Source organism: Girardinichthys multiradiatus, chromosome 23 (assembly GCF_021462225.1).
Source record: "Girardinichthys multiradiatus isolate DD_20200921_A chromosome 23, DD_fGirMul_XY1, whole genome shotgun sequence".
NCBI lineage: Eukaryota > Metazoa > Chordata > Actinopteri > Cyprinodontiformes > Goodeidae > Girardinichthys > Girardinichthys multiradiatus.
In genome coordinates, this window is record NC_061815.1 from 14406310 (window position 1) to 14468304 (window position 61995).

The following is a 61995-nucleotide window of genomic DNA, read 5'->3' on the forward strand; positions in this document are numbered from 1 at the left end:
ATTCCTTTTTCAAAGAAACACCTCAAAAGGAAAAGCAAATGCACAGAATATAGCTTATTGTTAATCTGTTGAGAGTCGAAGAGAAACTTGTTTTTGTATTATATTTAATATCTGACAAAGTGCAGCCTACAATGCCTCAAAAGAACATTCATTGTCACTTAACTTTGTCACTTAACTTTGTAAATGTAATAAAAAAGGTGTGTGGTGTGTATTTGTATTCAGCCCCTTCATGTCTGGACTTTGACTGAGCCCTTCTAACGCATAGATATCCTTCGGACTAAACCATTCCATTAAAGCTCTGGCTGTATGTGTAGGGTCAAGAGTTCAGCAGGTTTGTCCAGGTTTTAGCTCCATCCATCTTCCCATCAACTCTGACCAGCTTCCCTGTCCCTGCTAAAGAGCATCCCATAGCATAATGCTGCCACTACCATGTTTAACTATCTGGATAGTGTTGTCATGGTGGTGTGCAGTGTCAGATCTCATGTGACCAGAGCATCTTGTTCCACCAGTTTATTTTCTCCCCATGGTTGGTGACGAACTGCTCTGTGACTAATAGATGTCCTTTCAAGTGATTTTCCTACCTGAGCTGTGGATTTCTGCAGCTCCTCCAGAGTGACCATGGGCTTCTTGGTTGCTTCTCTGGGTGAACAAAATAAAATAATAACAGGAGGGTTTTCATTAATCAGAAAGAAACCTGAATTTTGTTGTCAACTGTAATAAGCAAACAGGTATCTTAATAGCACAGCAACGCCTAACCAATAGGATCCTAATTCAGAAGAAGCACAGCAGCACCAGTGTTACATTCTCCTGAAAATATCAGTGTAATGCCAGTCTGTGTCAAAATAGGAAATAGGAAAACTTGAGAATAGAGGGGCCATGACTTTGAGAGCTCTTGAAATCTGAGTTACAGAAGTCAACCATACATACAGGTGCTGATGCTGAAGAGAATCTAATCATTCCAGTATGTGGTTGTGTAAGATAATGGTTCTCTGAACAATCACTGACCAGCAGCTTCTTGTGTCACCATTGAGTATCTGCTCAGGTTTCTTAGAACGCAGTAAAAAAAAGGGAAAATAACAGTTTCAACAGTAGTCAGTGTCAAATTCTGCTGTCTTATACTGAATTTAATTGTCATTCTTCAAATGAGGAGAATGACAATTAAATCCAATCCAGTGTCCTGCCAGTTGTAGATGCATGTCTACTCCAAAACAGCTGATTCAGACGGTTCTAACTACTTCCTCAGTGTGTCATAAAGTTCTACAGAGACCTGCTAATGAACCATCCTTTGATCCATGTGTGTTGAACCAGAGAAAGAGCTAAACCATGCAGGATCCTGGCCCTACAGGACTGACTTTTGACACCACTGCAGTAAAGCAGCATACGCCATATTACTTTGTACTCAGATCAGGGTGGCATGTAAATAGTAATACAATTTAACTGAAGTTTTTAATGGTTTTACTTCGTAGAATACAAGTTGTTTTCAATTTGTTTTCTCTTTTAGCACAGGAATGTCTACTAGCTAAACAACTAAATAGCAAAGAAACCAACTAGCCAAACAAATACAATTAAAACATTTTTTTTCATGTTAATTATTAGTATTACCTGTAAGTGTCTTCTGTGAAGGTATTTTATTCATTTATTTTAAAATACCAGTAGATGTTTTGGGGTATGAACTGACATAACCTATATTATTATAGCGTTACATTATTATTATTATTATTATTATTATTATTATTATTATTATTATTATTATTATTATTATTATTATTATCATTATCATTACTCGTACTCGTCGTCTTCCGCTTTATCCGGGACCGGGTCGCAGGGGCAACAGACTCAGCAGAGACGCCCAGACGTCCCTCTCCCCAGACACGTCCTCCAGTTCCTCCGGGGGGAGCCCAAGGCGTTCCCAGGCCAGCCAAGAGACATAGTCCCTCCAGCGTGTCCTGGGCCGTCCCCCGGGCCTCCTCCCGGTGGGACGTGCCTGGAACACCTCCCGAGGATTGCGTCCAGGAGGCATCCGGTATAGATGCCCGAGTCACCTCAACTGGCTCCTCTCGATGTGGAGGAGCAGCGGCTCTACTCCGAGCCCCTCCCGGATGGCCGAGCTCCTCACCCTATCTCTAAGGGAGTGCCCGGCCACCCTACGGAGGAAGCTCATTTCAGCCGCTTGTATCCGGGATCTCGTTCTTTCGGTCATGACCCAAAGTTCATGGCCATAGGTGAAGGTAGGAACGTAGACCGACCGGTAAATCGAGAGCTTCGCTTTTCAGCTCAGCTCTCTCTTCATCACAACGGACCGGCACAGCGCCCCCATTACTGCGGCAGCCGCACCGATCCGTCTGTCGATCTCCTGCTCCATTCTTCCCTCACTCGTGAACAAGACCCCGAGATACTTAAACTCCTCCACTTGAGGCAGGAACTCCCCTCCAACCTGAAGAGGACAAGCCACCTTTTTCCGGTCGAGAACCATGGCCTCGGACTTATTATTATTATTATTATTATTATGCTAGCTTCTTTCATAAAAATTAATAGTATGTTTTCATGGTTAGTAAAACACCACAGTCTGACTCAACAGCTACAGTATCCTCTGCAGAAGAGACAGAATGTGGTGCAATTACAAACTATCTGTTTACTTGCACTTTACAATGAGGTGCACATCAGTTTGCACAGCTCCGGAGGAAAGAATAACAAACAAGAAAACTGATCAACTCACTAAAAATTAGCTCATCATTTATTTATATGCACCTTTCTGTCTTAATCAAAGCCTGTGTAGTATATAATGATGATCTGCTGCAAAACTATTAAACACTAGTAGTTCAGAATTATTTGGAAAATGTATTAACCCAGAACGTTTTCCTGATTTTCCTGATTGACCCTAATGTGAACACTAAGCTAAGCAGCAACAGCAACTAACCATAATCACTGCATCCTTAAGTACACATTGAATTACATCCTCAAGTAAAAAAAAGTGTACAATAAGCTTTGTATGTGTAATTTATATGTTGCTTTCAGGACATATCTATTATAAATTCACATTTGGGTCCTTTTCTCTAACATCACAGACACGTTCGTCTTGAAGAACAGGATGAACAGCTGTAAACCACCGTTGTATACCAGCGAGCCAACAAACCAAGTTCATCTGATTGGTGGTGAAATCATTCAGTTACGTTTTGTCAGCATCAAGGAGCACGACCAAGTCATATAAAAATAATTTAAAGAGTGAGGGAGATAGCTTGTGATACATTCATGCAGATCATGTCTGTTATAAGTCATCATGGGACAAGTAGAGAGGCTAAGAACAAAATGTGGGTCATTAACATGTTGCTTTAATTGCTGATGGCAGATTGCCATGTAAGCAATAATGATTTTCTCTCTAGGACTTGGTCATGTGTGGCAATGAGAGGTAGGCAAAAACACACATACTCCTTGTGAATAAAGATAAAATTACTTTATTTGAAGTTAGATCAACACTAAGTAGTTCAAAGTGAAACGCAGAAAATCCATCTTTATGGGATTTAATCTCAGCATAAATCCTGATGTTCTGTGAAGAACTTTTGTTAGAGAAAACGGAATGAATGAACAGCATCATGACAACCAAGGAACAAAGCAGAAGGTTGCGGGGAAGTTTAAGCATTGTAAGGTAAAAACAACAAAAAACACACAAAAAAACAATAACCCAAGTTTTAAACACCTCATGAGACACTGTTCCATCCAAATCTAACATACCAATACATGGGCATTCATCTGATCTGGGGAGAGGAGAACGTTGCAAAGCGAAGCAACCAGGAGACCCATGGTAATGAGGAGTACCTCCAGGCATTCATAGATGGTATGTAAAATGGTGTGTGTGTGCGACCTGAACACGCCATGCAAACTGTGAAACATGGTGGTGGCAGCATCATGCTGTGGGGATGCGGGATGCGTTTCCTTAGTAGAGTTCTAGTTCTAGAAGGACAACAACTGTAAACATACAGCCAGCAAAAGGTAGTGTGAATGAACACAAATGCAAAATATTAATTTCAGATTCTTCATGCTTTTGCTTCCACTTCACAATTTTGTGCTCTATTTGTGTTGATATATAACATACAGTAAAACCCTGACAAACAAGTAGAAGTCTGTGGTTGTAAGTTTTAAAAATATGAAGACTTTTGCAGGGCACTTTAGATGGGTTACTATCAAATATACATCAAACAGTGAGTGTTTTAGAACAGCACAACCAGAAGTACAAAAAGAGGTTGGAAAGATTAGATTTCTTATTTTATCTGCAAAAAAGAAAATTGTTTTCTTTTTGGGAAGGATAAGTGAGATACTTCTAATTTTTACCACTGTTTGTCACATCCTGTATCACAGATACACATCAAAGTTCACATAAAGACACAAACTTACACACCGACACACACACACCCTTTGGAAATCTGAGAGTGTGTTGGTCTCTCTTCCTCTGTACCCAGATTTCCTGGCCCCGGGGGTTAGAGAGTCTCTTCACCCGCCTCACACGTCCAACCCAAACACACAGGAACCCACTTACACAACCCCATTCAAACATACACACATACACGCACACTGGCAGTAGACCACATCACAGGGGGTCCATTCCTCCCCAAGTCCACAGGTCTCTAGATAAACATATTATTCTGAATGAAATCTTTCCCGTATTTGTTGTTCTTTCCTTTGAGACTCCAGGTGGAATTGGTATGAAACCAAAAATCATGTACAATTCTTTGAAAGAAAGAACCGGCTGAGGGGAATGTCCAAACGGGGGAAAGAGAATTCCCTTTCGAAGTGAGACCTTGTAACAACATTTGTGCAGATTTTTGCAATTGGCCCAGATTCTCTCGTCTACATCTAACAAAGGCCAAGCTGTGTTGCAGAGAAGTGGTCTTTTCCCCTTTGGATCTTGGTTCGTAGCACCACTCAGCATTCTGTCCCAAACAGGAAGTGTTCCGGTAGAGGATCTAGCCGCTGGCTCTGAACCTGATCCAGTTGGTTCAAGAGGCGCTGATCCTCATGGGGATGCGGCAGTGTGGGAGAGCACTTTACTATGTATTAGTTTGAATGGAGATAGAAGATGACAGCTGAGCAGCAGCTTTGAGTCACTGGGAAGCCTACATGAAAGAGTTTCAAGGCAGACGGTGATGATGGTGGTGTCTTGCTCACTTATGCAATTACATTCAAATTGCTGCCAGAGCTTAACTGGGTCCATGCTGGAGCCTAGAGGGATGCAGTCGCAGAGGCGATGATGTGTGCTGAGAGATCACAGACTGCCCAACTGTGACTCCAATGGCAGACTTAATCATGGATCCATCCATGGATGGATGGATGGATGGATGGATGGATGGGTGGATGGATTGATTGATTGATTGATTGATTGATTGATTGATGATTGATTGATGGTGCAAAAGTATTTATCCCCCTTTAATTTTTGCCACATCCTGCCACATTAGAACTAAGACTCTAGAGTCAAACTGACACAAAGTAGCTTTTAATTGTGAAGTGGGAAATACTACATGGTTTCAGTTTAACTTGCAAATAAAAATCTGAAAAGTGATGTGTGTACACACTCTGATATCCCTGGAATAAGATAACGTTTACCCAACTGCCTTCAGAGGTCACCTAATTAGCAAAAAGTGTCTACTTTTGTGTAATTTAATCTCAATATAAATCCAGCTATTCTATGAAGGCCCCAGAGGTTTGTTAGAGAACATTAGAGAACTAACAGCATCATAAAGACCAAGGAACATAGCAGACAGGTCAGGGTGAAAGTTTGGGTGACGTTTTTAGCAGGGTTAGGTTATAAAACATCATGTCAAGTTTTGAACATCTCAGATCACTTTTCAATCCATCATTTGAATATGGAAAGACTTTGGTACAACTGTAAACCTACCAAGACATGGTCATCCGCTTAAACTGACAGGACAGAGCATTAATCAGAGAAGCAGCCAAGAGGTCCATGTTAACACTGGAGCATCCCCAGCTCAGATGAGAGAATCTGTAAAAAATTGACAGCAATTAGTTGTGCAATGCACAAATCTGGTTTTAATGGCAGGGTTGCAAGAAAAAAAAGCCTTCTTGAAAGAAAGCCATTGGAAGTCCTGTTAGCAGTTTGCCTCAAGTCATGTTGGGGACAAAGCAAACAAGTGGAAAAAGTTGCTCTGGTCAGATGAGACAAAAGTGATGGAAAACTGATTCTGCACCCTGATTGCACCATCCCTTTGGTGAAGCATGGTTGTGGCAGTATCATGTTGCAGGAATGCTCTTCCTCAGCAGGGACAGGGAACCTGTTTAGAACTGATGCTAAATGCACAGCTATCCTGAAAGAAAGCAGAGCTACCATGGAATGGTTTAGATCAAAGCACACTGACATATTAGAATGGCCAGATCAAAATCAAGACATTATTCCAATCAGGAATCTGTGGCAAGACTGTTAACACTCTCTGTCCAGTTTGACAGAGCTCAAGCAACTTGATAAATAAGAATGGGCATAAATGTCAGTGTCTACATGTGCAAAACTGATAAGACTTTGTGTTGGTGTATCACATTAAATCCCAAGAAATGTGGTGAAATTTGTGATTTTAAAGGGACAAAATGCTGTGATGTTCATAGGGTTTGTAAGCCCCTGTATGTTTCAAATTTGAACCAATAGGATGATGCATTCTACTGCATTACAAAGCTTTACACAATCCAGTCACAAGAATATCAGAATCTGATGCTCTTCAATGATCTCTGCCTCTGCTCCCCGCATACTAATCCCACTGTGGAGCTCCACAACAGGCTAAAACCTGCAGCACGTAGAATTTATGGTAAAACGTGCAGGCAGACCGCCCCCCATACACACACACACCCACACCCACCCACAACTTTTTGCACGGCGGTGGGACGTGCATTGTGGACAGAGTGTTCCCACCACAGAGCTTTTAATGTCTCTTTTGGACCCCGGAGACGTTGCTAATGCATAACCACTGAGTGCGTTTCTGATCTGGCTCTGTCTGCTGGTGCTGCTGAGGCAGGAGAACGTGCATAGAAACGCAGTCCCAAATTAGAGGCAAACAAAACTCAACTTATTTTGCTTCAAAGAAATAGCAAAACGGAAGCAGAGAGAAGCTTTCTAATGCTTACAGAGGTAACACTACAGCTCATTGTAGACTCTGCTCTGTTGAACATGTATATTCAATATAACACAGCATTTGAAGCAATCTGCTTGTGTAATTCATCATCCTTACCAGGCATTAGGAAGATGTGATGTGATTGGAGGGAGGAAAACAACGTTCCTGCAAGGCTCAGTATTCTGCTGAGGACTTTCTAAAGTGTAGAGGGGCACAGGGGTCACGAGGTATGTGTGCTTCTCTGTGTGTGTGTGTGTGTGTGTGTGTGTGTGTGTGTAAGCATATTCGTGTGTTTTTCTGTGTGTGAGAGATGGCAGCATCACCAGTCCTCCAGGGCTCAGCAGGCTAATTAATAATGAATCCCAGAGAGTGTGTGTTTGAAATGCAGATGTGCAACTGCCAGCTCCGCCTGCTCCTTCAGAGGGACCTGTCGGGTTGTGTGTGTGTGTGTGTGTGTGTGTGTGTGTGTGTGTGTGTGTGTGTGTGTGTGTGTGGGTAGGTTTGTGCTCCACAGGGGGAAAGTATGTTGGCTGGTTGTTTAGCAGTGGCAGAGAGCTTGCTCACATCCTGCACGAAACTCACGGGGGCCATTCATTAAACATCGACCACGTTTGACTTTTGAGTGAGATTTCCAGGAGGTAGCCACAAGAGGAAAGCTGATTTCATCTGGGAAGTTTTTGGAACAACTTTGGCCTCTTTTCTTTTTTGGCTCAGAGGTGCCATTGGAGGCCTCAGCGTCAAGCTCCTCTCCGCTCTCAGCTTGGAGGAGGAGAAAACGAAGGAGGAGGTTTAGAGGTGCTGAAGAGCACACGTCAAGCTTCTCTATGTTTTACCTTAAAGTGCTTCTCTCTTCAGGATGCTCTGTATTTGTGTGAGTGTTTTGAAGTTTAACAGATGGTTAACTGTTATGTTTTATTTTAACCAACAGCGGCTCCTTCACTGACCCAGCAACAATGTACCAGCCTCTCCTGCAAACTGCACCTGTAACACAGTGAAACACACAGACATGAGCGAGGAATAATCCTTTTAACAAATGTTGTCTTTGTTTAGTAAACATTCAGGGGTTTCAATTCCTTTCAGATTAAAACATAAAACTAATTTTCCAACATTTGCTTTGCCACAGAGTGTTTGTTCACTGAGTATAAACACAAAACCAGAACCTCTCTGACTGCAGGCCTGTGTGATGTGGGGCTTGAAGTCTTTCTCTAAACAATTACAAACCAGGAACAATTTCACACTGGAATTTGCATTATAATTGTAATGTTAAGTACAAACCTTAGACACTGCATTAAAGCTTCAAGGTATTTTTCAGCTCAACCCAGCATATTTTTAATAACACAAATGTGGCAGTATAATTTGAAAGTAGGAGCTTTATTTGACTGAGTGTCCAAACTGTATCCTTAGAGTTCAATGATTTTCATGCAGCTTGATAAAACGGCTCATTTCCCTCAGGTCAACATAATAAAAAAACAAATTTTATGATTCAGTTTATGTACATCATGAGAACTATTTTTGTAATATTACTTTAGATAATTTGTCCTTGAGTTAATAAGTATTTAAACTTTCAAAATTTTTACTTTTTAATTCAAACTTTGTTTTTTAATCTATTGTGTTATTGATTTTATCTTATTTTTCTTTTCTTTTTTGTTTTATGCTGTTTTGTTTTTCATTTTATTTTAATGAAATGTACATTTTCTTTTGATTTTTTGTTTTGTTTGGCATCTTTTATTTTATTCTATTTCTAATTTCTCTCCATTTTTATTTCATGTTGTTTTGTTTTTGGTTTTCATTTTCTTTAATTTCTTCCTCCTGTAAAACCCAATTTATTTCATTTGCAAACAAGCGAAAAGGCTGCTTTTCCAGTATGTAGTCAAAAGTACTTTTAGAAACTGCTATGTGGCTCACATCCTGTCATACTGAAGAAAACACACCCTCTGTAAGTTAGGTTTCAAGCATCTGGTCTTTAACAGGTAATACAATTATCTAGACGTCACCTTGTGTGTACAAAACTACATGTCACAAATTCTAACATGTCCTTATTAAACATAATGAGTGGAAAATGAAATGTTGTGAAAAAGTATGGACACCCTACGTTTAAAACAAATACCTAAAACTCTAGAATTGAAAGGGGGTGTACATTCTTTTTTACCATAATCATATATGTCTGAATGTAGAGGTACATAAAATAAAAACTACGTATACACACACACACACACACACACACACACACACACACACACACACACACACACACGTCTCTAACCTCTATGAAGCATGCAGAGTTTGGCAGTGCAGAGTAAATAAACTCACCATGCTCTCATACATTAAACAGCTGTGGTACATTCACTCACTGGTGTGTCCAGTGTGTTTCTACCTCTTCTAACCTCTGCTGGAGACTCACACATAGATGCACACGCACGTAAAAGAGCAGATGGGACTTTTGAGTATGACACTTTTTTCTTTAACACTTTAAATGATGTTTTAGAGTCTAGTTAATCGCATAAACAAACAGCTTGTCACAGAAATGATGTGAGGCTGGGGTTAGTCCTGTCTGGACATGCTGGAGCTGTCCTTTATTAGCGACGTCACGGGTTAATGGGAGTATCGATTTTTCTGTCTGGCAGCTTGCAAGACAACTTAGTTTAGACTGAGAGATGACAAAGGCACGGTTTTCTTCAAAGAGCACACATACAAAACATCGACATGTTAAGAAAAACTCAAAGAGCTTTTTTTTAGTTTTCCATTTCACTCACTGTGGGTGAGAAAACCCGAATAGCAATTATAAAAATCCCTTGTGTGCCACATATGTAAATAAATAAATAAATAAGTGGCCTTGCACTGTTGGCAGCATGGGACATATTTTAGGCTCTATGGGGAAAGTTTCCAGAAAGGTCACGACACTGAAAGTGACAGGTCCTGCCCTGAGGCCCAAGGCGCTCTCAATAGCAGACTAAAGCCTGATTTATCTGCAAGCTGCAGCACAGAGCTGGAAGCTGCAGGGTGGAACATCAAAACCAAAAATTAAATGAAGCAGAAAACGCCCAGCCGAATTCAGATGCATGATTGGATTTTTAGAATAAACAACAGATTTTTTTATCTTAATTTGAAAAATGAAAAAAAAAAAAAAAAACAATGACTGAACTCAGTCACAGTGTTATTTTTATGTGGACCAAATCCTGAAAGTTTCAAAGATTACCACAAACTAGCATTCTCACATTTACCCTTATAAATACATTAGGGTTTCTTAAGTATGAGGTTAAACATTAAAATTTCCTGACAGAATATAAAATACCTGTAGTTTAATTTGACAAATCCTAAAAATTAAATAATAATTATGGAGAAACAAATACTCTAGAGCTCTAATTAATCGTTATCATGTTAATTGAAGTATTAATTAAAAGGCTGGTAGTAGCATTGTGTCATACTCTATAAAAAAGGGAAGAGGGAATTAAATATTAGCCATTACAATTCTTTACATTTTAAAGAAGTATATTAGTTATAACTATAATGTTCAAGAATTGGTTTTCAATAATTTTAATACCAAATCGTAACTGAAGACGGTGGTTCAGCCAGCTGTTATTCTTATAAGTTATTAGTTTTGTCCAACAGAGAACAATGACCCTGTTCTGTTTATTTGGATTTTATTATGAATGAAAGCATCAATGTAAGTTAAGAACTGCTATAAGACTTGTGGTTGAGAAAGTTTGTGTTGGAGCAGGAATTTAAGTTTGAGTTCAGTTTAAGCTAGTTTAGTTACAGCGCTAATGCTAAGGTTAGACTATCTAAAAAATGATTTATTTTTTTTTAAGGTTGTAGTAGCCATAGTAGCCATTTCAATTATTTTGACTTTTTAGGTTTTAAATGTAATTTTCAAAAATGGGTTAGATTTTACATGAATAACCTTTTAGTAACAAATCCTACCTAAACACTTTCATTAGATTTGAGGTGTTTCCATTAGCCGTGCAGTGTCTGCAGTGTCCCACAGAGAACAGTAAGGCTGATATGTTCATATTATGAATAAATGTATCAACTCAGTAACAGTTAAGAACTGCTATAAGACTTTTGGTTAACATAATTTCTGTCCTGGTACAAAAATTTAAGTCTGTACCCAGCTTTAGATAACTTAGACAGTGCTAATGCTAAAGTCAAACTAGCTAGCACACGGGGCTCCTTAATTCTGAGCCACTCTTTACCAATTAACACTTCTGACCTGTAGTTGCAGGGACAGGATTTACATACCACCTTAATAAATAGATTTTAAAACCTTATTAGTAATGCAGTAACATTTAATATGGCAATGTTTGGATATTGTAACATTAAGACAAAGCTTTAGGAAACAGTGAAGCAGCTTGATGGTCATAACTCCATGCTGAGGCGGGTCCAGCAGAGGGTTCTGTTGTAGTAAAGGAAAATGTCTGTATAAAACTGGTTTGTGCACATCAGTTAGTAGCAACAGTAAAATTCATGTATCCCTATTAGTCAGGTGCATTTGGTATTGATCACCTATCATTTTGCTGCGTAAGAGCTTTTGACAGATGTTTTGTATTTCTATTCTTAAAATTGACATGGACAAATATTTGCTTTTGTATCTAAAGTTTAAGAAATAAATAAATAGAAATAATTAAATAAAACTTAATTTTAGTAAAGTCACCTTTTTAGCTTTTAAGTTTTCCAAATCTTATTGAGAAAGTATTTTTTTAATGGATGCAATTTAATTTATTTAGGTATCTTTTAGTTATTAGGCTTCTATAATGTACATAAAGAAATATTGATCAAAATCTGCCCAAATAAAATGTATCCAAACTTTTCACACATAATGCTCAATTTCAGTGGGTTCAATTCTAGCATTAAACAAGCATATTTATTATATTACCAGATCTGATCTCGCCCTTTATTTAAATGAACACATATAGTTTACTGCTGAATGGTCCGTTTATTCACTCCCCCTACAAATAAATTGTAAACCACCTGAGTCACAAGATAATCATTTAAAAATTCACCCTCAGCCGCCAAACAAACACAAACAAAAAAACGTGATAAACAAGCACGAACAAGCGTCTCCACAAAGGCGAAATTAAAGAAATGATAGCTCATTAGTTTCAGTTGTTCGCCAGTAATGTGCACCTTGTATGGAGAGGAGGCTGCAAGTGTAGCGGGGCTGGCTCGGGTTATCTGTGAATGGGCCCTTTATTGGAGGCGCGGAGCGGGGATTTGCCTTTTATTCGCCTCGCTATGGAAACGCGCTCGGCGGCAGAAAAATGTCGACGCGAATAAAAGGGAGTCGGCACAAGGAGCGTTTCTAGAGAAGCATCTGTTACACTTAGAAACTTAGACTATGGAGAGCGAAACACCCCCCTCTCTCTCTCTCTCTCTCTCTCCTAGTTCTGCTCCTGCTTTATGCGCCACAAAAAACAAACGCAGATTTATCTTTGGAAAAAAAAAAAGAAGTAAATATGTGATCCTTTTCCTTCCTAATTATTCCGTACACAAATGTCTAAATGAAAAAATTTGGATTCAGCGATTTAGTATTTATGTTTTACTCCATTTTCAAAATACAATTCGTTCAGGCGTGTCATTCAATATGACAAGTATGAAAATGTGGGTCCCTTTACTGAAAAAAAAAAACAACTGCTGCCACCATTTGTGTTGCAAGTTTACAACAAACGCCGCCACTTTTTCTCATCCAATAATCATTCAAACGAAGCAGCCCGGTTCATCAAATCTAGGCCAGTGGAACAACATCTCCTTTCACATCAAATATTCAGCCACTTTTAGTCGAAATTCAAAGAGAAGGTTATAAAGAATTCACGCACAATCCCACGCAGGAATTATTAGACTAAAGAACAAAACACACATATCCATCCGTTTTCTTTCTTTTTTGATTTCCCACCTATATACTTGCAAAAGTTGGCAGGCTGCGTTATGCTCCATCCTCTCCCTCCCGCTTGTCTGTCATTCCGAGGCCCTGTCCTCCGTCCAGCGGTTTAGTCTGCACTCCCATCCCGCTCAGTCAGCTCACCTGCTCCGGCCTCTTCTCCCGTCTGAGCCTCGGTCTCCTCAGCGCAGCTTGTGCCTCTGCCCTCTTCCCGGGCGCTCTTTAATGACTTTCTGGTGGCTGCCGCAGCCTTCTTTTTATTTCTTCTAAATGTATGAAAATGTATGCAAATTTAAATCAAGCTTAACCTGGGAGTTCGAGCAATATGTTTAATGGAATTTCAAACCAATAAGAGGGACTGTGACGCAGCCTTCTAATGGCAAATACAATCACGCAGCTGTATTAGCTGGGAGAAACGCAAAAGTGATGTTTAATGACTGTGAGGGACTTAGTTTAAGGGACTACTGCTTACTGAATTCGTCATATAGTGATCACTGGTGAGTGTAGCTACAACAGCAGAAAAAGCAGTGCCTTGCCTCATTGTTCATAATCTTGGAAGTTTACTTTTCCATGTATTTATGTGATAGATTAACAGAAGGTATTCCAGAACTGTGCAACTTTGAACTGGATGATGCATATTTTTTTTTAAGATTGTTTCACATAAAAGTCTGAAAGGTGTGGCATGAAGTTTTTTTTTTCAGTCTTTTAGAGTCAATCGTTGTGGAACCAACTTTCACTGTAATTATAGCTGCCAGTGTTTTGCTGTTTGCTTCTATCAGCTTTGCACATCCAGAGACTGAGATTTTTGCTCTCTCTTCTTGCAAAACACAAAACAACTCAAGCCCAGTCATATTGGATGGAAAATGTCTGACTACATACATTTTCAAATATTGCCATCTTTTATCTGAATTAAATTCAGATCAGGACTTTGATTGGTCCATTATAACTGGTTAAGATGATCTAAACCATTCCGTAGTAGCTCTAGCTATATGTTTAAGACTGTTGTCCTGCTGTAAGGTGAATATTAGCAACAGTATCAAGTCTTCGCAACCTCCATTGGGATTTCTCAATGGTTACCCTATGTTAACCATATATCTTCTCATTAATTCTGGCCAACTTAACTGTCCCTAAAGAAGAAAAGCATCCCCAAAACAGGATGCTGTCACCATCATGTTTCACAGTGAGGATGGTGTGATTAGGGTGATGGCCAGTCTTAGTTTCCTTTCACAAATAGTGTTTCACACACCTGCCAAAAAAGTAAATTTTTTTAATTCTTCTGACAGATCCTCCCACCTGAGCTTTGAATCTCTACAACTCCTTCAGAGTTACCATGGTACTCTCAGCTGCCTCTTTGATTAATGCTCTTCTTTCCCACCCTGTCAGTTTACATGGATGGCATGTCTAGACGGACATCCAGTTGTGCATACCCTTACCATTTTGGATAATGGCTTAAACAGTGCTCTGTACTTTAAAGCTTGGGATTGTGTTTTAAAACCTAATCCTGCTTTACCCTCCTGACCGACTTTCTCCCCTAACCTTGCCTGCTGTGTTCCTTGGTCTTTGTGATGCTGTTTCTTCACTAATGCTTTTTTAACAAACCTCTCAGGCCTTCACAGCTCAGTTTAGATTAAATTACAAGAAGGCCCTGTTTACAAATTAGGTGACTTTATGGCAGTTGGTTGCACTGGATTTTATTCAGTGGTATTAGAGTAAAAGAGCGTGAACAAAAAGACACAGATTTTTATTTGCAAAAACAAGCAAGATGCTTTCTTATTCTTAAAAAAACGTTGTGAAAGTTATGTTTTATGCAATTTGCTGTTCTTCCATGCTTATGCCAAGGATTGGAACTGAGCTGTGCGTACAAAACGATTAAAAACACGTCTTTCCACATGTACCTGATAATTTCCTTCCCTTGTAAAGTTAATAATTAGCAGTGAGAACTGCTCTTGATTTGATCGTATCCCTCTAATTTAAGTGCTGGCACGTCTAAGAAATGCCGTTGCGCTTTAATCCCTTTCTTCGCAGGCGTTCAGGGGTGACGGGAGCAGCAATAAAGTCGCGCGTAAATCAGTTGGAAACTTTAATTAATAAACAGGAACCGCGCTCCACGCTCCCATCGCTCTACAGCCAGATCCAGTCGACCAATGCTGGACGACATACTTCCGGTTCGACTGCCTCTGTAACTCTTTCCCATTCAGAGTTCTGCTTTCAGAGGCGGTGGCTTGGCTATCTATGGCTGTCATTGGTGGAGACGTGTCGTCTGCTGGTGTATGAGTGGTGGTGGAAGCTGTCAGTCAGTGCCAGGCTGCAGAGGGGCTCCAGAGAGAGGGAGATGTCAGAGGCTGAGCTGCCTCCTCCCTTCAGTAGCATTAGTGGGGTTCAGCAGCCAGCATGGCCACAGCTGCCTCCAGCCCCTACACCCTGCTCAACCCCAGCTCCATGATCCACGCGGACAGCCAGGCCATGCAGCCTGCTAGTCCCTACAGAGGACACCAGAAACTGCTTCAAAGCGACTACCTGCAGAGCGTCCAGAGCAACGGGCACCCCCTCGGGCACCAGTGGGCAAGCAGCCTGTCGGAGGGCAGCCCCTGGTCAACTTCTATGGAGCAGCAGGACGTGAAGCCTGGCAGAGAGGACCTGCAGCTTGGCATCATCCATCACCGCTCCCCGCACGTCTCGCATCACTCCCCACACCACAACAACCACGGAAACCACCCGGGAGCCTGGGGGACCCCGGTGTCCCACAACTCCTCCATCACCAGCGCACAGCAGATCAACATCTATTCCCAAACGGGTTTCACCGTCAACGGCATGCTGGACCACGGTGGCCTCACGCCTCCGGCCAACCCACCGGGCCAAGGCATGCACCCGGGCCTCAGGGACACTCTTAGCCCCGAGCACAGCGACCTCGGCGGGCACCACTGCCACGACCACTCGGACGAGGAGACGCCGACCTCGGACGAGCTGGAGCACTTTGCCAAGCAGTTCAAGCAGAGGAGAATCAAGCTGGGCTTCACGCAGGCGGACGTGGGTCTGGCTCTGGGCACGCTGTACGGTAACGTGTTTTCCCAAACCACCATCTGCAGGTTCGAAGCCCTGCAGCTGAGCTTTAAAAACATGTGCAAACTAAAGCCGCTGCTGAACAAGTGGCTGGAGGAGGCGGACTCATCCACGGGCAGCTCCAGCAGCATAGACAAGATTGCAGCTCAGGGGAGGAAGAGGAAGAAGAGGACATCCATCGAGGTGAGCGTAAAGGGGGTCCTGGAGACGCACTTCCTCAAGTGTCCCAAGCCGTCCGCGCAGGAGATCACCTCGCTGGCGGACTCACTGCAGCTGGAGAAGGAGGTGGTACGCGTTTGGTTCTGCAACCGGCGGCAGAAGGAAAAGAGAATGACGCCGCCCGGGGAGCTGCCGCCGCCGCACGAGGGACCTTACTCGCACAGCGGGAGCGCGGGGGACACGTCCTCGTGCCACGATCTCTGACCGCGTGAGGAGGAACTCCGGTTACAGACTCTGGAGCGAAGGGACGCAGGCGCGGGGAGAGGGACCACCTTCCTGCCTCCGCTGCCTCCGCTGCCTCCGCCGCCTGTCCCAGTACAGACTCCCGCAGCTGCCTCCAGCACTAAATCCCAATAAGAATAACGGAGAAATCCACTCAGCCTTCGTCCTTTTTCTAACTGTCATGAGGGCATTATTACATCACATTTCAGATCCCTTTTGGAGCTCGCTTTGTTTTCTCCATCACGGATATAAATACAAATATGTGCCTGATTATATACCTGCCAGCGCCTTTGGTTTGTGTCACCATTTCCCATCAGCTCTATAATAATTGCTAACATGGGAACTGATGTCTTGTTTTGTCTTGTTGGGCTTTTTCCCCCACAGACTGTTTCATTTGGATATTCAGTGGCGTCAAACTAAAAACAAAATCCCTTTTTTGTTAACTGATTTGTTGCTATTTTTACAACAAAACTGTAATTATGTTTTTTTTTTTTTTTTCCATATGCAAACATTATATCAGATGTAGTGATTCTGCAACATAAAACCACTTGGAGTTTTTTTTTCATTTCCTCCTCTCCCTCATTCTCATCTATTTTTCAATTCATTATTTTGTTTTTGTTGTGTTTTTTTTATTTTTATATATTCCGACCATAAAAACTGTGTGTGAAACAAACAGAGCCGGGAATAATTCAAAAGATGGGGGGTTTAATGACGCTGTACACCTGCCTATAATTTTACTGTACGATCAGTATCCCAAAATTTTTTATAATCTCCAATACTCCTGTTATACTCGGTTCAGTATTTTTCTCCGATATTGTACAGTTTTATATATATCTACCATTTTCGAGTCATTAATTTAAGCAAATTATGTTAGTTTATTCATGCACTTAATTAGCAATGTTTTGAGAGAAAAAAAAGCAAAGAAAGAAGAAAAACAGCCTATTTTCATTAAGATGGAACAGTTTGGCCGCTTTTATTCCAAAATTTCGATGACAGCTCGAGTAATTATTTATTTTCAGTATAAAGCTTGTATTATGTTTTGAAATAAACAATGTATGTTGTAATAAACAATTTCCTGATACAATTGTTTACTGTCTAAAGGAAAATTGGATGTCTAAGGAATTATTATTATTATGATTAATAGGATTATTGTGATTATTATTATTAGGTAGTTTCTCCTGGTTATAGGTTGTGTCTTAGCTTAAGACCCCTAATTCATCAGGACGAGTATAACAATAATTGATCATATAATTGTCAAAATGTAATTATTATTTTTCAGGTCCTATATCTATAGGACACAATCAGAGGAAATGAGTTGCTTTACTCACAAATTGCTTTGAACATTTATTATAAACCTTTTTAAAATTATTGTATTTATTTATTTAGTATTTGTAGGATAAAGTCAGTTCAAAGTAGTTTCTTTATTTTAAGTTGCTCAGCATTTTAAAATGTCCTAAGCATTCAATGTTATGATGATTAGTATTATTATTAGCAGTAGTAGTAGTAGAAGTATTTTACAGGAGTATTTTTATTTTTACTTTTTTATGATTTTTTTTATATTTACAATATTAATATTATTTACATCATTATAAAAACAATATTATTATTGTTATCATTACAGTTTAGTTATGAAATAAAAACAGTACAAAAATGTTTTTTTTAATAAAAAATACTTAATGAACACTCATCATAATGACATGCATTTTATAATAAGTTCCTGGAAAAAAATATAAAAACAAACAAACAAAACAATCACTGAATAAAATACAAAATAAGAAAAAAATCGAATTAATCAATTTAGGTTAAACTTATGTCTAAATTATTTGGTCATAAGTATAATCAGCTGAATCCAGCCACATGTTTCTAAATGCAACCTTCTCTGAGCTGTAACAAAAAAGCTAAAACCTTCATATGATGAGCAGCTGTAAAACCTTCCAGCGGTTCGACGGGACATTGGTCACAGCTAAATCTCAGACGTTCCTCTCTTCCAGCTCCACTGAAATGTTATTGTCCGGGCCCTCTGCCCTCCTCAATCAGACATGCGTGATTTATCGCTCTGGGTGCTGGGCCTGACAGCAAAAAACACAATGACACACACACACACACACACACTCAGAAGCAGATGAATCTCATTTCAAAGACTACAGCTGTGTATATAATTGGCCGTGCAAGGGCGAAACAGACAAAATCTACATAAATAGATAAATAAATAAAGATGCTGGCTAAAAATAAATCAGGGATTGTGTTGGGAAGAAGTCGACTCGTGGACTGGGACTGTTTAAATCATTCAAAAATAGATTCGGAGGAGGGGAGGGAAGTGAAGGAAGGAGAGAAAGAGGGAGAAAGGAGGAGAGGATAGGAAAGAAGGAAAGGCGGAAGGGTGCTAGGCCTTGCCTTGAAATGGAGAGCCTGACTGGAATACTAATGTGTCTGAATTTATGCATCTCCTCAGTCTGCAGCCCTGAGAGAGGGGGGTGGGGGAGACAGAGAGAGGGTGTGAGGGTGGAGGTGAAAGAGGGCAGTTATGTAGAAGAAGAGAAAAGTAAAAGCATGGCTGATTGATTCCATCCATCTGTTTTAGTTTGAAATAATCCCAGATTTCTCAGGGTGAAAGAAGGAGAAGACAAACCAAAACAACATGACCCTGGAAGGGAGAGGAGGCAGAATCGAGGAAATAGGAAAGCAAGCCAAGGTCCAGGGCAGCACTTCTTTATCTCCAACACAGCCTGAATCTGAAAAAGAAAAAAGTAAAACCTCCATTATAACCATCAAAACATGTTTTTAAAAAGTAACCAGCCTCTCCATGTGAATTACTCACCAGTAGAAAAATGATTGACTTGAGAGAACCATGAGGAAAACAAGAACAGGTGAAAGATGAAAGCACACTTCAGAGGCATGAAATGATAACCTTCAGCTAATTATTTTTTTCAAAATGCTTCAAGTTCTATGACTCAGCTCTGCTCTCCAGCAGATAGAGCCTGAATGAGATGTTAAGTGACTGATGATCAGACAGGACGGAGGCAGAGGTAGCAGCACAGTTGTTTACAGGCAGAGGCTGACTCAAACCGGTTCCATGATTACATCTTATTTATGCATATTGTTGCATTGAAATGTAGTCTAAACAGCAGAGCTTCAACCTGGCTGAAAATGTCCTTTATTCCCAAAAACATCTGACCTGAGCTTCAGAGAAACAACATCCCAAGGATGGCACAGAGAGCCAACAGGGCACTGATGTACTGTAACGTTTACTGTATAACTGGCAAAGTAGGAGGTTAAAAAAGGGCAAACAACATCCCATCTCAAATTTATAAGACAGGAGCAAAGCACATAGCTGGTCAGTTTGCTGAACAGCAGCAGCTTCAAAAGAATCTATCTACATAAATAAATAAATCAATATTTATATATATATATACATATATATATATATATATACAGGGGTTGGACAATGAAACAGAAACACCTGTCATTTTAGTGTGGGAGGTTTCATGGCTAAATTGGACCAGCCTGGTAGCCAGTCTTCATTGATTGCACATTGCACCAGTAAGAGCAGAGTGTGAAGGTTCAATTAGCAGGGTAAGAGCACAGTTTTGCTCAAAATATTGAAATGCACACAACATTATGGGTGACATACCAGAGTTCAAAAGAGGACAAATTGTTGGTGCACGTCTTGCTGGCGCAGTGGACTGAGTCTGGAGTAGAAACATCCAGAGCCACCGTGCACAGGCGTGTGCAGGAAATGGGCTACAGGTGCCGCATTCCCCAGACCTGGGCTACAGAGAAGCAGCACTGGACTGTTGCTCAGTGGTCCAAAGTACTTTTTTCGGATGAAAGCAAATTCTGCATGTCATTCGGAAATCAAGGTGCCAGAGTCTGGAGGAAGACTGGGGAGAAGGAAATGCCAAAATGCCAGAAGTCCAGTGTCAAGTACCCACAGTCAGTGATGGTCTGGGGTGCCGTGTCAGCTGCTGGTGTTGGTCCACTGTGTTTTATCAAGGGCAGGGTCAATGCAGCTAGCTATCAGGAGATTTTGGAGCACTTCATGCTTCCATCTGCTGAAAAGCTTTATGGAGATGAAGATTTCATTTTTCAGCACGACCTGGCACCTGCTCACAGTGCCAAAACCACTGGTAAATGGTTTACTGACCATGGTATCACTGTGCTCAATTGGCCTGCCAACTCTCCTGACCTGAACCCCATAGAGAATCTGTGGGATATTGTGAAGAGAACGTTGAGAGACTCAAGACCCAACACTCTGGATGAGCTAAAGGCCGCTATCGAAGCATCCTGGGCCTCCATAAGACCTCAGCAGTGCCACAGGCTGATTGCCTCCATGCCACGCCGCATTGAAGCAGTCATTTCTGCAAAAGGATTCCCGACCAAGTATTGAGTGCATAACTGTACATGATTATTTGAAGGTTGATGTTTTTTGTCTTAAAAACACTTTTCTTTTATTGGTCGGATGAAATATGCTAATTTTGTGAGATAGGAATTTTGGGTTTTCATGAGCTGTATGCCAAAATCATCCGTATTAAGACAATAAAAGACCTGAAATATTTCAGTTAGTGTGCCATGAATCTAAAATATATGAATGTTAAATTTTCATCATGACATTATGGAAAATAATGAACTTTATCACAATATGCTAATATTTTGAGAAGGACCTGTATATAATGAGGACTGATGAGGGAAGAACAACAAAGAAACATGAAGTAGGCCTACCATAAAATAAATTTAAACAACTGTACATTATAATAAAAAATAAATAAACAAATATAACTGGTTGAACAAAATGCATAAAAACAGTAAATGCGAATTCAAATGAGTTTGTCCATTTGAGTGTACAAAGGGACTAGGTATTAAGCTTCTAAGTAAGGCTTCTATGTTAAAACACCCAGGGGGGCTCCCATGAGCTCTTAATTGCTAGTTTATTAGTTAATTAGTTTATTTTCTACCACAGTTGTCAGAATAGTGAATTTAACCAAATCTATTTTTTTTTAAGTTAAGTATATGTAAAGTTTTGAATGATTGACAAATATACTAGCTGTCTTGACACAAAGAAAAATCTTTATGGTTTGATTGTGTTAACAGTCATCATGGTTAAAACAAGTTAAGCGAATTTCGCAATCTTCAACCTAATTATAATTAGGGAACAATTTGTATGATAATTAATTTTCTTCGAGATTTAGGGAAAATAGCAAGTTTACAATTCATTTTTACAAAGATTTAAAACATGCTGAGCTATTTTATTTATGAGTTTATAAAATCATTCATGCATTACAGAATAAATCTTACATCATGTACTGAAAAAACAAAATGTCTAGAGAAGCTCAGCTGTTACATATCAAACACCATCAGCTCTCCAAACACAACCCCAGAAATCAGAACATTATCATTCATGCGAAAAGAAAAAACTTTCAGGACTTGATGGTGAAGAAATTCTTGTTTTTCTTCATTTAAACGGAGGAAAAATGTGACACTTAAATTTAATTGGGAGTGATGGATTTATTACAAATTACATGTCTAAATAGTACAAACACATAGTTTTGGTAAAGCCTTTCACACTTGTTGCAAAGCCTGATGAGTGCAATATTTCAGCTCATTTTCTTACCGTCTGTGCTCTTTTCTTTACTTTTTGTGCAGAGAACAGAATTAGCTTCATGGAGAATAACACCGAACTTGGTAACTGACCTGAGGGCAAATGAGCTGTTTTTGGTATTTATAATGCATCAGCAGAGACTTGGCTCTGAATCAAGTGTAGCTGAAGAGAGAGGAGGAAAGGAAGCAGCGTGATTGAGAAGGGGAGGAGGAGGTGGGGAGAAGAGAGAGCTGTGCAACAGGATTAATGGTGAAGCCTACAATCAATCTCATGTCCTCGGTTGGCATCTTTTGACGGGTCCGAGCAGTTTTAAGGTCAGATAAATTCAGAGAAATAGAGAAAAATCTAACTAAAACAAATGTTGAAATAAAATGAGCAGAAATTGGTTTCTAAGTGTAAGCTTTCCCACCTGTGTGGAGCGTCAATGACTATGCAGAACTGATATATATATATAGCACTTTAAAGTATTCATACCCTTGAACCTTTTCACATTTTACTCTACTCACCAATATTAATGTATTTAAATGTAATTATCTATGGTAAGCCAACTAAAATTAATGCATTATTGTGAAGTGGAAAAGAAGGGATGGATGGTTTTTATATTTTTCTTTTACAAACCTCTAAAACCTTTTATTTTTACCTATTCTTTGCAAATAGCTCAAGCTCAGTCAAATTTGATTGACAGTGTCTGCGAACATTAATTCTCAATTTTTGCCACAGATTCTCAATCTGATTCAGGTCTCAACCTGGACTAAGACATTTTAACATATGAATATGCTTTAATCTCTGTGTTTAGGATTGTTGTCCTGCAGGAAGGAGAACCTATTTGTGAAGATTTTGTTTTCCTCCAGGATAAATTTGTTTAGCTCCATTCATATTCTTATCAACTCAGACTAGTTCCCCTGCAGCTGTTGAAGAAAAGCATCCCCAGAGCATTATGCTGCCACCACCTTGCTTTACAATATGGATGGTGTGTTCAAGGTAATGTGCATATAAGCATTCCATCACACATTGTGTTTGCATTATTAACGATTTTCTTTTATTTCTTTTATTTTTATTTTCCCAAGATCAAAAATAATGTGTCACAGAGAATAAGGAGAGTGCCTTTCAAATAATATTTATGTGCCTATGATCACATCACACTCTCACAGGCAGCAAACCAGGAGCTGAGACTCCTTGTCTCAGTTACAGTCGGTACAAGGCAGAGAACCACAGATAATTTCCACAAAATTCAGAATTGCTCCCTCTGCACTGCCTCTGTCTGTTCAGGTGAACAACTATGTCTTGGTAGGTTTGCAGCTGTGCCATAATCTTTTCATTTTCAAATGATGGTTGAGCAGTGCTCAATGAGGTGTTCAAATGTTCATTATGTAACTGCTTTAACCTTCCAACAACTTTATCTATGAACAAATGTTTTAAGGAGTCCTGCTTGTGGAATTTAACTTCCACTTCACCATTGTGCAGTACTATACTTTCTATTGGTCTGTCCAAGTACAACAGATTAAAATGTTTGGTTGTAATGTGACAATATGTGGAAAGGTTTAAGGGTTCAGAATGCTTTTGCAAGACACTGTATTTCTCACAGTTTGCGCTGACACATAAAATTTGTAAATGTGTCAGAAGCAGAACCGCCTCTGTAGTCTTCACGTTTCTGTCTGTTGAGGCCGTGGCATGCACGTTCCTGCAATCAGTGTAACTGTTGAAACTACACTGCTGCTGCTGTGTGCAAGCGTCATGATTGCTCCATTAAGGAACCCAAACTGACAACTACAGTTTGTTCTTCTGAGGCTGCTCTGATGTTAGGTGGACACACACGGCTGCACGCCCGCAGATTAAGAGGTCATATATCTAACCAGCATGTTTGGAGGAGATCTGTCACCAGACTGCCAGCACACACACACGAAGAGAGGGAGATGGGGCTGTTTGTGGCTCAGAGTGAGTAAATCACTGTGTCTGATATCTTCATTTGAAACAGAGGGCTGATCACTGCTCGTCCTGCTTGTTCCACATCAACTCATTATCACACACGCTCACTCCATTAATTCCCTTGCTTTTATTAGCAACACACACTCACACACACTCACACAGAGTGGTCTGATGACAAGTGCTGCCTCTACCTCATCTGACAGCTAATGGCTTCATTAGGAGCCACGTGTTAATTGGCTGACTTTGGGGAGAGGCTTGTTAATGAGGATAAATAGATTCACACCTGAGCAGGGCGCTACCCAGCCTCAGTAGCAGTGGGGGCTCTGAGAGATGAGCAAACCTGGCCCTGCAAATATGATTGCAACACTTTGTTACAGAGCAGGGCCTCGTCCTTCCTCCCAGCCTGAGCACACGGTGGTGGAGTGTGTTTTATACTTGCCAGGAAGACTTATTAGGCGAGTGCTTGATTAGCACCAGGAGGCCAAAACAAAGAGCAGTATGTCAAAGCAATTAGCCCCACTGTTTACCTCTCAGCTCAGGGCTGACTGCGAAATGCATCTAATCCAGGGGACGAAGAGAAGACAGTGGCAGGAAAAAAAAAGGCACAACAGCTGCTCTCCAGACCGGAGTGTGTGTCTCTGTGTTTGCACACTGATGGGAACAGTCCGTCAATCCATCTGCTCTCCTGCCCAACCACATACGCGTCCTCTTCTGTCTGGATGTGACAGCTCTGACACAAACACACACATTGGTCCTTTAGGGAGCCATTGTTTAGAAGGGCTCAAATTCTCATGGGACTGCAAGGAGTGGGGTGGGGGACACCGGTCAGACAAAATGGAAGCAGGCAAGACTGATCATTTACATAAGGGTAAGAAAAAGGCCCAGGGCATGCTGTGTTCAACAGGAACTCACCATGAACTGGACAGTAACACCACCTAGTGGTGGCAGCAACTCCTACATTTTATATCTGCATAGAAGGAGGAGGAAGAAACAAAGGGAGGAAAGGAGGCTGATTAGCATGTGCTTACAATTTGTTAAGAATCCTAAAAAATCCCAAAATACAATAAAAAAGGAAACTCTTAATAAAACTGTGATTAAACCTGAACATATATAAGTATTTATGTGACAAATCTAAATGCAAAAACCACAGCTGTGACCCTTTGACCTCTGGTGCCATCTCATTTTAAAGAACTGTCCATTGCTCCAGCTAAGGTAGAGTGAAAGTGAGCACCGAGCTGCTGAAGCACGCAGCAGCCAAAACCATTCCCTCGGGAGGAAGCAAAACACAAGCTAAATGGAGACTGAAAACCATTGTTTCATTGGAAACCATAAAAATGGCTTAGAAATTATTTGCCCTTCCTTTACAAGGATAAATGTCAGTGCCTTGCACACATTTTCCACATCTTTCAGGTTCCCTCCCTGTAAAACATTTTATTTGCCCAGGACCTGGACATATTGATTCTGCTGTAAATGTCAATGTAGAATATTTGCAACATTCACAAAATGTAAAGTTTATATTTAAAAACTCAAAATCTGTGTGTCTTTGCTGACATAAGAAGTGCTCTATCATGTCTGGTTTCTTATAAATCTATGTACAATACTCACAAAAAAGTTAGGGATTTTTGGCTTTCAAGGAAAATTCACAGCAGGGATTTGATCCATGAATTGACAAATAAATTTCCAGGTTCAGTCAGACATGGTTGGACTGCACGGTGGGAGTTGGTAGCACTGTTACTGCATGGAGTTTGCATGTTCTCCCCATGCATGTGTGGGTTCTCACCAGGTACTCCGGCTTCCTCCCACAGTCCAAAGACATGCCTGTTAGGTTAATTGGTCTCTCACTCAATTGCCCTTAGGTGTGTGAATGAGTGTGTGCTTGGTTGTTTGTGTGTTGCCCTGCAATGGACTGGCGACCTGTCCAGGGTGTACCCCGCCTCCCGCCCATAGACTGCTGGAGATAGGCACCAGCTTCCCCGCGACCCACTATGGAAGAAGTGGTAGAAAATGACTGACTGACTGAGTCACACATGGTAGTTAAACAGTCCTGCTCATCATGCAGTTCATATGTTGACATCATGAGACCAATATGACACCTAACAATTTATTAACAGTATCTCTCCATTGTGAGGCTTCAAACATGTTCTCAGACAAAAGTGACCACTGAGCTTAGAGTGTCACAGAGTGTCTACAGTAGGTTGCAACAGAGATGCAGAGAGACTGGAAGAGTCACAGAAAGGCATAGAAGTGGACTTCCTTTGGCCACATCCCACACTAATGACCGCTTCATTGTGAACAGTGCCCTATGGAACAGGGTGATTAATGCCACTCAACTCCATGTAAATTGAAGGGAGGTGAGAGTCACCTAAGTGTCACGTCAGACCATTCGAAACTGTTTACATCAGCGTGGGCTGCTTGCTAGCAGAACTGCAAGGGTACCGTAATCCAGTCATTGTGCCTCTGCATGAACAACACCGGCTTAATTTCAACTTAATGTAAAACAATTCTCCAGCTCATCGAGGTTGCATCATTAGGGAACAGCTGCTGGAGACTGGGGTCTCTGGAATGGCCTCCTCTTCCTCCAAACCTAAATCCCATAGAAAACCTGTGAGATCAGCTGAGTCGCCATCTACAGGCTTGTAACTCTGTACCCTAGAACCTCATTGACCTGAGGGCTGCCCTTCAGGAAGAGTGCGATGTCATACCTCAGCAGACAATAAGTCAACTTGTGAACAACATGAGATGTCACTGTCAATCTCTGACGCTTGCACACAGCAGCAGCAGCAGTGTAGTGTAGTAAATTACAGACCTATATCCAATCTTCCATTCTTATATAAAATTTTTGAGAAAATAGTTGCTAATAAAATGTGTGAGCATTTACACAGCAATGACCTGTTTGAAGAGTTTCTGTCAGGCTTCAGAGCTCATCATAGCACTGAAACAACTCTGATGAAAGTCACTAATGATATTCTTCTAGCCTCAGATAATGGACTTGTGTCTGTACTTGTCCTGTTAGATCTCAGTGCTGCATTTGATCCAGTCGATCACAATATTTTCTTAGAAAGGCTGTAATATGCTGTAGGGATCAGGGGAACAGCGCTAGGCTGGTTTCAATCTTATTTGTCTGACAGATAATCGTTTGTTCATGTAAATGATAAATCAGGGTTAATTGTGGAATATCACTGTAGTGGCAACTTTTTAGGTTTTCCATAAATTTCACCTGAGAGCCAAGTAACTTTTTGTGAGTTGTGTATATAAACTTGGAACATTTATAACTTGGCTTGGTGTCATTCTGGATGGTTTCTGAGTCCTAACAATCAGACCACAGGTTCTGAGATAAAACCGAGTTGTCACTTTGCCCTTCAAAAACATTTGATCTGCTTGAACCTTTACATAATAGTAAATATAATGTAATGATTAAATCATTAGTCATTTCTTGTAAATACATCTTCCCTGTCCCTGCTGAATAAAACCATCCCCACAGCATTATGCTGCCATGTTGGGATGTTTTCCTTCATGGGTGGTGTGTTCACAGTGATGTAGTGTTAGCTTTCCACCTCATGTGGTGTAGGCCAAAAGGTTTGAATCTGATAAGACCAGGAAAAATTCTTCCACGTTTACTGTTTCATGCCTCAAGACCCACCAAACGAGATTTTTTATTGTTTTTGTTTTTGTCACTCCTCCATAAAAGTCAGATTTGTAGAGTGTACAACAAATTATCCCACCTGAGCCATGGATCTCTGCAGCTTCTACAGAGTCACAAAATGGAAAGATTGTGTAAAAACAAAAACTTTACATTTGGCAGTTCAAAGCTTGGGATATTAGTTTATAACCTAACTCTGATTTAGAATTGCCCACCACTTTGTCTCCCTGAGCAGTCTGTCGTGTCCTTTGGTCTGACTGATGCTGTTTTACAACTAATGTTCTCTAACAAATTGCTGGGGCCTTCACAGAACAGCTGGACCTATACTGAGGTCAACTTACACACAGGTTGACTTTTTTATACTAATTAGCAACCTTTTGAAGAGAACTGGCAGCACTGAATTATATTTAGGGGCATTACGGTTAAATAGGCTTTTCACACTTAATTCCAGACTTCCTCATATTGTTCAAAAACATATGACAAAAACAGACTTGTGTCATTGCTTTGTCGCATTAAGATGTCCAGTTGGACATTAGCGAGAGTAAGCAGAGCTCTATTTGTTTCCTGGAGGTCAGCTTTAAGTCGTGCCCGGCAAATGAATCTCCTGCCCAGTCTCCCTCTCCAGGTACACTGCATTCAAGCTTTTCACACTTGGCCTGCTGACCACCTCTTCGCAGGCTGGTCATGCAGCTTCTGGTCTCTAAAAAGACATCTATTTTCTTGCATTCATCATATAAGCTTATCTTTATCTTTATCCAAAGGCCTACAAGGATAGTGTGTCAAAGCACATAGATCCAAAAATTATATATTTTATGGAGGAAGAGTTGCTACAGAAACGGGTATGAAACTTATCTGGAACTCCCACTTTGTGAGCAATAATTTTGCATCATAACTCAAGACCTTCTGCCATTCAACACCTTGTGATTCTCCCCCAAACAGATGAATGGGCTGTTGCTTCACAATTCTCTTAAGTCTGTAGTAAACTCTATTGTTCATTCACCTCTCTCCACCCACTCAACTTTTAATTCATATTCTTGCATAAAGCACTCTGAACAACCATTTTCTTTAGCAATGACCTTTTGTGACCTACCATCCATGTTGAGTATGTCGATGACTGCTACAAAATATTTTAACATTCAGTACTTTGCTTTGAACAAGTCTTTACCGTATCAGTCCGCAGCACATTCTACACCATAATGAATCACGGCAGATGCATGTCCATATGATCTTTAATGTCAATATATACAGAACTTGAAGGAAAAAAAAATATAATTTTAAAAATCAAATGAAATAAATACAATATCATACAATTTCCACAATGTCTTTTTGAAGAGATATCAATGGAAATATTTTCTTTTAATTCAGCCTCTGGTTCGACGGGGTGCGTCCCATCCCCCCCAGAGAAATCCCTACACCTCCACCACATGCTCTTCATCTCTATCATCATACACATTTATTTATAGATATATATGTATAGACATATTCATATACATATCTTTCAAACAAACCTTTCTGCATTATATAACCTTCAAATTCTTGGTATATTCATACATCCATCAGCAGCTTATGTAACCTTTATTGATACCTCGGTAGTATCACAAACATGAGTCAAATGGAGAGTTTTAAAGGGAAATGAAATACAGGTTCTGTTCTAACGTGCATTTATGTTCCCAAAAGTGCTGGTAAATGATTTTGATCCTGAGGGACTTATTTTTTTATTTGTATTTTTATTTTTTAAATCTGCCACAAGCAGAAACGTTTTAATCCTTTTGTTGTTTTGAGTCTCCAAGAGGAAACAAGTCTTGATATGTACCTCAGTCAATATCATCTTGCCACCACCCTCAATGTAACTCATTACTTCGTGTTGAAGAAAACAAGTTCAAGAGCAGAAAAGAAAACATGGGGGAAGAGGGGTGGGATGGGGGGACTTAGGAGGAGGATGGCCAAGTGATGATGAAGAGCAGTAGGGGGAGGGGTTTGGGGCACAGTTTGACGAAGCAGCTTTGAATCAGCCAATCACAGTGAATGAGAACGTCAGCTGGTGTGCTTCTTCCCAACATGAGGAAGAAAGAATGAAAGGCGAGGAGGGTAAGTGCATATGAAAGCTGTGGATTTAAATACAAGTCTGTCTCCCCAGCAGTAACAGATATGTGAGTGTCCCCTTTACCTCTTTGGCCAACTCAAGATAGGTTTTACCCCCCCACCACCCGGTGTGTGTTGTGTGAGCATGTATCAGAGATCTGAGCGTGAGTGCTGATGCAGGATGGGTCAAATAAATATGTTTTAAAACAGACATTAGGGTCTGGACTGGCCAAGGCTCGGGTCTGAGTGTTTGCATGCTCCCATGTGTTGGCATATTTGAGTTGGTGAGAGAGAAGCCAAAACTGGAGGATGAGCACCGTGTGTCTACATGTCTGTTGAGGTGAGTTTCTTCATGCTGCGTCTCTGGGCTAAACTGGAGGCTGCCACGGGCTCCAGCACTGGCTGACTCGTCTTCTGACTCAGCGCTGAATACGTTGCAGCCATCGCTCCCTGCGAAGAAAGACAAACTATGAAGAACAAAAAAAAAAACTCAGATCCTAGGATTCTACACTAAAACTGTCTTGACATATTTTATAAAATGACTGCTCCAAATCGATCAAAACAAGAATATGATTTGGTTGGGGTCTACATTTCTGCTGCTGGCAGTTTCACAACAGCTGAAAAGCTTGGTGGGATTTTTTTTAACATTTTGAAACTTTTTCCATACACTTTCCTGAAAAGCTTTCCCACCATTACTCTCACAACTAATAGTTTTAAGACATACGTAAAGCTTCTCCTCCTTAGCCTGAAAACCATGGTGGACAGATGCTTCCTTTAGGAACCAAACCTGCTAACAGCTTCTGGCTTAACTCCTTTAGTTTTAAACAGTAGGGGAAAATAGACTCAGGACTCGGCTCTTAGCTCAAGCGGTTATAGCAAATCAATTCAACCTAGTTGCTGGGATGTGGTAATTTAGCCTGAAGCCTCTATTGATAATGAACTGTTAAAATCAGTCACTGAAAAGGCTTAATTTACCAATCAGCCGAGGTGCTACAAAACAATTAGCTGTACTGCATTCTCACTTTGACGAGATGTGGGGCATCATGGCGTGTGAGCTGGAAGTGTGGTAGAGTATCTCTGCAAGTGATCCAGGAATGCTTTAGAACCTGCTCTGCTGTGTATCGCTGGTGAGGGTCTACGTGGAGCATGTGGGACAGCAGGTCCTGCAGTAGAAACATCTTCAGTCAGCATGAGGACCAACACAACCTGTTCCGACACTGCTGCCATGTTTACTTAATGGGACATTTTCCCCTCTGTAACAGAAAACTAACAGATCATCCTTTAAATGTATTGGAAAAGCAGGCTGCCCTTGTTTTAAATCCATCTCTGGATATCTGAGCCCGGGATGACAGCCTTAACAAAAATCAAAAAGGTACATTAAATATATAACATAAATACAGGAAACTGCTAAAATATTAAGCGTAAAAACTGGATTAGTGTTTCACTAAAGAGGAATTTTGATTTGAGAAGACAATAAAAAAAATCCTAATCGAGAGAAGCTCCAGTCTGTGTACCTTTGAGGAGTCTGATACAGTATCCCAGTTTCCACCCGTTAAAGCAAACTTCCCCGATCCTATCCGCAGCAGAATCTCCTCTGGTGTGTCGTTTGGCCCGTTAGCGAACGGCGTGTACCTGACAGCCACAACAGAAAGGTGATTGAAAAGTTATTTTCTTTCAGTTATAATTATATAGATTTATTTTCCACAGACGCCTGTATTTCAAACGTTTATTTACATTATTGTTCAGGATTATGGCTTTCAGTTCATAAAAATCTAAAATTCATTTTCTCAGAAAACTTGATTATTACAAAAGACAAATGAAAAGAATATTAATACAAACAATTTATGGCCTAAACAACAGACATTAAAATCCTCTATATGGAGTGTAAGCTGAGAAAATAAAGCAGCTAGTTGTTCACAGAGTGCTGTATCCAAGCACAATCATGGAAAGTTGACTGGAAGAAAGAAGTGTGGTGGGAAAAAGCTGCACAAACAGAGAAAACAACGCTTTTACGAGGGTTATGCAGCACAGGCCACTCAACAGTGTGGGGGAGATTCGCACTGGAGTCAGTGCTTAAAGAGTCACCACACACAGACGCATCCAAGACATGGACATTTATGAAGTTTCCACAGTTAGTGATCATTTGTAGAGCCAACCACCTGCTGGTGTTGGTTCAAAATGTTTTATCAAGTCCAAAGTCAGCGTCGACCAGGAAATTTTAGAGCACTTAATGTTTCCCTCTACTGACGAGCTTTGTGGAAGTGCTGATTGTATTTTCCAGCAGGATCTGGTACCTGCCAAAGGTACCAACACCTGTCTTAATAACCACGGTATGATCAGCAAACTGGCCAGACCTAAACACCATAGAAAATCAGCGAAGCCACTGGCCGATTCCCTCCATGCCACGCCGCAGTGATGCAGCATTTCATGCAAAAGCAGCAAGTCTTGATTGCACATACTGTGTATTGAGTATATTAGCTGTAAGTCATAAAAATGAATTGAAGCAGTGATAAAACCTTGTTATTTTGACTGTTTTGCCTTATAAGCAGACGATAGACTACAACATCCAATTAATTTGACAAATCAGCAACAAGCTGAACAGACAAACTCGACCTTTCCAGCGACCACACAACAACGACCTAACAAGTAACCGAACTGGCATTTGCAGAAAGTATAGCGAGTGGAGGCTGCAACTCAGCGTGAGTTCTTTTCTTTCCTTCTGCATGTTGAAAAACACCAACCAGGGCAAAAACAGTTGCAATTGAAAGATTTTAGGGAAATATTTAAAGAAAATGTAAACGTGCATTTAAGATTCAACTCTTCTGCTTGGCCTTTGACCCGGTATAAGATTTTCTTTTTATCTGGTCTAAATTACTTTAACAATTTTATTTGTGTTTTATTCTGTTTTATATGTGAATGCTTTCATCATTTTTTTAAAATTGTTTTTATGTTCTATAATTAGTGCTAGAGGTTTTCATGGTGTTTTACCAAAAGAAAGTAAAGGTTTGTTTAACAATAATTTTGCTGCTCGTTGCCATTACACTTACCCTGCCAACATGGTGTATAATAGGACTCCAAGACTCCATATATCACAGGCCGCATCATAGCCTTGTCGCATTAGTACCTTTAAAGAAAAACAAAATAATGCATTAACAATGTGAGATTTGAATAAATTCTGGTAAAGACTGATTTATTTCTTTATTATCCTTAAAATGAAATCCCATGTTTCAACCCAATCTAGTAGTTCTCCTGCACACAAAACTGCATGAATTCCAGCCTCACCTCTGGTGCCACAAAGTTGGCCGTGTAACAAGGGGTTAGCAGCAGCCCATTTCCTCCTCGAAGCTGCTTCGCAAACCCAAAATCACAGATCCTGATTGAATCGGGATTCCCAGAGTCATCCATGTAGAGGATGTTGCTGGGCTTCAGGTCTCGATGTACCACCTGTGGAGAAGCAGGAGATCTTTGACGATGAGTCGGAATATCCCCTCAGTTTATGTGTGTGCGTGAGCTCAAGTGTTGCCTCACCCCTTGGCAGTGGAGGTAGTCAACAGTCTTGGTGATGGTGTAGAGCACAGCGCTGGCCTCTCTTTCAGAGAAGAACTTCTGCCTGAGGATTCGATCCAGCAGCTCCCCTCCCTTCATCAGCTCCGTTACCAGGTATACATACCTGCCCTCATCGTACACCTACAACACCAACACACCCCTCAGTCGAGAGATTTTTTTTAACCCCGTTTGCTAAAACTCTCGGAAAGTACACAGATAAATGTTACCAACATCTTTCAGAGTGATGATGTTCGGGTGTTGTCCATATCGCATCAGGATTTCAGTCTCTTCAGAGGGGTCTCTCTTGCTTTTATCAATAATCTGTGGCAAACAAAAAAAAAAAAAAAAGATCAAACAAAACAGTTCATTTCAAGCCAAAAAGATTTTCTTCAAGCAAATTCAACTGAGAAGTACAAAGGTATTCCTGTAAACTAAACCTGCACTGCCCTCTGCTGGTGGTCCAGTCTGTACAACCAGATTTAACAGAATTTATTAGATTACAAAATGGTTCAAACTGAGGTTTAAAATTTGTTCCGATGTCATAAATCCGATGCCTAGATGCAACAATTGCGCTTTCACATTGAAATCAATTAATTTAACTGATGCAACTGCCTGGAAGATATAAGGTAACATTTTGTATTTAAAGATTTTTTCAGCACTAGTGGTCTTTATTTCCTTAGTAAGTTGACAAGAAAGGGGTGAAAAGAGGAGGAAGACATGCAGCAGATGAGCCTGGACCAGGAGTCGAACCAGCTCACAGGCTGCGTCGAGGACTGAAGCCTCTATACATGGGTCGCCCGTTTTAACCCCTGCGCCACCGCCGTGCCCTTCTAGGTAACATTTAACATTTTTACGCTGCCATGGCAAACCGATAACGTTGGTGCAGAAAACATGATTTGAAGAGAAATTGAAAGCAAAAAAAAAAAAAAAAAATCAATCATAAAAATGCTGTTACCTTCACAGCATAATCTGCTCCAGAAACCCTGTGTACACAGCGTTTACAGATGGAGTAGGAACCGACTCCGATGTCTTCTTGGAGCTCGTACAGATCAGAGAATTTGGTTGAGCCCCCATGCACCTGCAGACAGGAGTCAATAGATGGCAGTGAATTTATCATCACTCAGCTTTCACAACAACACAAGGCACGACTTGTCTGGTTTCCTTCCACAGTCCAAAAATATAACCGTTAGGTTAATTGGTTTCTCTACACTGCCCTTAGGTGACGGTGTGTGTATGTGTGTGTGTGTGTGGTTGATTTTCCTGCGTGTCTCTGTGTTGCCCGTTGATGGACTTGTGACCTGTCCAGGGAGTACCCAGCCTCTTGCCCAATGACCGCTGGAGATGGGCATCAGCCCCCCCTCCCAACAAGCAACTTCCAAAATGTTTAAAACAAGAACATGGAACTCAAGTTTGAATGGCCTAGTCAAAGTCCAGACCTAAAACCAAATGAGAATCTGTGGCAATATTTGAAAAAATTATGTTCCCAAATGCTCCACATCCAATCTGGCAGAGACTGAGCTCAGTTTCTAGATGTACAAAGCTGATAGAGGCATACTCCTAAAGACTCACAGCTGTAATTCAGATTTCTATAGGAAAAAAAACATGGAAATCCATGTAAAATGATGCAGTTTTATAATTGACTTGTATATAGATATGATAAAGAGCTTATGCAAAGCTAAGGTGATGCATATTCACCTGAACTATGGGCAGTATGCTGAGCAACGGGGAGCTCTTGTTCTCATCCATAGGAGCTGGAGCAACAAAACTGAAACCTTTGAAGAGTTGGTGGGCATTTGCACTGGGTGGGATGCCTGGGGAGTCTGAACATACAAACAACTTGTCAGATAAACAGTGCATACAGTTACAGTTTCCATGACTGCAGAAGTGGCTGCTCATTGTAATCAGGATGTATGTAAGTGTGTGTGTGTGTGTGTGTGTACCTTTAGGCGTTTTTGCTGTGAACTCAGGGTCAAAGCAGAAAGTGTCATCTGGTTTACCGGCTGCAGGCTTGAATGGGGGCTGAAGTTCTCTCCTGAACAGTTTCTGGCAAAAAGATGCAAAAAACACAAGCACACACACACACACACACACACACACACACACACACACACACACACACACACACACACACACAAGTCAGAAAACAAACCCTAACACATGCTGGATGGAGAGTGTGAACAAGAGAAGTCAAGCGCTCTCGCAGATTAACCCCCTCCAATCCCCTCTACAGCCAATAGCATCGTGCTGGCTCTTAAACACTCACACAGGGCTATTAGTGCACACACAGTGAGAACTGGACTGCTGCCCAGACTCCCACACACATGAACCTAGTTGCTGTGGCCAGGACTGATGACCACTAGTCATGAAGCCAAACGATTGGAAGGTGTGAAATCTCAACAGAAGCTGTGGAGCTGTATGTGTGGGATCGTGAGAAATGAGGGGAGGAAACATTTAAGGGTGTGTGTGCTCACATTCCAGTCGATGGTGGAAAAGAAAGCGTGCCGTTTGATCTCCTCCACGCCATCGGGCCCGGCCCCTACAGACACAAATTACTTAGGTTCAGTCGACCTGCAGGGGTTGAAGATCAGCCTTGTTTTTTTTAACCCTCGCTCTGGTTATCTCCATGCTGCACCTGGATGCTAGCAAGTTAACAAGCTTTAACTAAGAGCTTTGTGTAATGCAAAAGTCAACAATCAGCCTTCTTACCAAGTCTGTTTGCAGGGTTACGTTTAAACAGCATTCGCAGCAAACTCTGGGCTTCCAAACTTAGGAACTGTGGCATTCCCAACTTAGCTCTGAGTGGGAAGAGGAACACGGAGCAACGAGTGAACGTGGGCAACGAGAGAGGCTCAGAAGGTTCCCTACCTACAGACTCCAACTGGTGGAACAACATGTTCTGAATGTCTGAAGCATAACACATGGAAAGACTCACTTGAGAATCATGTTCATGGTCTCATTCCGGTCTTTCCCTTGGAAAGGTAATGTTCCTGTTAGCATCTCAAACTGCAAATACACAACGAAATGAAACTGAATTAGATGAAACATTAAACAGTTGAAAAACCCTTGAACTATTTCACATTTTGTCACATTAATTTTACACGCTTCGTGTTTTTGTGAGATTTTATGCAACAAGCCAATAGAAAGTAGAGCATAAATGTGAAACAGAAGCAAATGGACACAGTTTTTCCTTGCATAAGTAGGGAACAGCAGTTCTGCCCATTCTTTGAAAAACAGCTCAAAGTCTGTCAACTTAGAAGTATTGGACTTATGTCTAAACTTTGACTGGGCCATTTTAACACATAAATAAGCGTTGACCTAAACCATCCCATTGTAGCTCTGGCTGCATGTTTAGGGTTCTTTTTCTGCAAGAAGCTGAACCTCCAACCCCACTCCAGTCTGAAGTCCTTTGCACCCTCAAACAGGTTTTGTTCAGTCTTTAGCCCCGTCCATCTAAACTCTGACCAGCTGCGGAGTGCCTGCTAAAGAAAAAGGCATCCCCACAACATGATGCTGCCACCACCATGTTTCATAGAGGGCTGATATTGAGTGTTAGTGTTCTCCTACACATTGCATTGAGGTCTGTGGTTATAATGTGACAAAATGTGAAAAAGCTCCAAAAGAGGTACAACATTTTTGTAGGGCATTTTACCCAATTAATGTGAAGTGAATAAAAACCCATATCAAGTTATCAAAATATACACAGATTTGGGTGAGTTTATGTACCATAAGAACTCCCAAAGACCACCAGTCTGCACTCTGCGTGTGTCCTCTTCTGTTGACCACCTCAGGGGCCATATACTCCACCGTACCACAGAAGGAATAAGCCTTCTTATCAGCATCTACCGACTCTTTACTCAAGCCAAAGTCTGCACAAAAGGTCAACAAAAATTACAAATGCAGATTTTGATAAAATACTTAAATTCTAATAAAAATAATGCATTTGATGAATCTTTTAATTTAACAGAACAGTCCAACAATCCTTTTAAACCTTGACAGCTTTTTTTTTTAAAAACACTGTTTGGCATGTTAAGGCATACCTGTTAACTTTATATGTCCAGCTTCATCAAGTAAGATGCTGAAAGAGACGTTAATAGACAGTTAGGCTTTGAACATCTGTTTTTCAGAAAGAGCTTTTAATAAACAACACGCCTTTTCCTTATTGTTTAAAACACTCGACACATTGAAGACCTGTAAGTTGGGCAGTTTTTGTGGAGTTAGCATTACACTTCAGCTCACATAAAAAAAACTAAACAAAAAAAAATGCCTTTTTAGTATGCTCTGCTTTAAGGACCAGGGAGGTGCTAATATACTCCCATCATGAGCACGGATTACAGCTTTTAAAGAGGCATTTAAACCAGGCTGTCAAGGCTGGAATCATTATACAACAAACAACAACTATTTCCCTCCAATCCAGAGTAAGATAATGCAGAAAAAAAAAAACACCCACAATCTCTCCAGTTTCGCCCCAAATTAGCACCTAGTTTGAACGTTCAGAAACTTGGACACAATTCAAAACTGCACAAAAACAATGATCTGGCAAACACTTTAAAACAGAACCTCCAACCTTGTATATACTAAAGATATATAGAATATGCCTAAAAGCAAGGTCCATGGCAGGAAACACAGGGATTCAAAATGAACTCTGTCATTACTGACAAGACTATTGGTTCAATTTCCTGCCAGAGTTAAACAATTATCTTCCTGATTGTTACAAAAACTGTTGATCTTTACCCAAACGTCACTGAAAGTGTATTCATTTATTTGATCATGTATCCATAATTTGGACCCGATGTGAGACTGCGAAAATCCAGAAGTACATTCAAAGCTGCGCATCCCTCAAGTCTAGTTAAAAGTTGTGTTATATCATTCCAGTCTGAGAAAAGAATGGTTCAAATACATCTTTAAAAGCCCTAAACTGATATGACATTCAAGCCCACAATAAGTGTATGTAAACTTCTCACTGACACTGTGAAAAAAACTCAATCAGTGATCAGTTTAATAACAAAGAGAGTAAATGAAATATTATAAAAAATAAGGATTAATTCGACTGAAGCAATTTCTGCATATAAAAAACCCCCAACAATTTTAAACAATTATAGGTAAAATGATCAGTAGCCTGAGATAAAAGCTAGGTTCACACTGCAGGTCTTAATGCTCAAATCCGATTTTTTCAGAAATCTGATTTTTTGTGTGTGGTCGTTCACATTACTTTGAAACACGCATAAGAACAATACGAGCGTTGTCAAGCGCAGCACAACAGAAACCATTTATTGTGCTATGTAGGAAACATGAATAAAAGGAGAGTGAAACTCTTGTTTTAGGTAAATCTGTTGTGCCAATTAAGCAAAACAAACTGTTCGGATGCGGAGACACAGCCAGCAACGGTGAGGCATGGATTTTAATTTTACAGAGACCGAATTAATTCAGAACTTTATCACGTCGAGAGCAACTTTCAATCATATATGTCAGCGCCTCTCCTCTCAACTCCACAGCCAGAAGACTTGATGTAATCCAGTGTTTCGGACTGCGGCAGGGGGCAGCTCATCACATCCTCAGTCACCTCGATAGAATTTTAACGTCCTCTGTTTGAACGGTTGTTTACGAATTTTACAATACAAACTATGTCCCAAATCCAGGTGGTTCCTATGAGCCTTTCAATTAGGCTTGAATAAAGTTTTATTTCTGTTTATGAACGAGCTCTAACGTCTCGCTGTCTCTCCACTGTGCAGTACTATTCTAGCCCCCGTCTGTTTTGCTAACTGCTACCGTTTCATGCTGGGCGGCGCAAAATTGTGACAAATGCGACAGAAAGTGACGTCAAAGTCACATCTAATGCACCTTAGTCATTCCCACTGGAGTCACATTCCTAAAGATCGGATACGAGTCAAATTCAGGACCACATATGAATGTGGCTCAAATGTGACTTGACAAAGTCAGATATGGGCCAGATATGAGCGTTCATACTTGTTATAAAAAGTCTGACCTGGTCACTTGACCAAATAACCCCCCCCCAAAAAAAATAAAAAAAATCTGATTTGGGCCACATTTGCCTGCAGTGTGAACGGGGCCATAGAAGCAAAAATAATTAGCTTGTGTAGTTCAGTTGTTGCGTACGTGTAAAGGTTAAAAAAGGTCAGAAATCATCCATACTTCTCTGGCTTGAGGTCTCTGTAAACTATGCCCAGGCTGTGCAGATGGTCGAGGGCCAGAGCCAGCTCTGCAAGGTAGAATTTCACATCTTCCTCTGTAAACATAACCTAATAAGAACTGGACAAATTTACTCTCTGAACGCCAAGGAGAAATGCAGCAGCAAAGTTAAAACACACACAAACACACATTTAATAATAAGCTGCAGGTGTCACAAAAACACGTTATTGTTACAACATCAACATTTCAAATAGGTTACATGATTTAGCAAACGTTTGACTTGACAGTCCTGTCGCTTTGTTTGTAAGACATGCTTTCAAGAAAAGGTCTATCTAGAGAGCCGAAGCGCATTGTTTGAGAGCTGAAAAACCATTAGAAAAGAGCTGAGCTGGTAAGTGACAAGCATTCGAAAATCTAAAAGTATATCAACATGGCCAGAAAAGAGCTTGTTTCCACAAGCAGTTTAAGTCATAATTTGAAAAAAGTACTAGCAGTCAGAAAAACAGCCAGGGACAAATGACTTGGCAGCACATGGGCTCGTATAAAAATAAATCTAAAGCATACCAAGTCTGCCCCTGTTCAATTTGTAACTGTCATCTAAACTCCTTTGGGTTTAAAAATGAGCACTGAAACATCTGCTGTGCTGATTTTCCACAAACATGACTTAGAAATAAAAATATCTCAATTTCTGTTTTTTTCGTGGAAAGGACATTTAAAAACAAAAAGGAAAAGTATGTAAGGAGGCTTAAATCAGAAAAAGAAGCAAGGTTAAAATATATATTTATCAATGGGCTTACCTCTTTGGATAAGCGAGTGAATACATCCCCTCCCCTGAGAAAGTCCAGTATTAAATACAATTTCCCTTCTGTCTGAAAGGCTGAAGAGGTGAGAACACAAATCAGTTAACCACACAAGTGCACAATAACTCTGTCACAACATTCCCATAAATATACTGAAGACATCCGGTAACTTGAAGTCAAGGAAAAACAAAGTTTCAGTGACTGTCAATACAGTCATGGGAAAAGCTAACCCTTGATCCTCCAACTAGGAGCAAAGTTGCAGGTGCTGCTGACCACCTCAATAAAAAAAAAACTTTTGCTGGTTTGATCTTTTGGAGCATACATGTGTGTCTCAACAGAATGCCAGGTAGAAAAGAAAACAGCGGTTTACCGCAGGAAAGGCAATTCTTGTTGCCAAACAATCTGGGAGGGGTTATAAGAGCGTTTCTTAATAAGCTGAAGTCCATCGTTCTACAGTGAAACAGATTATAAATAGGTAGAAAATGTTTAAGAAAGTCGCCAATTTCTAATGGAATTCACTATAAAGTCACCTAAATGCCAGATAATGTGGTGCTAAGAGAATCCGTATGAGGGCCAATGGCTACATGTGGTATTCTACAGGTCTCCTAAAGTTCATGACAGCACAGTTAGAAAAAGACTAAACAATAGTGCCCTGAATGGTTTCCCCAGGAGTAAACCTCTGGAGTCTAAAGTAATAATAATAATAAAAAGAATATGGCAAAATTACACCCTTTGGATGGAGTAGAGCTGTTTGGCCAAATTGCACAGGGTCACAGAGCATATCGACACAAACACATCAAGCCAGCTATTAAGCATGGTGGTGGGGGGTGATGAATTCTGCTTGATTTGTAACAATAGGATGTGGGTCCCCTGCAAGCATTAGTCGCTTTCAGGTCAAAGTTCCTGAAACAAATACGCAACCTCAAACCCTCCTTTAAGAAGATCTTTAGTCATTTACATCATACGAGCGAAACCATTGAGATCACAGGTACTCACCAAAGCAATGAGGATAAAATCTGCCTGAGTTTAGTGACGCGGTCTCTCCAAATGGATACAGTGCCTTTCATACATATTGTCAACACATTTCTTGGGATAGGCCGACAATCAAGGACCATAAACAGGTGGTGCTCTCTTGGCATCCATAGACAGTGAGGCTGCTGTTTTGCTTCTGTGCAGTTTTCCCATGTCACACGCGTTATCATCTTGCCTTTACGGCTCTGGGCTGGTACGGATTTATGACTATCTTTCGGGGAGGATCAGAGCCTTAACCTTAACAGCTGTTGATCGACGTCCGATCCCGAGTAAGAACCTTTCATCTGATCTGATCGCAAGGCGTACACGCGGACTGAAAGTGTGATCTTAAAGGGGCTATTGAGTCTACCCCCTATAGGAATTTGCATACCAAGAATCACAGAGCCAAATCTATCATAGTTTGTTTTACAGCTAAGTTGTCTCATCAACAGAACAAAGATCACAAGCACACCAGCAAATCTGCAGCAGCAAGACCTCAAGGTGTTGCAACAACCCACTTGAACTCCAGACTCTGAATGAAATCTGACCGAAAAGCTGTGATGGAGGCTTAAAAAAAGAACTGTGCAGAAACAAATGTCTGCAAAATTCAATGAAATGAAGCAATTATGTAAAAAGGAGGTTATTAATATTTCTGCACAATGATTCGAGAAGCTGATAAAGCCACACAGAAAACAGCCATTTCAAGTTAGTACTGCTAAAGAAGGTTCTAAGAGTTGGTGAACTTAGTTTTTCCCATGACAGAATGGACAAACTTTACTCCAGTGTGTACTTGTCTGGCTCTTACCATAGTGCAATTTCACTATGAAGGGATGATTAACTTCCACTAAAATGTCTCTTTCCATCTTAGTGCGAACTCTGTCCCTGACTGGAGAGATGAACAGGACATACTTAGAGATCTGCGAAGTGAACTTTTGTGCCGAGGTATACTTCAAACAACACTGCATTACCTTTCAAAGAAGCTTTTTTTAGTACTTTCATTGCATATAACTGCCCAGCATCTGGACCCACAATCTTCCTGACAAGAAATACCTAGAGATGAAAAGAGAACAGGCTTAGAGGGACTGAAATGTAGGGTCTGATGGAAACACTTGAATCATTCTCTGATTGTTTTCCTTACCTTGCCAAAAGAGCCCTGACCAAGGACTTTAAGCAGTTCAAACTGAGACGGATCTGCCTTCTCACAGCCCTCTTTCACATGATGGGTGATGGGAATCTCTTTATACGTCCCGTCTTCCTGCACAAACAATATCGGGATGAGACATGCACACACGGTAGAAGGTATGCCATGCATGCAAAGACTTTTACTTACACAGTGTGAGAAAGACTCTCCCTCCTCCATGGGCTCGTCCATGATCTGATGTCCATTGACCTGTGGCCAGATCAGCAAAATTCAACAGCCATCAACAGTAAATGACTTCACCAAGCTTGTTCATCCTTGTTTTTCGTTGAGCAAGAATATGACTGCAGCTGCTGCACGCCCACTTGCATGATGGAAGATTTAACAGATGAAATCGATGAGTCACATGCGATACGACAGCGCTTTCACACTTCAAAACTGAGGCTCTATTTGTTGTGAAACAGTATGGAGTCCATACTTTAATCTTGTCCAGCTGTCTGGCTCTCATCCTGCCCCCATAAAGCCCCTCAGTATTAGCATTCTAGCTTAATCCCCAGCCAGTGCAAAAACAACACCTCTGACCAGCTATAGCCAGCATCCAGCCTCTGATTAATGCAGCTCCTTGTATTAATGATGAAAAGATGCATTTTTATTTAAAAATGAACATTAAGATCTGCTTTGGGTTACTCTGATTTACATGTGAGCATCTGCTTTATGCCTATTTTCTTTACTAAAAGAAGATTCTTTAAAAAAAATTAAAATAAATGTGTCAAATCAGCAATCAGCAGGTGGATGAAAATTCAAACCATCAAAATCTCCAGAGTAATATCCTCATCAACATTTCACCTCAGTGTTGAAGCTCAGCCTGCATTGTGTATTCAGTCCTGTGTGTTTGTGTGCGCTGATTCCACTAAGGCTCTGAAGAGGGAGAATGAGTCATAGCGCTACGCAAGCCCACTCAGTGGGTGGAGCCACCGACATTCACTCGTGCGCATCCACACAACAGAGGCCAACAAACCACGTTCCAGTATCTCGCTGCCACAGAACACCAACAACACAAACATCCAGATTATTAAAGGTTAACACTTCAGAGCCCAACGAGGCACTGAACACACTTTAAAAGGAAGGGGGAAAAGAAAAAACCTTTGTGCACCAGTCAGGATATAAACAACCAGGCCTGGCCAAAGCCAGGGCAACGCTTGTGTCATAATTCACACATACATATTCACTCCCACCTTTGCTGTGGCTCATCGCAGCTTGCAAGAGATCGCAGCCTACACTCGCAGCACACCGAGGCGAGCCTTTTTCAGCCCTTTTCAAACCGTCTCTGGGATAGTCACAGATAATGGAAAAGTCATAAAACCCCATCCATCAAAGCCAAAGTGAACTGGAAAGCACCAACACTCAAAGGTTAGAATGCAAAAGCGATCCCTCATATCTGTGAATTTTTGTGGCGTCCAATTGTGCAGCAGTCAGTCAATGACACGCCATTTGTAGAAATTTAAAACTTTTCAAAGGCAGCAGTATGCCAACAATGCTAGCACAGTCAGAGACGCGCCAATCAACAGGGTGGAGGCCGGAGTTATATTATATCTGATTGGTCAAATAGCGACAAATTTGATGCATAAAAATTATCTTGTAAAACCTTCATTTTCTGTCTCTAGTAAAAGAAAAAAAAAAGAAATTTTTTTCCCCGTAGTCCTTTCTAGCCTCTTTGCAAAGTTAGATTAGCTTTATTTCAAAATCTACAATACTTGGATTTGTTAAACTGGACTGGATTATCCTACACTAAATCTGACTTTTTATTTTTCATGTAAAAAATAGGACTGTCAGCCCTTTGTTATCTAAACCAGACTGTGATCCAAGTTAATCCTGAGCCTAAAACAAAGGAAAAATTAAAAGATAGTTTGGACACAAAACAAAATTCATTGTCGAAGGTGTCTTCATTTTTAGAAATTCAGATACAGTACTGATCTTTTTTAAGACAATAGGAAAAGGAATAAAAGGTGGACACAAACATTTTACCACACTATTAGTTGGTTTCCATACCTATCCATACATTGAGGATTATAAAATAAAATCCCTTGCTTTTCAGAACTGAAGGAACTAGAGTTGAATTGTTCTGACTTTTTGCTGCTCATTAGCTACTAATTTTCCAATTCAAATGCCAATAGAGACTTTATTCTAAAGGTTTATAGATAGGAGACAAAATATTCAGCAGCTTCTTTGCAGTAGTTTTGAATTTATAAAAGAAATGCTAAACTAAAAATATATACAATAAATGAAATTTAATTTATCAGCATAAAACCCGTATTATTTGTATTTGACCTGCTGATGAAGGACAAGCTGAACAACTTCGATCTCAGGCCAACTAACATTCCAAGGCAAGACATGTCAGCTTTAAGATACGGGCACAGGACAATGCTGATTTGAAAGCCATTGATACCAAAACTGTAACATGCAGAGGTCTACGGTTAAAGTAAGAATGGACAAGACTGCTTTAATCATAATGTGGCTTTAAACCTCTCACATGTGAAATACTGCAAGCAATCCCTGAGACAGGGAGGTTTTAGATTGTCAAGATGGCTCCAGTGTGCGTGGAAACATTTGTTATCTTCAAAACTATGCAAATGAAAAACAAAAACAAATCAAGTTTGAGACATGAAAACTTTTTAAAATTGTGTTTCTTCATTGAATCACAGGAGTCACCAGTGGAACTTAAAAACAGATTTTAGTTAAACTTATTAAAGTACATTCAAGTACAAATTTAGCCACATTTGATCGGATGGGAGATGATTAGAGTATGATAAGGAAGACGTTGCTCAGTGACTTATGTTAGGAATAACCTTTATTAATATGCTGTTTTTTCCCATTTATGCAATAGTGAAATAAAGTATAAGTTCTAATGTTTCCCTTTTGTTACAATAGGATAAGAATGCTCATCGACACACAGTACAAGGATAAATCAAGGTTTGTCATAAATGATCTGAATCTGGGGCACTGGGGTTTGATAGTGGAGCTGCCGGTATAACTGGGTTGATGAGAATGCTGCAGCGGTACTTAGATTAAGGATGGACACCCGCTACTACACAACCTACCAGATAGACACCACAATGGTGACACATAGTCTACTGATAATCAATGAGGGAGTGCACATCCATTGCATTGGAGTGCCAGATATAAAACTACATGTGACCTTCAATCGAGGCTCTTTGTCATCCTCTAACAGACGGCGACGGTCCGAGACGGGAGCGTCAGCGCTGATCTCTGTAATCATTCCTCTGCCTTAATTTAGATTAAAAAGAGCTAAACGTTAGAAACTGGTTGAGAGCCGTTCCTTTAAGAGACTTTAGATAGAAGTGGTGACTGTTTCCTGGGTCCAAGGACCGGTGGAGCTCCTCCAGTCACTATTGCATAAATGGAAAAAAACAGCTATATGCATATTAATAAAGGTTATTCCTAACACTTATTAGGTCATTTTATAAGTTATAAACAGAAATAATGTAATTGCTTCAAAATTTAGTTTTAACTTAAAACTGATCCGTCAACATAAGAAAATAAAATCAACTTAATAGGCTGTTGGTTTGTGTTTTAAAGTACATATATAACAAAAACAACTGCTTCCACAACTGAGCACCGTCTTCTTTTTAAAGCTCCCGCAGAATTTCTTTCCTATGACTTTAAAATGCTGCAATCCCCTGTAAGTGTTTTACATATTTACAGAATCTCGGTATTAATTAAAAACATACCTATTAAATTCCATTGCTGAAGTTGTGTAGCAGTTTGTTCAAATGTAGGACAGAAACGCTCACTTAAAAAGAACAAGGATTAATACTTTATAAACGAAATACTCAATTACCCCGTAATTATTTGTGTTATAGTGTTTGTTCTTAACTTGACACCAAGTTTCAAGGCAACAACAAATTAGCCAACAAGCTAACAAATGCTAATGCTAAATGCGCTAAGCTAGCTATGAAGTAAACTCCTCCTGAGCTGATAAAAGAGCAACAAATACCAAAAAAGAAGCTCTTGTTTCAATGGGTAAAAAGGGCAACTTGTGCATAAAGTTAAGAAGACCAGTGAAAGCCCGGATAGACTGCCGTGAAACAAACATACAGCGTCGGTGCAACTAAAATAAATATAACCAGCTGTTAGCCTAAGCTAACCTGTTAGCATGCATTACAGTGCGCTGCAAATAGTGACGCCAGTTCCAGCATAACACGGCTAACTTAACGGGACGTCACAGCGCAAAAACAATGCCGAGAAGATTGATATGCAAAGCACGTATTTATCCACTCACCTCGCTGCTAACGCTGTTTACCTCCATCTTGTGCCAGGATTCCGCTCACCAAGTCTAAGGCATCGTAGTCAACCTAGACCCCCTGTCCACGCTGCATGTCTTCCCCCTCTCTGTGGAAGTCCGGGCGGCTTGCTCTGCTTTAGTGTTCGGATGCCGTGTCGTGCGTGGACGCGGACCGCTATCGGGACGGGATGCGAGGTCGATGCGGGGGGCAGTGTTGGTGTTGCTGACAGGATCATAAGCTCGCAGAGAGCACCGCTACCATGCCACGGAGATGCGAATATGGCGGCTTCTGTGGTACCTGACCGTCGGTGAATGAGAGTTTATTGACGTATTTTATGACGCAGCTCAGTTAAGGATTTCCCCCGGTCCAAAGCAGAGCAGCAGATCTCCAGACTGAGAGGAGGGGAGCGTGTGGATGTGCTGCTGCGGGGGGATTTGGTACTGTGTCACACGCAGTGAATGACACACACATCCGGTGGATGGACGTTTAGCTCGTGATTGAAGTGGAACTCGCCGCTCTGACATGCGAGGAGTTTCACGAATTCCTGTCGCAAATTTTTTACAAACATTGACGGATCCAGGTTGTGTAAATGGACTGTTTCAAAGCTACTGCAACATAAGCTCGCCCATCCCTAATTAAAGTGGGAAGTAAGAGGCTTTAAGGCTCATCCACCCACGGTTTGGTGAGAGGCAGGACAAGCTGAATACTCCAGGTCTACATTTATAAACAAATGTCTGTCTCAACTCTGGTACACGATGCAGACCCTGACACATTTGTAGACACCCCATGTTAAGATATGAAATACAATCTTAAAATAAATTATTTCGGTAGCATAATATCGCAAAAAATATATATATATATTAATCGGAAAAAAGCACACAATTAAAAATCAAATGTTTTCAAATAAAATTACAGGCTGCCAATTTGTTGGCACACCTAAAAAACGGTTTAAACATAATATAAAGAGTATTATTTCAATTCACAATTTTTGAAAAGTTGATGCCCCCCGGAAGCTTCCCCTGAGGGGTGTTCTAGGCACGACCCACTGACAGGACGCCCAGGGGACGGCCCTGGACATGCCAGAGGGACTGTGTCTCGGCTGGCCTGGGAACGCCTTGGGCTCCCCCCAAGAGGAGCTAGGGGAGGTGTCTAGGGAGAGAGAAGTCTCTACTGAGTCTGCAGTCCCAGATAAAGTGGAAGACGACATCTAGAACTGTGACAAACAAGCCTTAAGGAAAACCAGAGTTTATCTTGCTGCAGAATGGTGAGGGAGGAAACAAACAATCTCCAAAGGGATATTAGAGAAAAAAAAATCCTTTCTGTCCCACCATTACAAACCTAAATATAAGGAGTTTGTTAAACTATACTTGGACTTTAACTGGACCTTTAATGGGTTTCGCAACATGAGACTAAGATTGAACCTTTGTTGCAACAAACCCCTCAGGAAGATTTAGCATTAAAGAAAGGAAAAGCACTTCATACCCATTGTTTAGTAGGGTGGAGGATCTGTGATGCTGTGTGCCTGTCCCTTTTTCAAAGGGCCTAGGAACCTAAAGATCTAGTGGCATCAGCCAGAAAACTAAACATGGGCTCAGCCTTTTAACAAGTTATTGGATATCCACAACATATGACCAAATCAACACAAAAACCAACCTTCCTCCATAGCCATCTCTAGGAAATCTGTGGGTCAATGCAGCAGGAGAACCAATAAACATGCCTGTGTCTGTATTTAGGGATTACTACAGACTTAAGCTGGAATCTGTTGAATAGCGTTGGCAGGAGTTTGAAATGAAAGGCAAAATCTGGGATCAAATCTTACATCATTTATTAATAGGCAAATCTGATCGTGCTTTAATTATACCACAGTTTCACCTTGATTTAACCAATGAGCTACAAAAAAATAGATTTTTTTTCCCCCAAAAGGTTAAGATAACTAATGTGCAGGGGTGGTTTCCTGGTGTGTTTGGTAAACTTTACACAAGACAACGACCAACACATTTAAGTTAGAGGTCATTTATTGTTCTCTCTGGACTGGGCCAGAGCAAGGCGAATGATATGCAGTAAAAAAAAAAGGCATCGTTCAGCCCAACAGTCATAGTAAAGCATCAGTCGACAGGCACTGTGCATGGAGTCTGGTTTACCACTGTTTGCGTAACTACCAGACTATACTGTCACTCTGGTGTGAAACGCGTTTCTGAGGGGAGTGTGAAAACATCCGTACGCGTGTAGACAGTCACTTTTGTTCTGTTCCTGCATCCTGCAGCAGCTCCTCTGATGCAGAGGGCTCAGTAACTTCACTTGCCGAGTGGTCTCTGTTCATGTTGACCAGCAGGAATTTTTCATTAGCCTGCGCCGAGCCATCCGTCTGGGTTTTGTGGTTGGGCGTTGTATCTGTCTGGGATCTTCTCTCCACGATCGCATCCCAGTCCTGGTCTGAAGGCTGAGGTAGACTGGCCAAAAGTTCCTAAGCACAGCCAACACATTGCAGGTTAGGAATGTAATCATCAAATGGATCTTATTGCTTCGTGAACATGACATTAAATGCACCTTCTGTCTCTCCAGGTCATTGTCTCTCACAGCGCAGAGCAGGCTATTTGTGAAGTCTGCAAGCTCCTGATATTTCTGTTTTTGGTTCTCTAGCTCGGTCTCTAAGAACTGCACTTCCTCGTGCTGAAACAGAAGGATTCAATAAGGCAAAACATTAACGGACGGTGTCACAGTGCCATTAAACTCTTTTTTACTGAACCTAAAAATTGCCACACAGACATACAAGGACACTGTGTTGTCAGTCTGAATGTGTTTTCACCTTGAATTCCAGCAGGTTCTGCATTTGCTCGAGGTCTGAAGCCATTAAGTCACCATCTTCTTCAGCTTCATCCTGATCGATTACTTCAATCTTCTATCAAAAACACAGATTGGACAAATAACAATTTTAGAGGAAAATGACAAGATGTGTTGGATCAAAGCTGTTACACAGTGCTTTGCTAAAGGGTTTATACAGGCAGAACCTTTCCACATTTTGTCATGTTGCAGCCCCAAACAGTGTATTTTATTGAGATTTTAAGTGGCTGACCCACACAAAGTAGAGTTTAATTGTAAAGTGAAGGGAAAATAATAATTATTGCTGTACAAAAAAATACTCAAAATGGCACATATGTAGTCAGCCTTCTTTCTTTTGATAAACCCTAAATAAAATAAGTATAACCAACTGTTTGCAGAAGTCACATCATTCATAAAACTGAGGAGTACTAATGAAAGAGGCAGCCTGGAAGCCCATGGTAACTCTGGAGGGGTGCTTAGATCTACAGTACAGCTCAGGTGAGAAATATGTCAGCGCAGCTTTTAATCACGCTCTCCAAAAATGTGCTCCTTGTGGAAAACTGGCAAGAAAAAGAGCCATGAGAAGTTGAGGAGCTGTTCAGAGTCGATGGGAAGGCAAAAAAACTTCAGACTGAGGTGGAGATTCATCTTGCAAGAGAAAGACCTCAAACATACAGCCAGAGATATGATGGAATGGTTCAAATATAACTTTATTCCTGTGAATAGAATGGCCCAGTCAAAGTCCAGACATAAATGTGTTGAAATCTGGACACTTGATTGACTCAGGGGTGATGAATACAAATGCACAGCAAACTTTTTCAGATAAAAAAATTTTTTTTTTTCCACTTCACATTGCGCTACCTTATGTTGCTTTATTACCAGTCCCAATGGCAGACACTGAAGTTAGTGGTTGTTACATAATAAATGTGGAAAACGTGAGGAGTGTGAATACATTGCATTGAAGGCACTGAAGCTTTGATCATTTAATCTCTTGTAAAGGACCGTGCTATGACCGATAATATACATTTTCATCCCATCCCATGTTCATGGCTAAATGCAAACTTTTCAGAGCTTCTCCTGCAGTATCACAGATTGATTAAATACCACATTATTGGCCAGTGGAGCAGCAGTGGATGCATCAGTATCATCATCTCCATCTCTATGATGTGAATCGATGGTCCCGTCTACATTTTAAAACAAAGGGTGAATGCTTTAGATGCAGAGTTTGAACACACGTACGAGTTCACACGTGCAAAGCACCAACCGGCTCACCTTCAGACATGCAAAGAGAGCCCCCGTCATTCAAGTCATCCGTGAGTTCGAGGGTTCCGAGGTGCTCTTCATCGGGGCTCGCCGCTGCCGGAGATTGACTTCCTGGAGATGAGTTTGTGAATACTGCGGGCCCGCCTTTAGGAGGAGGGATTTCAATACCCATTAGACGGTATTTCCTCCGTCTGTTGCTGATCCATGTCTGCACAATTAGAACCAGAGAGAGGCGACATGCAGACAGAAATGATTTAAGAAGACTACTAAATAAAAAGTTCAGAGAAGAAACATAATGCAGTCAAAAACAGTTGAAAGGTTTCCATAAATATTCCTTTTTCCTGATCAGTTTTTTAAAACAAATCATGGACTTGAGGTTCTTCCACATCTGCATCTCAAACATAGCTTTAAGAATCTAATTCCCAGAATTTAGCCTGTTTCAAAATTTAAATGAAAATATTCAGTCTTGAAAAGAAAGAACTTCATACCTTTGACTGCACACGAACTTTGTCAACCTTTCCTAACTTTTCCGTTTTAACATTGATTAGAAATTATCCAATTATCCAAACCAGAAAGCTTACTAAATGCTTAGAGGCTTAGACTTCCTGCTTTCTCTCTGAAGACCATTTTTCTTTCTTGCACCAAACATCCTCGTAACAGAGAAGGCACAGGGTTGTGAGTGTGTGTGTGTGTTAGAGCCAGGACAGACGGGGCTATATTTAGCCTGCTAGCATTCCTACAGTGGCCCCGATATATTACTGCCTGACTTTTAAACAACTTTGTGTAAACAAGTTAGAAAACGTCTGTTACCCAGAAAGGTTGTTTGTCCCAATTTTGTTATGGCTCTCAAGAATCCACGTCCAAGGGCTATGTTAAGTCTTCTGGTTCTCTTTGGTGCCTTCAGATTCATTTTTAATAAACTGTAGATCAAAGCTAAATAAAGACAAGTGAAATGAACCGTGTAAAATCAGTTCATGCTGAACAAAATGTGGCATTTCTGAAAGACACAACAAAGCCTTTTCTGACTCCAGGCGAATGTCTTCTGTACAGACAGAGCTTGAAGGGAATCTACTATCGGGGAACGTCTGACCTCTAAACTGTCACCACATCAGCTTCAGCGTGTAGCCTGGTGATGCCAACTGACACCACACCTTATGTAACAGTGTGGGCAATCAGGAATTCCCGGTTTCCCCAAATCCTGTTAAACCTGAAATATACAGTTGAAGTTCTTCATCTGAAGAGCTTTACCTTGACTATTTCAGTGTCCACATTGAGCTGGGTGGCTGCAGCAGCAATCTTCTCTCGGCACACTGAGCCCAGACTGGTCATGCCTCGGTCCCAGTAGCGCTTCAGCTGGATGAGATCCCCGTCACTGAACTGAGTCCGATCCTGCAGCTAAGGGCACGAGGGAGACAGTATTCAGACTAACAATGGGTGAAAGACAAGTAAACCTTGAAATAGCAGGCTACCAATGTAGTCTGGAAAAGTCTAGAAAAGTATGGAAATTGCTGTCATACATTTGTATGGAGAAATTAAAATAAGGAGAGGAAAAAAGTTTGGTTTTCGAGATTCTGGTCATTCTTTCATTTACTAAAGGGCAAATATTTTATAATGCTCAATAAATCTGATGGATCCTAAACTTGATTTCCAGCATCACGACTTGATTTGAACATTTTTGACTAACAGACATGATGGTCTTTCAAAATTCAAAACAGAGTCATTTCACTGTTTTATTGGACAAATTTAAAGACCTCGAGTAAGGTATGATTCTTAAACTAAAACGCAGGACTAAAACTGCTATTTTTTTAAATGTCTTTAAAACACCATCACAAACTGTGGGTTCAAGAATCCGTGTTAGTCCTTACAAGTTCATGAAGTGTAGAGTTTGTGATAGTGCTGATTAATTTTAGCCCCAAGGGCAAAGAAAGCTGTGAAATGGCCCTATAACACTATAAAAACAGGAAGCCATTTGCACCATTACTCAGTTTTATGATCTGTGGAACCTACAGAAAATAATAAGATACAGTTATTACTTAGGTAGTTAAAAGGTTAATATTTTGCACTTAAATGTCCAGAATAGAAATGTGCAGAAATCCTAAAATAAAGTTCTTCAGGCTCAGGACATAACACAATGAAAAGTCCCTGAAAGTAACTTAAAATGAGGTAGATGTATTATAATATTATTAACAACCCATGACCTTTTTTAACCATCTCACAAAATTCAAACAAACGTCAATAACCAGTCAGTACAGTGCCTTGCGAAAGTACTCAGCCCCCTTGAACTGGTCAACCTCTTGCCACATTTCAGGCTTCAAACATAAAGATATAAAATTCTATTTTTTTGTGAAGAATCAACATCAAGTGGGACACAATCATGAAGTGGAATGAAATTTATTGGATGTATAAAACTTTTTCAACAAATAAAAAACTGAAAAGTGGGGCTTTCAATATTATTTGGCCCCCTTGCGTTAATACTTTGTAGCGCCACCCTTTGCTACAATTACAGCTGCAAGTCACTTGGGGTTTGTCTCTATCAGTTTTGCACATCGAGAGACTGAAATTCTTGCCCATTCTTCCTTGCAAAACAGCTGGAGCTCAGTGAGGTTGGATGGAGAGCGTTCATGAACAGCAGTCTTCAGCTCTTTCCACAGATTCTCGATTGGATTCAGGTCTGGACTTTGACTTGGCCATTCCAACACCTGGATACATTTATTTGTGAACCATTCCATTGTAGATTTGGCTTTATGTTTTGGATCATTGTCTTGTTGGAAGATAAATCTCCATCCCAGTCTCAGGTCTCTTGCAGACTCCAGCAGGTTTTCTTCCAGAATGGTCCTGTATTTGGCCCCATCCATCTTCCCATCAATTTTGACCATCTTCCCTGTCTCTGCTGACGAAAAGCAGGCCCAAACCATGATGCTGCTACCACCATGTTTGACAGTGGGGATGGTGTGTTCAGGGTGATGAGCTGTGTTGCTTTTACGCCAAACATAATGTTTTGCATTGTGACCAAACAGTTCGATTTTGGTTTCATCTGACCAGAGCATCTTCTTTCACATGTTTGGTGTGTCTCCCAGGTGGCTTGTGGCAAACTTTAAATGAGACTTTTTATGGATATCTTTGAGAAATGGCTTTCTTCTTGCCACTCTTCCATAAAGGCCAGATTTGTGCAGTGTACGACTGATTGTTGTCCTATGGACAGACTCTCCCACCTCAGCTGTAGATCTCTGCAGTTCATCCAGAGTGATCATGGGCCTCTTGGCTGCATCTCTGATCAGTCTTCTCCTTGTTCGAGATGAAAGTTTAGAGGGACGGCCAGGTCTTGGTAGATTTGCAGTGGTCTGATACTCCTTCCATTTCAATATGATTGCTTGCACAGTGCTCCTTGGGATGTTTAAAGCTTGGGAAATCTTTTTGTATCCAAATCCGGCTTTAAACTTCTCCACAACAGTATCTCGGACCTGCCTGGTGTGTTCCTTGGTCTTCATGATGCTCTCTGCGCTTTGAACAGAACCCTGAGACTATCACAGAGCAGATGCATTTATATGGAGACTTGATTACACACAGGTGGATTCTATTTATCATCATCAGTCATTTGGGACAACATTGGATCATTCAGAGATCCTCACTGAACTTCTGGAGTGAGTTTGCTGCACTGAAAGTAAAGGGGCCGAATAATATTGCACACCCCACTTTTCAGTTTTTAATTTGTTAAAAAAGTTTGACACATGCAATAAATATTCTGTAATGCAAAAACAGAACAAAAGAGCAAAGTGTACCGGAGTCAAATTCCTTGTTTGTATGCACGAACTTGGCAATAAAGCTGATTCGGAAATTTCATTCCACTTCACAATTGTGTCAAACTTGTTGATTCTTCACAAAAAATTAGAATTTTATATCTTTATGTTTGAAGCTTGAAATGTGGCAAGAGGTTGAAAAGTTCAAGGGGGCCGAGTACTTTCACAAGGCAGTGTAAATGTGTGAACTTCTAAAAAAAAAAAAAAAAGCTGAAAATTTGGGGAGTCTGTAGAGTTCAGGTGTAATGTAAATGCAAGAAAGACATCCAGGTTAATGTTAGCAGGAAGAGTTACAGGGATGTCTCTAAACAACCCTGGGTTCTACAGCAGAAGAGAAATGAGGACCAGCTGCTGATCTCCCTGGGAAGAGGTCAGACCGAGGGAGGATCAAAGAAACTACCAAATCAAAGCAACATGCTACTGTCCTCGGCGAACGTGTTAAAGAGTGTGGCAGCTCACATAAATACTGAGCAAGGTTGGTTTGTTTGAAGAAGGCTGCAGAGGTAAGTCTACGCCCTCGAAAATGAACATGGCAGACAGCCACGATTTTAAAAGTTGTGTCTAAACAAACCACAAGAATGTTTTGGAGTAACTCCCACTGGAAAGATGAGACTGAAGTAGAGATATGTGGCAATAATCCCCAGCATCAGATGTGGCTGCTTTTCATAAAAGCATGGCTGCTTTTTAAAAATTAAAATAAAAAAATAAATAAATGTGGGAAAATTATTCTACAAATAATATGATCGTTCAGAAAAAAGATGTCATATTATTTGCTGCTGCCTAAAGTGGTTCAGTTAGTGGAAAAGTCAGTTTTCCAGATTTTCTGTCTGCATTTTTTCTCGATGTTAGATACATTCATTTTATTTACAGTGCTTTGTTCAATTATTGTTCCTCACATTCTGTCACATTACAACAACAAACCTTAATGTGTTTTATTGGGATTTTTTTTATGTTTTACACATTAAAACCTGAAAAGTCTGGTGTAAATTTGTATTCATCTCTATTAACTACAAGCCATATCAGGAAAACAGCAAACATGTGGCTGATGAAATGAGAAAAAATACAAAACCATAGTAGGTACTTTAATTCTTAGGTTATGGCAAGACCATAAATCCTTGCTTAGAAATGCTTTAGTACTCGATTACAAATACTTACTGTTCTTTTTCTGGAACTGTTGATTACCCAAGGGGCAGCAGACACACCAAGTGAAGCCTGCATTTAAAGAAATACATGTTAAGTAATTTCAATCCCTTTGAGAGACCATGATACCAGAACAAGAACCTCTCCTACCTGTGAGCTGGGTTTGCCTGCAAATGAGGTCTGTACTGTGAGGGAGTAGTTCCCCTGAAGTGATGTGTTGCTGGGATGCACAGCTGATCTGGAGCCAGTCACGGGAGGAGTGCGGTTTCCTCTGACGACAGACACTTCGGCTCCCGTCGGGCTGATCAGCGGCTGCTCCCTGTGGATGTGTGTCTGGGCGGCCATGCTGGCCAACTCCTCCTCCCTCAGCCACTCATCTTCTTCATTTCCTGTTTCCATCGCAATTGAAAAGTTATGACCGGCGTCAAGATGGTGAGGTGTTGGTCTGTAGGTCTCCAGGCTTCTCGGAGCGGACGTTTGCCCGGATCTTGGCTGCTCCTCGTCACCCTTTTCCGACAGGGTAAAGACTTGCTGAATACGAGGTGTTTGTTCAGAAGAGGGGCCCGCATTTTGGGCTGGGAGGGAGGCCCGAGGATTTTGTGGCGCATGTGGTTGAGGTTGGGGGCTGGAGTGAGGTCTGGGCTGAAGCTGAGCTTGGGACTGTGAAGAAGAAGCCCAAGGCTGAGTTTGTACTGTACCATATTGTCTAGTCCAGCTGTGGGGTATTAGCCCTGCACCAGCACTTATCCCTCCCTCCCTAGTGCATAAAGTGCCCTTCTTGATTGCAGTGTAGACTAAAGGTCTTGAGGCAGATGTTAGCGATGGGAGAGTCTGAGAGGAGGTCAGTAACTTGGATTGGATTGGTGAGGACGTGGAAGTTCTCCTGCTCTGTGGAGCCTGGTTGATCAGAGACGAAGAGGTGCGGATAGAAAGCTCAGAGTCTGACTGAGACTGGGGGGCTGAGGGTCTCGGTCGAGAGCGAGGGATAGAGTTTAGAGAGTAAATCCCAGTCAGTATTACATCGTTATTATTGTTGTTGCTTCCGCTGCTGAGAGGTGAGGAGGATGACGGAGAGGAAGACGCCGAGGAGAGAGCAGGGAAAGACGAGGAAGGAGGGAGGAGGTGAACACGATTCTGGAGGTTTCTGGCAGCAGCCATGTCAGCAGGAAGCAGCGCCCCTGTCGCAAGGCTGTGATTGGACAACACACTTCCAGCCAGAGTTGGACTGGAGAGCAACCCTCCAGCTATTCCGTGACTAGACAAGGAATGAGACGCACTTCCGTTCTGCTCAACCTTGGAGGCCAGTTTTCGTCTTTTGTTGCCGACCCATGTCTGCAGGAAATAAAAAACACCCTGCTCAGGATTCAGAACAACATTGTGAGAATGGATTCGTATACCCACTTTACAGACTAGACTCATTTCCTAAGTTGCCACAAAAGTTACAGCAAGCGGTTTTGCCTCGTTCTCGCTCTTTCACAGACACATTTTACCCGAACGACACTGAAGTCCAGCTTGGCCTCTTGCGCACACTGCAGAATCAGCTGGAAGCAGGCCTTGCTCTGATTGGTCATCCCGTTCTCATAGTAGCGTTCCAGGATTCTCTGCTGTTCAGCTGTGAACACTGACCGAAGGTTCATCTGAGAGATGAGAAGAAGGAGGTAGACCCTTCAGAGTAGTCAGGAAAAAAGCCATTATAAACTTCATAACACATCTACAACGTGCTTTATTAAACCACTTTTAAGAGTAACATGTAATAGTGACAGTAATTAGGAAGATATGCCAAAATAACACTGTTATTAACATGGGTGTAATGTGTAATGCACTGCGAAATGCTGTGATGGCAAAATCAATTGAAATTAACCAACAATCTCCACACTTTTTTCTCTCTTTCCCATAATCACCAAGACCCCACCATTGAACCACCTAAGCAGCATCTTGGTCACTAAATAAGGTGAGGGCAACAAGGGGAATTTCTGGCCTTCATAGAAGAGTGGAAAGAAGAAAGCTGTTTTGGCCTACACACTGCACATCACCCTGAACACACCATCCCCACTGTTAAACATGGTGGTAGCAGCATGAAACAAACATATTGTTCTTGTACATACAATCTTCAGGATAACATTATTGACATTTGAAGTCCAGCTAGAATGTTCTGCTCGTGTGCATCTAATAGAGCAGTGAGTTTTCAGCTCGGGGCTGAGTGACTTTATTCCTAAACACTAGTCATGCATTAGGTATTGCTATCAGTGACCTACTAAATATTTCAGTTATGTCAACCACAACAAAGAAAAGATTTCCAGAAGCAACTGCAGTAAAACTGCACACATCAATATGCTTTGATCATTCTGCTGTAGCTCCAGCTGTATGTTTAGGCTTGCTGTCCTGCTTTTCTTCCACTGTTACCACATTGTAGCTCCATCCATTCGTTCATTAACTCTAAAAAGCATCCACACAACATGATGCTGCCACCTCTATGTTTCACAGCGACTTCTGGATGCAGCTGGTTACATTCACAGAATACGGAGACTGAACACAAATCCTAACAACATTTTCAGGATTTTATTTGTAAAAAACCTCCGAAAGCCATCAATCTTTTCACTTCCACTTCCCAGTTAAGCACTACTTTGGATTGATCTATTACATACAATGCCCCAGAAATAAGGTACTATAGTAGCTTTAAAACAACAACCAAAAATGAACATGTTTTTTATTATACATGTGTTCTTTTTTACTGTTGATGAACTCACAGTCTGCAGGCCACGTCGCTGTGGCCACGCTTCCATATCGCTACTAGAGGGGAATGAGGCTGTCATGTAGATCACAGCAACACCTCCATTGTTCTAAATTTGCGCTGCTGTCTTTGAAGTCACCCTGCAACAGGGTGCGTTCCACATCTCTGAGCAAAATGGCTGAGGAGAAAGCAAAGCAGATCTTTTTTTATTTCAAGAGAAGACGAAATCACATGGACACTATGAACAGGGACATCAAAGCTGACGAGCTAATTAACTCGTTACTTCTGTAGTTGTATATGTGCTTGGAAATCCTCAAACATCTATACTGAATTAGCAAGAACGTTTTTATTTTTTCATTTTTTAACATTGCTTACAATTCTGCTCACTGTAGCGGTGGCAAAATAAACATGGATCTTTGTCCAACCTAGTGGCCAGTGGCTACAGGAAATTCATCATAATTATGCCTCAGGGAAACTGAAAGCCCTTGATCACTATTATTATTTATCTATTTAATAACCATCACATTCTTTTCTGTACTGTTGCCATGGTTTAACTTATGTTTTACTGATTTTGATTACACTTAAAGAAATATGTTTGAATGCTTAGTGTAATTAATGCATACATTATTGAAAATACATCTTGTTCACAGATTGAGCTACCCTCAAATATATGAATGGTGCTTTAAAAACAACTGATAACTTGGCCTATTAATTCGAAGTTCCCAAAAGCTCTGATCAACCTAAGAGAAAAGTGTAAATGAATGAAAAATGCATTTAAAAGGATTATTCTGTGCCACCAATGTTGGTCCTGATTATTTTTTTTACATGGAATTGTTTCCACCTCCCCTGATGAAATGTTCACACATTAAACACTTAATATATGTACATTTTCTCAGGGTGTGATTAATCTACTCCAGCAAAACATGGGTTTACTCCAAGGCTTCTTACACACCTTTACCAGGGCTGCTATTAACTGCATATGACTGTGTAACCATTGCTGCTAGAGCCACTTCCTGTCCGGGCCGTGAGCAAGTCATGGGCAGAAGTACCAGTGTATTTAAAGCAATATGAGTAAAACATGTAGGAAAACTGCTAAACCCCGTTTAATCTCAGAGGTTACAAAGAAAAAAAGATGAAGTTGTTTAATTCAGAATTAGATACAACCATGTCACTTTTAATCAACAGGAGTGGTAATAAACCACATGAAATAGCACCGTACGCCACAGCTAGTTTATTTATCTATCTAATAAACAAATACAGTCACATGTAGAACTTTGTCATGGAGCCTTGTTAATGTTGATACAATAAAAAAAAAAAAAGAAACATAGCGTCAATGAGACGATTTTTTTAATGTATAAAGTCGTCCATTTGGAGAGGCTGGGAGCTGGAAAACAACAGTTGCCCGGGATTAAGGAGGATTTCATAAACACAAAGTCCCATACGGGGATGTTGCGCGACCAATAAGCACACAGCAGGTTTATTTTGGCAGACGGACTGCGCATGGCTACGGTCAATATGGAAACGCTGCGGTGAGAATTAGCAAACAAATAGTGGGCACGTCAAACAAGTCCGCCGTGAACGCGCCAGCCAGCGGCTTTAGTAACATATTAACCACACAGGAAGCACATGCCTAAACTCCACTACCGAGAGCTAGAAAGTAAACAAACCGGGTAAGAGCCGCTCCGCCGCGGCAGCCATACAGGCCCAAAGCCACCATGTACGAGCCAGCCGACGTTAGCAAGCATTAGCATAGCTTCCCCAATGGATAGCCGTTGCTAAAGTTTTCCTTCATATCTGTGATTTCCCGATCCCGGATAGCTTTGTTTTGCTGACCCTAGCTCCGGACGGGATACCAACAAAGCCGCTTTTACGATAGCTTTCGGTTAAAAGTGAGATCACTTTCTTTCATACCATTTCTGATGTCAAAATCAGACGGACGCTCCAAATCAGCAGATTTCTTCCGCGGTCCCCCTTTTTGCTATACAATTAAATCACAACGTCCGATCATCAATTCTAATCATGATTGTGACGTATGCACAGACAGGAGCCAATGAACGCTCGAAATCATGGCTGTGACAGTCGAAGAGAGCTGCAAACTGAGCCCGGTGGCCCCGCCCACCATTGACTTTGTTCTGCGGGTTGCTGGAGGGGGGAGGTCACACACAGTACGGAACCAGGCAGTGGGAAATGGCGTGTTTCCTCTTCAGAGAAGGATTTGTTGAAGTGATGTCACATTGGTCTTATTTTGGCTAGGGAAAAATATAGTCTCAGCTGGAGGGAAAAGCTGACTTTGCTGAGATTTGTGCCCTTAAACTTTAATTAGGCTATGTTTTCGACATGTAAATTCAAGCATATTATACCCTTACCCTTACAGTTTTCATTTTAAGTGTCAAATTCTTATAGATTGTTGCCACTCTTATGTTTAATTTCCAATGTTGAGAGGCTCTGACTCAGAATATGTCATTGCAATAACATAATTAAGATGTTACATAATAATGAAACTTGAATTGGATAGAGTTGACTGATTCTTTCTAGTCATGGTGGTGATTGGTATTCATATTTGGTGAGATTTATTGAAAGAAAAAATACCATGTCTTACTAGGCCAATTTTTACAGATCATATTAGTATTCATAATTTGTAAATTTTACTTGCAATACAGAAGCTGAGTTGGTAATAAATATATATTTGTTCTAATTGTTTTCATTTAACATAGAAAGCGACAGATATTTATACTCCTGCTAAAATAATATAAGATTTTGATAATTACAGATATTGAGGATTACAGTTATAATTAGCTGTTTTATTTTATAAGCCATTGTTAAAACAACTTGAGACAGTGCTATAAACTTCTCTAAACCTTGGTATACCTCGATTGGTCCATGTCTAGTTATCACTAACCATTGTGTCACCCTGGCTTGGTAATGTAAACAAGGCCATCAATTAATAAATTAAAGTACGGGAATCTCCAGGTAATTGTTGTTGCTACCTTTTAAAGAGTTGGACATCCAATTAAATTTAGTCTCACACAGTAAGCAAATGTGCTTGCTTCATGCAAAAAGCTTAATTCATTTGTATAGGAATCATACTTCTGTTAGTTATTTCTTGATTAGTCAGATTTTGCAGTTATTAGTATTCAATATAATAAATGTTGAATGTAGAGAAAGGTAGGATTAAATACGTTTACACTTCTGACCATTCCTTTCATGTATTTGGGTTAATTCAATAAAGATAAGGTTCTAATGTTTTCTTTCTTTCTTTCTGTTGAGAATTTGTCTGTATATTTTGAAAGTATATATATTATGTCTTCGCTCAAACAAATTTAAGAAGTTACTTTAAAATTAAATACAATTCTTTTTAGTTATTTTTATGTTCTAGAGTGTCGGTGATGTCTTCTAACTTATGGAAGAAGGTGCTCTGGTCAGATGACACTAAAATTGAACTTATTCATCTTTCTGGGTCACATTCAAAATCTTACATGTGGTGGGAAACTAACCCTAGCACATTACCTTCAACATATCATCCTTGTGGTCCAACATGATGGTGGCACCATCATACTGTGGGGAATATTTTC

The 61995-nt window shown here is 40.7% G+C and overlaps 3 protein-coding genes across 3 annotated transcripts; 1 reads left to right on the forward strand and 2 right to left on the reverse strand.

Moving 5' to 3' along the window:
* The first annotated feature begins 15259 nt into the window (after positions 1-15259).
* Positions 15260-17563, forward strand: LOC124860496 (POU domain, class 3, transcription factor 4-like). The gene has a single exon (XM_047353864.1). The coding sequence runs from the start codon at positions 15373-15375 to the stop codon at positions 16462-16464; it is 1092 nt and encodes a 363-aa protein (XP_047209820.1). The 5' UTR covers positions 15260-15372; the 3' UTR covers positions 16465-17563.
* Positions 17564-28855: 11292 nt separating this feature from the next.
* rps6kal (ribosomal protein S6 kinase a, like) lies at positions 28856-47271 on the reverse strand. The gene is made up of 22 exons (XM_047352950.1): positions 46669-47271; positions 42561-42620; positions 42369-42485; positions 42199-42280; positions 42036-42116; positions 40217-40296; positions 39423-39529; positions 37310-37347; positions 36996-37138; positions 36205-36275; positions 35979-36067; positions 35744-35808; positions 35213-35315; positions 34968-35092; positions 34228-34350; positions 33504-33593; positions 33255-33413; positions 33009-33170; positions 32774-32850; positions 31241-31358; positions 30749-30889; positions 28856-30176 (listed from the first exon to the last, which is right to left on the reverse strand). Exons 1-22 carry the CDS (start codon positions 46693-46695, stop codon positions 30051-30053), a joined length of 2184 nt encoding a protein of 727 aa, XP_047208906.1. The 5' UTR covers positions 46696-47271; the 3' UTR covers positions 28856-30050.
* Positions 47272-48480: 1209 nt separating this feature from the next.
* hdx (highly divergent homeobox) lies at positions 48481-60508 on the reverse strand. Its single transcript, XM_047352949.1, has 11 exons — positions 60335-60508; positions 58440-58601; positions 57183-57329; positions 55843-57024; positions 55708-55764; positions 52004-52150; positions 50765-50963; positions 50597-50676; positions 49479-49571; positions 49220-49342; positions 48481-49136 (listed from the first exon to the last, which is right to left on the reverse strand). The coding sequence occupies exons 2-11, from the start codon at positions 58503-58505 to the stop codon at positions 48906-48908; spliced, it is 2325 nt and encodes a 774-aa protein (XP_047208905.1). The 5' UTR covers positions 58506-58601; positions 60335-60508; the 3' UTR covers positions 48481-48905.
* Positions 60509-61995: the final 1487 nt, after the last annotated feature.

What these genes read in the sequence shown, in the direction of transcription:
- LOC124860496 (XM_047353864.1), top strand. Translation starts at nt 15,373, where the DNA reads ATGGCCACAGCTGCCTCCAGCCCCTACACCCTGCTCAACCCCAGCTCC.
- hdx (XM_047352949.1), bottom strand. Translation starts at nt 58,505, where the DNA reads ATGACAGCCTCATTCCCCTCTAGTAGCGATATGGAAGCGTGGCCACAG. An exon ending in AGCGACGTGGCCTGCAGACT is followed by an intron (nt 57,330 to 58,439) that starts GTGAGTTCATCA and finishes CTCATCTCTCAG; the next exon opens with ATGAACCTTCGGTCAGTGTT. An exon ending in AGAACCTGCTGGAATTCAAG is followed by an intron (nt 49,343 to 49,478) that starts GTGAAAACACAT and finishes CTTCTGTTTCAG; the next exon opens with CACGAGGAAGTGCAGTTCTT.
- rps6kal (XM_047352950.1), bottom strand. Translation starts at nt 46,695, where the DNA reads ATGGAGGTAAACAGCGTTAGCAGCGAG. An exon ending in ACTACCTCCACTGCCAAGGG is followed by an intron (nt 33,171 to 33,254) that starts GTGAGGCAACAC and finishes GCTTCTCCACAG; the next exon opens with GTGGTACATCGAGACCTGAA. An exon ending in CCAACTTTGTGGCACCAGAG is followed by an intron (nt 32,851 to 33,008) that starts GTGAGGCTGGAA and finishes TTTTCTTTAAAG; the next exon opens with GTACTAATGCGACAAGGCTA.